General features: G+C 45.9%; 3 protein-coding genes and 1 pseudogene across 3 annotated transcripts; 2 read left to right on the plus strand and 2 right to left on the minus strand.

Moving 5' to 3' along the window:
* The first annotated feature begins 18,597 nt into the window (after nucleotides 1-18,597).
* On the plus strand, nucleotides 18,598-19,948 carry LOC146287467 (gamma-crystallin M2 pseudogene; annotated as a pseudogene).
* A 22,817-nt stretch (nucleotides 19,949-42,765) lies between these two features.
* On the plus strand, nucleotides 42,766-46,272 carry marcksa (myristoylated alanine-rich protein kinase C substrate a). The gene is made up of 2 exons (XM_084700797.1): nucleotides 42,766-43,148; nucleotides 44,332-46,272. The coding sequence occupies exons 1-2, from the start codon at nucleotides 43,053-43,055 to the stop codon at nucleotides 45,046-45,048; spliced, it is 813 nt and encodes a 270-aa protein (XP_084556923.1). The 5' UTR covers nucleotides 42,766-43,052; the 3' UTR covers nucleotides 45,049-46,272.
* Nucleotides 46,273-47,687: 1,415 nt separating this feature from the next.
* LOC146287469 (histone deacetylase 2) lies at nucleotides 47,688-52,971 on the minus strand. Its single transcript, XM_084700125.1, has 14 exons — nucleotides 52,766-52,971; nucleotides 51,917-52,029; nucleotides 51,712-51,829; nucleotides 51,464-51,538; nucleotides 50,853-50,991; nucleotides 50,338-50,479; nucleotides 50,056-50,148; nucleotides 49,830-49,938; nucleotides 49,539-49,679; nucleotides 49,111-49,219; nucleotides 48,632-48,762; nucleotides 48,311-48,463; nucleotides 48,162-48,219; nucleotides 47,688-48,057 (listed from the first exon to the last, which is right to left on the minus strand). The coding sequence occupies exons 1-14, from the start codon at nucleotides 52,818-52,820 to the stop codon at nucleotides 48,027-48,029; spliced, it is 1,467 nt and encodes a 488-aa protein (XP_084556251.1). The 5' UTR covers nucleotides 52,821-52,971; the 3' UTR covers nucleotides 47,688-48,026.
* A 1,378-nt stretch (nucleotides 52,972-54,349) lies between these two features.
* LOC146287470 (heparan sulfate glucosamine 3-O-sulfotransferase 5) lies at nucleotides 54,350-55,830 on the minus strand. The gene is made up of 2 exons (XM_084700170.1): nucleotides 55,724-55,830; nucleotides 54,350-55,601 (listed from the first exon to the last, which is right to left on the minus strand). The coding sequence occupies exons 1-2, from the start codon at nucleotides 55,828-55,830 to the stop codon at nucleotides 54,668-54,670; spliced, it is 1,041 nt and encodes a 346-aa protein (XP_084556296.1). The 3' UTR covers nucleotides 54,350-54,667.
* Between the last annotated feature and the right edge of the window lie 12,493 nt (nucleotides 55,831-68,323).

Consider the following 68,323-nt stretch of genomic DNA (forward strand, 5'->3'; position numbering starts at 1 on the left):
GTGAACTCTTCGCTTTTGCAAACCTCTTGTGTTTACTAAGGCTACACTCTGTGGTTTGTGTTCTCAACTGTTCCATATTAAAAGGTCCACTTCGTACAGGACTCCTGCAGGATGGCTGTTAATCCGCGCTACAATACCAACTGATTAGGAAATACAAATCTAGAACGATAACGCTTTCAGAAGAGACGTTTATTTTTCAAAAGCGTGGGACACGGACAAGTGGGGGACACCCATTGCGGCATGCTCTGCCCCGAGTAGAATTCAACACGTGAAAAAACTTCTTGTGGTTGTGCTTTTGTTGGCCGGATTGGAACGGAGTTTGCGGCAGTGTGACGCACACAGCGAGTTGAAGCCGTTCATCTCTGGGTTAGCGCGAGGGCCTGGGGCGGTGGCGTGTAGCTCGGGGGCTGTTATTATTCCAGTTTCCTGTCTGGTACGACGCCAGGAGCAGTGTGAATACCTGCTGCCTCAACTGTTGCATGTGGGCCAGATAACAGCCCTGACAATAACAAATGCCTTCGTAGGCTCGCAATTAAACTCAAATCTACTGTGCGCTTCACTCTATTAAAGCCGGGTGTCTTCCTGCCGTGTCATTCTGCTGAAAGCGCTGCAGCCGTTCCCATGGCACAACAGCGGCTTGTGTTTGTGCTTCACTGGCATCGCAAACGTTCCAGCTGTTTACTTTTATCCTTCTCCTGCAGTTAAAGCTTCCCTGAAAAAAAAAAACTTTTCTTGTGCCATTGTGGGGAAATGGAGTTCAAAGCTGACCTGTTTTCCTTTCTGGCTGCACAATAAAACGCCTGCAGATTGAAAGAGACGATTCATGTCTATATCTGTCACAGTTTGGATACCTCTCCCTTCTCTGTCTCTTGTTCTTTCACTTGCTCTCTCATTTTTGATGCATTCGTTGTCTTCTTGGGTGGATCCAGGCCACATCAATCTGCCCTCATCCTCAACAGAGAAGCAGAGAAGGAAACACTGAGCCCTGTTCCTGTCTCCAAATGATCTTTTTGTCACTTGCCAGAACTCCAGATGGTACAAGTCTATACATCCCAGCATAATGCACTTTTATTTCACAGACCCTTGTTTGACATGATGTGTGGTGCTTTTGTGGGGAGCCTTCACAAAAGGACATTCACTGTGGCCAAAAACTCTGACTCTCCAGTGGAGATCACTGTCTGTGTCCTGTCTTAAAGCTAGCGGACACAAAAGTGTCATTGTACACAGACTTTAACTGTATAGAGACAAGCAAATGGCTGATGAATTCCCACTTCATTAACTTTTCTCCCTCAGTTGGGCAAAGCAAATAGTTCTGTGATGACACCTAGGCTACAGAGAGGAGCTTACTGTATGCACAAAGAACAAAGCGGCCATCAGGGATAAGGAATGAAGGAACTGTAGACCACCCTCTTCCTGGAATTCCCACTGCACTGAGTTCCTTTATGCTGTGATATGATTACATGCATTGCTACGCCAGGCATTCCCTTTCATGAAGAAGAAAAAAAAAGGACAAGTATGCATTTGTTCATTTATGAATCCAAAGATAAAGGAAGCTGTTCTTGCGCAACATTAACCAACACGAGACAGTGATTACAAACAGAGGCTACAATGAATGCCTACAATTCAATGTCTGCATTCAAGCAGGGTGAAGGAAATCTAATTTTGAAGGATCTGGAGGATCTTGGGAAGATGAGGAACAAACGTGGTTCCCCAGGCAGGGAGAAGCAGAGGGGCCGTGAGACTGGAGCGCAGAGGGGCACCGCTGGCACTCCTCTGTAGATGCCTGCATGACCTCTTTATTCAACAATAATGGAGTTTCCATTGAAAACTTTCAAATGGCTCCGCATTTCTTACCCATGGGCCCTTACAACCTCAAAAAGGGCCAATATTCTCTCCCGGAATGCCGAGAGCTAGTTTTACATTCACAGTCAGTGTGCTACAGATGCAAACCGAGTCAGCTTCGAGTTCAATGCAGACGCTTAGAGATATTGTATCTCAACGTAAAATAGCAGAATACGAAGGCTAACAGGTTGTTGCGACACACACATCCAGTCAGCATGGCCAACAAGCAGGGCAAGGCTGCCAAGTGGCTGTGGTCCCAACTCCCCACATCCTCCCTTGCTGTCGTGAAAGAACCTGCCAGAGCGAGGATTAAGGACAGAGAAAAAGAGAGGGAGTGTGGGCATAAGCAGCAGAGAGAAAGAATACGTGAGGTAGTGAGGGGGGGGGGGGCTGGAGAGATGTGAGATTAGATACTGAGAGAGAGAGAGAGAGAGAGAGAGAGAGAGAGAGAGAGAGAGAGACAGAGTGGAAGAGAGAAAGGGATACAAAGAGAGAGAGAGAGACAGAGTGAGAGACAGAAAGAGAGAGAGGAAGAGTCCCAGTGGGAGACTGCTGTTGGGACCGCTCCTGGAAGGAGAGGGGTTGTGGGTGAGGTCAGTCTGACGGAGGGGGTTCTCTGACACAGAAGACGGGATCTACTCCAGGAGGAATCCTCCTTACTGCTGGAGCATTGGAAACATGGTGTGGGTCTGCAGATGTTTCACTGACCTGGGTCTGCAGATGTTTCACTGACCTCATTCCCTCACAATTTCGAGCTGAATTCAGCTCATGGATATGATTAGGTTAACTCCCAAGTACATATTCCATGCCATAAAACAAAATCTGATATTTGTATCAACATTTTTGGTGTATAAATATTGTTTTAATAAGAACGCTGTATAAGGCACTAGATCGTTGCTATTGCAGTGCCCCTAATAACCTCATAAATATGACAAACATCCCTGTATCAACGACCCCAATCGCGAGCATGCAAGGAAAGTAAGCCCTTTCTCATGATTTGCGCGAAACTAAAAAAGCCATAAAAATGATCATGAACCCTGCTGAGTGATTATGTTCCTGAGGAGGAATGTGATCTTGCAGAGAGCACTGGAACCGAAACTTGGAGTTACCGTCTTCCATCAGCGCTCCACCCTCCACGCTCCACCCTCCACGCTCCACCCTCCACGCTCCACCCTCCCCATCCACGCTCCACGCTCCACCCTCCACGCTACCCATCCACGCTCCACCCTCCACCCTCCACGCTCCACCCTCCACGCTCCCCATCAGCGCTCCACCCTCCACGCTCCCCATCCATGCTCCACCCTCCACGCTCCACCCTCCACGCTCCCCATCCACGCTCCACGCTCCCCATCCACGCTCCACCTCCACGCTCCCCATCCACCCTCCACGCTCCACGCTCCACGCTCCACACTCCACGCTCCACCCTCCACGCTCCCCATCCACGCTCCACGCTCCCCATCCACGCTCCACCCTCCACGCTCCACGCTCCACACTCCACGCTTCACCCTCCACGCTCCCCATCCACGCTCCACGCTCCCCATCCACGCTCCACGCTCCCCATCCACGCTCCACCCTCCACGCTCCACCCTCCACGCTCCCCATCCACGCTCCACGCTCCCCATCCACGCTCCACGCTCCCCATCCACGCTCCCCATCCACGCTCCACGCTCCCCATCCATGCTCCACGCTCCCCATCCACGCTCCCCATCCACGCTCCACGCTCCCCATCCACGCTCCCCATCAGCGCTCCACCCTCCACGCTCCCCATCCACCCTCCACGCTCCACCCTCCACGCAGCGTTCTAGTTGCTTCACCACAGTGACCGCCCTCCACACAGACTGCTCTGGTGTTTGTCAGAGGCCTTATTAGTGGCAGCGTGTGCTGTGATGGACCAGGCCCCGTAAATATAACACACACACACACACACACACACACACTGAGGGCAAGTCCAGTGGCAGTCCCAAGGCTGACCAGGCCAGTCTGTACATCACATGGCGTGTCACATGGTGTGTCACATGGTGTGTCACATGGCGTGTCACATGGCGTGTCACATGGCGTGTCACATGGCGTGTCACATGGCGTGTCACATGGCGTGTCACATGGTGTGTCAGGGGTTAGGGTGAGGCAGGGTTATTACTGCCTCACCCTAACTCCAGGGTCCTGTCTGTGGCATGATATAGACGGGGATTTTTCTCTGCATTCCAGGGGGATAACGGACGCCGTGCGGCAGGTCGGTCATCGCCGTGGAAACACGTGGAATATTCAGCCTTCACAATGCAGCTTCTCATCCCGGGATGAAGGATGAAGGGTGAAGGGTGAAGGATGAAGGGTGAAGGGTGAAGGGTGAAGGATGAAGGGTGAAGGATGAAGGGTGAAGGATGAAGGGTGAAGGGTGAAGGGTGAAGGATGAAGGATGAAGGGTGAAGGGTGAAGGGTGAAGGGTGAAGGATGAAGGGTGAAGGATAAAGGATAAAGGATAAAGGATGAAGGATGAAGGGTGAAGGGTGAAGGGTGAAGGGTGAAGGATGAAGGGTGAAGGATAAAGGATAAAGGATAAAGGATGAAGGATGAAGGGTGAAGGGTGAAGGGTGAAGGGTGAAGGGTGAAGGATGAAGGATGAAGGGTGAAGGGTGAAGGGTGAAGGATGAAGGATGAAGGATGAAGGGTGAAGGGTGAAGGATGAAGGATGAAGGGTGAAGGGTGAAGGATGAAGGGTGAAGGATGAAGGATGAAGGATGAAGGATGGGGGTTAGGCCTCCATTTTCCTGCTACGACGTGCCTCTGGCACCCGCAGACAAAGCAAGCCTCTGTATGGCACCTGTCACAGCATTGGACTCTCATGTTTGTGTCTCCGCTGACAGATTCATCACTCACAGGCTGACACGACTCTTTGGCAGCTCAGTCGGAGCCAAACTTGGTGACATTTGATTATTAATTGCCGTTCATTTAACCGTACAAGTGCTATTTTCCCCTGTACTGGTTGAAAGAGCAGATATGCTGCAGTACTGTTAACCTGGCATTACCAAGTTAACGGATCTGGATAAAGGGATATCGTTGTTTGTCAACAAGTGAGGGACTAGGGGCATCCATATATTTAAATGAAATATTGTATTTGTACAGATGTTTTTCCTAGAAATGTCTCAAAGGGTAAAGCCATTAAAGCTGCATGTAAATGTCATGAATGTAAACCTGAGCCATATTTCCAGTCGCTACACGAAGCCCCTGTAATTAGGACCAAGGCGTTCAGTTGGAGCCAAGGGGCTGGTGGTAATGCTGGACTGTTTGAGCAGAGGTACAGTATAGGAACTGGTTCTGTGGCCCTTTAAAAGTTCAACCGTTCCTGTTGCCTGCCATTAGCAAGAGAAAACAGCTCTGAGCGTGTACCTGTCCAACTGGGAGGAGCCCTCCCTCCCTCCCTCCCTCCCTCCCTCCCTCCCTCCCTCCCTCCCTCCCTCCCTCCCTCCCTCCCTCCCTCCCTCCCTCCCTCCCTCCCTCCCTCCCTCCCTCCCTCCCTCCCTCCCTCCCTCCCTCCCTCCCTCCCTCCCTCCCTCCCTCCCTCCCTCCCTGATGCGTAGATAGGGTTTCCTCCAGTCTGTTCCAACGTGGAACTGCTCTTATTTCCCATGCGAGCCACAGAAACAGCCCCCCGCCTTGTGATAACACAGCTGAGATGTCCTGCAGGGACGTCCCCCCAGCTTATTATCCCAAGCTGTTTTCTTCCTGGTCCCTGCACAAACGTCGGGCCCTGCTGCAGCGTCCAGCCCTCCCCACCCTCGCTGCTCTCCTCTCCTCACTGGTCCCTCCCTGGAGATGGACCAGGGCGTTCCCTCGCTGCTCTCCTCACCAGTCCCTGCCTGGAGATGGACCAGGGTGTTCCCTCGCTGCTCTCCTCTCCTCACTGGTCCCTCCCTGGAGATGGACCAGGGCGTTCCCTCGCTGCTCTCCTCACCAGTCCCTGCCTGGAGATGGACCAGGGTGTTCCCTCGCTGCTCTCCTCTCCTCACTGGTCCCTCCCTGGAGATGGACCAGGGCGTTCCCTCGCTGCTCTCCTCACCAGTCCCTGCCTGGAGATGGACCAGGGCGTTTCTCTTTACAAATCAACGCGCGAGTCTGTTGTTTATCATCCTGCGTGGATCTGACACGAACGTGCCTCTTTGGTGGAAGGGATCTCCAAAGTGAAAGAATGAGCACCTTTTCCTCATTGGGCCCGCAGGGCGCTTTAGGCATGGCAGCTCACCTCACTCCAAACACAGTTTAGGGTGTGTAAGGGGACACCAACTACATATGACTGTTTTCCTGTCAGACATCAGAGAAAGAAACGCACGACAACGGGGAACTTTGTCTCTACAATTAAACCTCCTCCGATTCCCTTAAGTCCAGGTGACACTGTGTAGGCCTATGAAGCTCAGATAGGTGTGTGACATGGGAGAGGCATTAAGAACCTTTCTGTACCAGCTCTCCTCTGAGGGGATATCAGGGGATGAGGGGTCCTTGAGTGAATTCATCCATTATTTTCTACTTCCTCCTCCAAAGCCCTGGCTGATTACTTCCAAAGGATCCAATTACTGTCTGTGATCTCCAGGAGATATACAGTATCTGCAAGGGCCCAGAGCTACACTAAAGGGGTTTATGTGACATTCCATTGTGCGCATGAATGCTTATAATCTCTTTAAACTTGTGTTGTGAAAATTACCATGCCCTCCACACCACCGTGACGGAATAATTTAGTAAAGATCCCTTTAACTCCTTTCATGTTTGGGTTAACAGAGGAATGATTTGTGTTTATGTAGTGGTTCAATTATATTACCTGCAACAACTTCTTAACTCCTCACTGAACAAGCTAATACACATCCACGCTTTTGGACTGCATTCAATGCCTAATAGAAACTTGAACAGCTTCTCTGCAACTTGACTAATCCTCCTGCACCTCCTATCTCTCCTCCTCTGCGGTTGCCAGGATACGCTATGTGGAGGTCAGGGTATGTTCAGATGTGAGACAAACTGCTCAGTGCGTATGTAAGCACACGCTGTGTTTATCTAGCAGGGGGAGGGGGAGCGCGGTGTTCCTTCTACCCTCGCAGCAGAGCGATGTCCTTGGGGGCCCAGGGTGTGTGTAGGTCCATCCAGGGTGTGTGTGGGTCCATCCAGGGTGTGTGTGGGTCCATCCATGGTAGCCTGCTTTAAACACACGCTCCCTCCTGGTGTGTTGATGGTGTGTGTGTGTGTGGTGGAGGGGGGTTTACTGAGGATGTGCAACATCTATGCAATCCCCCCCTCACACACACACACACACACACACACACACCCAGGGATGCGTGGCAGCCCATGCCCCATCAGAGGCAGTACCCGCTAGCAGCAGTGCTGGGGGGAAACAGGGGTTTGAACGGGGTTGTTGGCTCCTCTGGGGGCGTTCCAGCAGGTGATGTGAAACGAGCCAAGTTCCAACTGCAGGGGGGCCAGGAGCTGTCAGAGCTGGATGCACAGAGCCTGCTGTGGTGCACCTAGAGAGACTGGCTTCTAGGGGGCTAACACACAGGCATTTCATCCACGTTGAATTACCTTAGGGCCTTTCCAAAGGGCTGATTGGCCATGAATCACTGATAATGGAGGGCTGTTTCAGAGCCTTGTCTGTGCCGAGTGCCTGTTTGAAGACTCGCGTCTGCTCTCTGCTTTGGTCATCGCTTGCTTCCATCCCACAACCACCTGCTGGTCTCCCAGGGAAACGCCTGGCACGGTAGGAATGGTGAAGGAGAGAGGCAGATGGGCGAGCTACTCTATGTGCCTGCTCTCCTCAGCCCTCACAGAGATGGGTGAGGCACGCAATCGCTATCTGCTAAGTGGCTTCTTTTGGGGTCAGTGGGGAAGCATCTCTCCTCTGAGAGAGAGAGAGACAGAGAGAGAGAGAGAGAGAGAGAGAGACAGAGAGAGAGAGAGAGAGAGAGAGAGAGAGAGAGAGAGAGAGAGAGAGAGAGAGAGAAAGAGAGAGAGACAGAGAGAGAGAGAGAGAGAGAGACAGAGAGAGAGAGAGAGAGAGAGAGACAGAGAGAGAGAGAGAGGGAGAGAGAGAGAGAGAGAGAGAGAGAGAGAGAGAGAGACAGAGAGAGAGAGAGACAGAGAGAGAGAGAGAGAGAGAGAGAGAGAGAGAGAGAGAGAGAGAGATGTCAGTGGTCACCCTGTGGTAATCATCTGGAGTGCTTCCCGTGTCATGCACTGTGTCTGGGTTCTGTGTTCTGGCTCTCGTGACACGAGACATGCACTGCACACTTAATGTGCAACACGCTTCCCTGGGATTCATCTGGGAGGGAGATATGGCTCGACGGGTCTCATGAGAACACATCTGATGTGGGAGAGCCCTTTCAAAACACTTGAAGACGTCTTACATAAAATGGGCGAGTTTTTAGGCGAACTGGAGAAGAAGAAAAAAAGAAAAGAGTCTAAAATCAGGGGACAGATGAAAAAGAGGGGAAAGACAGGCCAGGCTAAAGGTTATAGGCAGTCGCTTTGAGGAGTGTCATGAAAGAGGTGGCAGCCAGTCGGGTGCGAGGGTGGAGGGAGTTTCAGAGTGTGAGTGCAGAGCAGCTGAAAGCATGGGGGGATGAGGGCCTGCTCAGTGAGACAGACCTTAGAGGTGTCTGGTGCTCTCAGTCAATTATCCTGACGGTTCGTTTGTATGTATGGAATGAGTCAGAGTGTAAATGCTGCTCGAGGCACAGGGACATGCTGTTTGTGTGACGTAGGAGCGTGCTAACGAGCTCCGTCCATTGTCATCATCGAACCACAGTGATGAGGATGGCTGGAAATGACATGGTTGTTATCAGGTACACAGCCTGGTGCTTTAATGGGACTGCGGTGCTTATCTGGACCACAGGTGTGGAATTGTCCAGAATCCATTCGGGTAACAAAACTAATCTCCAATGGCAAATACATTTAGCAAAAACACGTTATCTGACACACAAAAGAAGGACAATGTGCTGTGTTTGAGACCTGCTATTCATAATGTCTGGGCAAGGACCTAGCTTGGCACCGATGAGGAAAACAGTGATGTCGTGGAGATGCTGTAGCCAGGCAACCCTCAGGGAACAATCGAAAACTGCTGGAGCTCCACTGCAGGGCATTAAGCCGAGGGACAGGGAGCCAGGTTATCTATCACTGGCCATGCTACATCAACACATACTTAGACAGCTTCATCTCCTCAATGGCCCTCACAGCTCACGTCCGTTCCCATTAAAGTCGAGATGTTTCACACGTGAAATCCTCTCCTTTTCTTTTTATAACATGTCCTAGGCTTCACTGTTTTTTAATCCCTGTGCTCCACAGGGTTCCAAACACCCGATCGATTCCCCTCCTCGTTTGAGCCGGCGAGGTCACATGTCCGAGCGAGAGCCAACGTCTCCAGAAGACAGTGTGTTGTGAGTGTTACCATGGAAATGTGTCACGTGCTGTGCTCAGGTCCTCTACAGAACGCCCTCACTGTGTTGAGGCTGGGTCCTCTACAGAACGCCCTCACTGTGTTGAGGCTGGGTCCTCTACAGAACGCCCTCACTGTGTTGAGGCTGGGTCCTCTACAGAACGCCCTCACTGTGTTGAGGCTGGGTCCTCTACAGAACGCCCTCACAGTGTTGAGGCTGGGTCCTCTACAGAACGCCCTCACTGTGTTAAGGCTGGGTCCTCAGCCCTGGCATTGATGTTTCCAAGGGGAGTATGATTTGATTACTCAGAAATCCAATTACTCTGAGAATCCATCTTTGTTTTATTACTCAGTCTTGTATTATTGTCCACAGCTCAGTCCAGCGAGGATTCCTGATATTGATCTAAAGACAAGCTTTAAATATGGGATATTGGCAGGAACAAATTAAAATAGATTTTGTTTTTCGGGGGAGATGAAAAGGAACTTTAAGAATTGTTCAATTCTCATTTTTTTTAAGCAAAAGAAATGGGATGAAGCAGAAAAAGCAGCTTCACATTATGTTGAAAAAAAGTTAAGATGTGTGGACGGAATCGTGAACAGAAAAAGTTAAACATGTCATTAAATGAAGTCATTGAAGGGACCCTAACTGTTGTGAAAGCCTTTTGGTCCTTTTTCTGGCATCAACTGCCTTCCCTGTCAGTCATCTGGGCTACTGAATCAACCAATGAATGATAGGGAATGTCTCTGGGAGCCATTGGTCTGACTTATAATGTAATGACTCAAGTCATTACATTTCCAAACGAAAGCACCGGTTGTTACTTCCTCTAGTTACAGAAGGGGAAAGGTTGTCTGGGAGGTGAGGGAGACCATAAAAACGCGGAATGAGCGAGTTTCACTTGACCAAAACCAAAGATGACCTCAGGGATATGAGGAATGTTGGCATCGCTCTCCTTTTGATACAGAAGGCTCCATACTCCCTCCCATTCTCCCTGCTCTTGTATAATTTGTGTGATCTATGTAAAGTGTGTGTGTGTGTGTGTGTGAGAGAGACAGAAAGAGAATGTGTTGTTTGGCTGGCCTACAGAGATTTATCCCCTCTGAAACAGAACCGTAGGGTAAAAGTTCACTGAGAACAGCAAGGCATTTCTTCAAGAATGGGGCCGGGGCTTGGCAGTCGCTGTCTTCAAGTTTCCGTCACAGGCTTCTGAGTTTCCCTCCATCTGTATCCCTTCTCCTCCTCTGCTTCTTGGTCCCGCGCATGTAGAAGGGTGTTGATGTGCTCTTCCATAGCCAGAGCAATAAATAAAGTAAACTTGCAGAGCTTATCGTACCAACTGGAGTGGTTGTCCCAGATTGTATTAACACATGTGGCGTTGTTACGTAACAACATTCTGCCGTCGAGCACATCTCACTGGCAGGTAAGTGGCTTAGTTAAAAGTGAGTTAGGGAGGTTAATTGGTTTTAACTCGGCTCAGGATATAATCCGTTCCAAACTAGTTTTTGAGGAGGGAAACGGGAGCAGGGTTGGTTGTGTTCGCCCTGACCTCCGACCCCTGAGGTTCGGAGGTGGCTGGCGACTTCATCTGGTTCACCAGGTCAGGGCGACTCCCGTCAGCCTGCACTGACAGACACGCGTAGACCCCTGTGGCCTGATTTAGGAAATACAGAAGTACTGAATTATTGACAGCCTGAACATAACTGTGAATATCGTCTTCTTTCTCAGAACGGGATACTCCATTCGGCTGATTATCGTACAGTCTTGTTGTGTTACAGGGCATATAGTCTGACTCAACAAAAAAGACAACTGTAGATCTCTATGTTCAGTTCATAGAAAAGAAGACTAAATAAGAGAATGTAGGTATGAGTGGCCAGGGACAAGAAACATCATTATTTTTAATGGCTACCCAATGCTACTTTGTCTTCTACGTTCTTTGAAAGAATGCGCAAAACTGTCCTTGAGAAGTACAACAAGCAAATCAAGTTTGTTCCAAGAAAGCGCATGCTGAAACGTCTCAAGTTTTAATCAGTTGACTCAAAGAAACCTACATACAGACGATGTTTCACCTTCAGCAACGTCAGTGGGATCAGCGACACAAAGCCTTCACCTCAGAGAGGAGCCTGAAATATGGTCTCTGTCAGGCCCATGGGCACCGCAGCTGTAATCCAGGCTTAATCACAACTGCTTTACGGGTGCCTCCACCAAGCCTGCTTCCACCGCAAAGGTCAGACAGCAGAGGCTAACAAGCACCTAGCATGGCCGTTATCGGCAACAGCCCTGTCAGAGATGGGAGAGGCTCTTCCACGCTCGGAGCAAGTGGCCCTTTCCCTGCACTCGCGGGCCACACATTCCCAGAGTTCATTAGCTTAATACCTACAGAAATCTGTTTATCGCACTCGCCCATTACTACATCTTAGCCAATCAGAACATTCCCTGCGGAAATGACCCAGAGGAGAGAGACAGCATCAAGCAGGAGCATCCCTTGCCTGCGCCCACAGGGCAGCTATATCATTAGGCCAATTAGACGCCTTATGAAGAAGAGGCAGCTGGTGTTCCAACTGCTGGTGTTCTGGGTATTGTCGGCGCCGACTCCTGGGGCCGCTGCAGTGTGTGTTGCTGCCTCCTCAAGTCCTCTTCTCTGTGTCGAGCTGAATGTTTGAGGGTTCCCAGAACAACCATTCAGAGCTCAAGGTAGGATTATAGACCGATGGAGCCTGTTTCCGATGGCAGGGAAAACATCAGCATGGCCAAAGGCCATGTCAATGTATGGACTGGGAGACTTAAGAATAATAGATATTTTTGTTGTTAATGGAGTGAGCTTTAATGATCTATAAAGGTTGAAGGCCACCCTATTGGATATCAGATTCATGGATGGGACTCATTTGATGGACCTCGGTTTTAAATGCAAATTCAAAACGGATGGGACTAAGGAAGCATAGGGCATTCTGAAACCCCTTCGTGAATCGTAAAAAAAGAAGAGAAGAATAATCATAAAATGCATTTCATTGCAATTCCAGCTGCCTTTAAATCTCCACAGACAGACAGAGGGTGTTAAAGCCATTAGGAGAACATCTACCCTAACTGTACCCTTTGAATCTGCAGTCTATTGCTGTTAGGAAGACATACAACATAATGAGATAACCAAGACCATGTTCTGAGATGAACATTCGGAATTCCACTGCAAAGTCCATCTTTTGTCGTAGATATTTTACAGTGCGACGGCTGTGGGTCCCCACCCCTTCCCCACCTCTCTCCTTATGTGAAATAGGCCCGGTATCCTAATCCCTTTCGCACACAACAAGTGGGGAAGGGTTGAGTTTCATTCATGTCTCCCAGAGGAGATCCAGGCCCTGCTTCTCCAGAGAGGGGCTTCACGCGGCACAGCTCAGATCAGAAGTCCCATAGGCCCCCTGAGCTCTCCAAGTCCTCCAGCATACGAGATGCGCCCAATGATATTTCCCAGCCTCTTTCTATCACCTCTCAGTCGGTTTCAGACTGAGGGATACGGGAGAGAGGGGAGATGTCTGCAAGATGACTAACTAACCAGGGATGTTTTGCTTTGTGATTTAACGGCATTTTGGTGTGTAACATGTCAGGGAGTTTGGATTATATGGATGTAAGCCATGAAAAAGAGTTCAACTACTCAGGGAGAGAGAGTAAACCACATGTTATGCGCAGCAATGTCCAAAATATGTTTTGTTTTTTCTCTCTTCAAACATTCCAACCAGTCCTGGAATGAAACCAAAAACCAAAACCAAAGAGTAAAAGTTCATAAACGTATTTGTCCCAATAAGTGTTCTACAACACAGACTCACTCTCTTTATACTTATTACTCTTTATATGTAGACAAAGAGAGTGTGTCTACAGTTGGATAGTTTAATGTGTTAGCAAGCGGGGCCGGTGACCGTAGCACTGTGGCAGTTGTGAAATTAATGTGGCCGTTTATTGAAGTGACTGTGAAGGCCGTAAGGACTGATGTGTTATGTAAATGTGGTGTGTAAGGCTGACCTCACCTCATTCTTATTAGTGCTCTATTGTGTAGAGTTTCAGAGGAGCCATTAGCTGCTGGTGGAGGTCAGTGGGTGCAGCTAGGAACACCACGGTTCAGTGACTCCGAACAGCACTACAGGATCTGCAGAACATGCTCTGCCAAAGTTAATCTTCTCTCAGGACAAAATTCGATTCCCATCACTCTGCGGAGTGGCCTTCTCTTTGTACGAAAACGACCCACGAAACGACATGGGCGTTGCTGCAGAGCGGAGTTCTGAGTTGATCTATTCACTGCAGACATGGCCCGTTTATTTGGATGTTTCAAACTGTCTTCAAACAATATTCAAGGGTTATAGAATCAGCTGAAACATGTGCCTACATATATCTGTCACAAATCTAAACTACCCCTATGCCTATCCAAGACAGTAAAACACCACTGACATTAATCCCACGATAAAGTCATTTCATTTAGTTTTTAGAAACAAAGTGAGACATATGAATAATCCAAACGTGAGGGACCCAGGGACATGCCCGACATGTAATGTGTCCACTGGGAAGAGAGTGGAGAGATGAACATATTTTAACAATGCTCTGGAATCCTCCAATCCTCCAAATGTGATGTAAAGATCATGAATTACATCTGCTGGGGCAGTTGACACTGTCATTGCCTAACTATGCAACCACTGGATAGAACAATGTGGCTTGATTGACATGAATATAAACGTAAAATCCTTTTTCTCACTAGACACAAACCACCAGATTTTGTGTCCTACAGGAAAGTGGGTTGAGCATATCCATGTGTTTCTAATTAAGACGCCAAGCAAACACATTCTGTTAAAAGTCCAAGTAAGCAAAACCCATTTCATTATTCAAAATGTCATTAACAGTGAGGCTTAGCTGTTTGAGGAAGATTTTGCATTCAAAGTCAAAGTCATTCCCAAAGGAAATAAATGTTTTTGTAGTGTTTTTATTAGAATTTCAAAAGTGAGCGGGTAATGGGAGGGGAATTGCAAAGTGCTTTTTAACAGCTGCCCAATTAAAGCTAGCGGCTTGGTTCACTGTGGCACATCCTAGCAGTGATATAAGATTGTCACATCACAAAGAATCTTGCTCAGATGACGACAATGAAGAGGCCATTGCTGGAGAGGCTTCTCTTGAAAGGCCTGTTTGGTTTTTCACAGGGCTTTCCAGAGCGACAGAGGAGCCCACGCCTCCCTCCTCAGCCAGTCCCATCCACCACATTGCAGGAAGTTACTGTTTTCTGTGGGGATGGCTGGAATGTGAGAAGAAACTAAAAAGCTCAACTTAAAAAGCACATACCAAGACAACTCGGAGAAACGTTAGGAAGGCCCTGCCAAGACTTTTTCAAGGGAGAGAAGGTGGAAGGGGCTAATCTTTTAGGCAATACCACCCCCTGCTCAACTGGAAAGGAATGTGTCCTTTCACTAGTTCAATTGAGGGCTTGCCTGGCATGGAAATAATAGGGAAAGAAGTCACTAATTTCCCAGATTGGGGTGTGGGGGCGGGTGGAGGTTAGACGAGGGGTGGTGTTAGGCGGGGGTGGGGGGAGGGAGTTTACACTTGTCACAGAGAGAACCAACACCGCTCAGACATTTCAACTACATTGGAATAAAGGCTCAATACACCGTCACATGGCTTTACATTGTGATTTCATCACACTGACGAAGACAAGAACAAACAGTGTTATTGTATCTTAGGATGACACTGTGCTTGCCACGTTAATAAATAAGCATTGTGCCCGAGACCATGAAGTTATTTATATCATACACCTCAATTATTCAGTGTTTTCATTCTCCAAAGGGCGCTATTGATATAGAATGGAAGCAGGAAGGGAAGTGCATGAATATGGGCTCAATAAATCACATTTTCAGGGTGTTTTTCAGATGGGTTTCAGCAAAGAAAATGCCTGCCTGGTACATAGCAGAACCTGGCAACCCAGCAGTGCCGTGCTGGCAGAGAGAAGGGGAGGGGGGTGGGGCGGGGCGGGGGGGGGGGGGGGGGGGTGGGGGGAAGGCACCGTTGTGCTTCTCAACTCTTCCCAGAGCCTTAATTGTCTGGTGTAATTACAGCCCCACAGGCTGATGTGGAGCAGACATGAGCGGAGAGCTGTTTCAGGCCTGGCAGGAGGAGGATGAGGAGGTGCTGACCCAGCAGGAACTTCCACCACAACCCTCCCTGCACATCGCGCTGCCATCCCTTGTACCAGGCCAGCACTGGGGCTGTCCTCCACAGCTGAACCCCCCTCGGCCTGGGTACCCGAGGGTAACCGAGGGGACAGATCAGGGCTAACGAGCATCCCTGGACTAGCACGTTTGCGCTAGCGCAGGTTCTGATGCTCTGTAGTCTGTAGCATCTTAAACAACTGCAGCTTTAACGGAATGTGCTGAATAAACACATCCGCTTATGTTCTGCTTTTTTGGGGAAACCCAAGAGTTGAAAGGCAGTTTCACTTTATTAGCATTTTCCCTCAACCATCCTTAATGATACAGCAGTCAGCATGCTAGGCCTAGAGCAGATATTTGATTTCTTTTTGTTGTCTATTTCCAGAGGGGAACTTCTTTCATAATTACAGAGGTGGACATTCAAGTTTCCTTTCATATTTTGGACTCATGAGTCATGTTCCACATTATTATGGATATGGAAAGTTAAGGAACCAACTGCAGTTTTTTTTACCAATGGTTACTGGCAAAGTGAAGCTTTAGAAACATACAAAAAAACATTTCAGTATCTCGGAGCAGAAGCCTGGAGAGCTTTCCATAAAGAATGCAGTACACCTCCAGGGTCATCTTAAGCAGGGGACTTGCATGCTACAGTCAGCCTAGCATACTTGATAAAACCACAGATACACAAACATGTTGTCGACTCCGTCCTGATTGGAGCAACTGAACCTTTCATTTGACCCCTTCTTCCTACCACACTTGGCGCACGGACACAAAAATGGAATGGAACCTACTGTTGACCAATCTACGACTAGATTTACAAACGAGAACAAGCCAACACTTGTATACTCCAGATGCATGCATGGAAGTGTACAAGTGTGTGTGTGTGTGTGTGTGTCAGAGTGCTTGAACGTCATGCGTCCAGACAATACCTCCAGTGTAATGATCTGTTGCAGTGGGAGGGCCGTGGATGCCTCCTGGATGCTTATCTAGTGTGGGCTGACACTGCGACAGGAACGAGGCTCTCCGACACGAGGCTGATAAATGATGTACAGTGACCCCCAGCATGCCATCTGCATGCCAGCAGGAGTGTCGGGGCACAAAGAACAGCCTCACGCTCAGCAGAGGTAGCGGCTCAAACACCTGCCACGCAGTTTCTGGAATGTGGAAGAAGGCAGCCTCGATTTCTCACATACTCGACTGATCGTTTCACCGTTTGAGAAAGACAGAATCATTAGTCAGTCTTTTGAAGTTGCGTATGGACTAAATGTGTGCCTGTAGGAAAATTAAGAAAAGAAAACCAGAGAATAAGAAGAGCTTTGAGCTTGTGTTTTTTTCCAGGAAATGTTTGGACGACGAGTATCAAATACTTCATGGAACTAGATTTCCTTTTCTATCCATCTTCTCACTTTGATACCTCCTTTTCAAAGATAACTTAAGAGGCCTTTCTTTCCCAAACCCCCATGACATCATCAACTTTCACATCCAATGTAAATCTCGCCGTGACCTCCACAGGGGTCATCTGCATTCAGTGACGACTGGCTGTCACAAGCTTGATGACAGTCCCAGCACATAATCAGGGTCGTCATCACTAAGGGATGCCATTAGGCACGGCTGGCTGGACCTGTATGGCCGGCTGGAGCGCAGATCCTTCAGCTTCCAGAGCAGCACTGCCTCTCTGTGACCCAGTGAACCCCGGGCGCCCAGGAGGGCTAAGCACATTAGTAGAGCCACCATAACCGCTGGCTCACTCCCTGCTGCTAGTCCGACCCAGAGACCCCTTAGGAGGGTTCACGCTGAGGAACACTGCTGGTGGAGCGGAGAGTCGTCTCACAGAGCCTGCTAAGACACCTAGGAGGGGGCAGCCGGACGGTACAGAAGGGGGTCCTGGGAAGTGAGGAGGGTAGAGGGAAGAGCCAGGGTTTCTATACTCTGCAGCGGAATGTGCAGAGGCACTTCACTAGCAGGTAATCGAACCTGGACATTTGAGGTTTAGAGGCAGGCTGGGAGTTTATCTACTGGGCTGAGCTGAGGAGCGAGGTTTGGCACAGCTTGTGGGATAATCAAAGTCATCTTGTTAATCACAGGATACCTGTGTAACTCTCCTGTTGAGTTGTGTTCTGAAAAGCTTCCAAGCGATGTTTAAGTTTGTGCTACAACGTTAGCTGACAAATAGCTCATCGTGGAAAACTAAAGAACTGATTCTGAAAGTTTTTTTTGAGGAAGCACTCATTTCAAGGTTCCCTTTTCTAGTTTATTGTTACAGCCAGAGTTAGCCTAAAACACCACCAATGCGTCAGAAGTAAGTTTCTAAAACAAACTGCACACTGCATTTAGTCATAACACACATTTTAGTGATTTTATTGCCCTTTCACAAAACCATGCTGTGCTCATTAAATCTCAACCCAGTTTGAACAGGCAGATCGACAACCGTTCACCAACATATTATACAGCAGGTGAGATCCATAGCAGACTTTCCTGTTTCTCAACTGTATGTGACAACGCGTGGGTGGGTTAGTCTCCAGCTGTGTGCTGCATAATGAGAGGCAATTACTCCGTCTGACAGGTGACCGCTTCATCCCACATCACAGCCTCAGAACCAAGCCCGTTAGCCGTGGGAAGGCGGGAACCCCAACACCGCTGAATCACAGCCTCAGGGACTCTAGTCTCCCAGCTGAGAACTCCTCATCACTGCACAGCTCATCAGAGAAGCCATCTTACATTACCTCAGAAGTTTTAGAGTTCTTCAGGTACCCCTGAATCAGTGCAGGACATTCCAACGGCCCTGACACTTGGAAAGTAGGAGGTGTCCCACACCCTTTAGATAAACGCTGTAGTAGATCATAAGAGCTTCACGTTGACATGCTCTGCTTGTTTAACTCTGAATGTAAACTAAAAACGTATAACTTATGTTTAACTGCCATGTTGAGTTAATGAAATGGCTACAAGTCAAACATGCAGGCGTCTGATAGTCATCTGCTGTTAGGAAAATGTTATGGTTAACTCAGCTGATTGCGACATCGTTATTTATGATTTGACAAAGCACACTTTAACATACCTTAAAGGGAAATTGGGACATTTTTGGAAAACATTCCTGGCCTTATTTTATTCAGTCCCTGCATGAAAAAGAGGGTGTTGAAAGCTTTCATTTCAAACATAATGGCCAAGGGAGAAATAGATTTAAGCAACAGAAATCCTACAGAAAACCCTTGTAGAGCTAACTAAACAAAACACACAGAGTTGGCATTTTTGCTTGTGTAATACTAATACACACATGAAGTGAAAGTTAACTGGGATAAGAGAAAACAGTTGTGTTGGAGAATCCCTCCAGTCATCAAATAGCATCTGGTCTGTGTCAAGTACACTCTTTTGTGTCCTCAATGAAGAGTTCATACAGTTGGATACTAAACTTTGTTCTGAATCTGTACTATAAACATTGTGCTTTCCATTCACAGAGGAAAGACACTATTAACAAATTAATGTTGTGGAGATTAAGAATTATAGGCAAAATAATCAAATGTGATACCGTACAGAAAATTCTAAAAACCAAGAACACAAGCAAAATGTGGGGGGTGCAATTCAATGCAGGAAAGAACATGTTCTCACAACGTCCGACATTTATCCAAATTGTTTGCGTTGTCTGTGTTGTAAGGCTCCACAATACACAATTTACGGGTTTCAAGAGCGTTATTATTCCCCGTTAGCGTTCCCCTTTGTTAGAGTGTTCTAAGAGAAACCGCTACTGTAGGTCTTTTGAGGGGACCCAGTGCTAAATGTGAACTAACCTCTATTGGCTTCTATGGCATGTTGCCAAGTCAGGGGGTTTACACAATGGGGGCCTGTGGTCGACAGGTATAAAAAGCGAAGGTTTCCAGTCAGTCCATCATCAAGCGTTACAGCCTCAGCAACTGAAGCACCTCCAGAGCTCTGAGCCAAAATGACCTCCAACATGATGTCCAAGATCACCTTCTACGAGGACAGGAACTTCCAGGGCCGTTCCTACGAGTGCATGAACGACATGTCCGACATGTCCTCCTACATGTCCCGCTGCCACTCCTGCAGGGTGGAGAGAGGCTGCTTCATGGTCTACGACCGCACCAACTACATGGGAAACCAGCACTTCATGAGGAGGGGCGAGTATCCCGACTATATGAGCATGTTCAACTGGAGCGACTGCATCAGGTCCTGCCGCATGATCCCCATGCACAGAGGTAACTACAGGATGAGGATCTACGAGAGGGAGAACTTCGGTGGTCAGATGCACGAGATAATGGACGACTGTGACAACATCATGGACCGTTACCGCATGAACAACTGCATGTCCTGCAACGTGATGGAGGGCAACTGGCTGATGTATGAGCAGCCCAACTACAGAGGCAGGCATATGTACATGAGGCCTGGCGAGTACAGGAACTTCAGCCAGATGATGGGAGGCATGGGAGGCATGGGAGGCAACATGAGGTTCATGAGCATGAAGCGCATCATGGATTCCTACTACTAGATAACGCTTGACAAATGTATATCACTAAACGTTTTCATGAGAAATAAAAAAAACGTTGTAAAGTCCGATTCTGAGATTACTTTCAATTGGGTTTGTTGTGACTGGGAAAGGTGTGTTAGGGTTAGCTAGGGTTGTGAGCAGAGATCTGGTGACTCATTCAGAAGACGATCTTGATGATCGCATGAAGTCACAACGACTCGCATCCAACCGCACAGCAGAAGCAACAACTATCAAATGAACTTGTCGAGGTAAAAAAAAATCGAATCCAATACTCATGTAGTAATGCAGTCATTTAAAATAAAATTGAAATAACAACACATAGCAAGTATTTTTTGTTTTAAGAGCAGAAAAACAACTTATTGGATGTGCTTCTGATAGCTAACCACCTCCAACCTTGTTTTTAAAATATGGAATGATTAACAATCCACAAAAAAACACTAATTACTGTCTAAAACCACAACACTGAATACCCTGTTGAACCGGAATCCAGCAGCCTGTCTTAACGTTAATCCTAGAGGAGACCTGAGGAGCAGATCTCAGACTTCCAGTGGCGCTCCGCAGGTCAAGGTGTGTCTGCTCTGTGATCCAGCCTGAGCTGTTTTCACACCACCAAGAGGAGAGGCTCACATAGCACAAAGGTAGTTAGGTGGGTTTGAATGGGTGACGTCATGAAGAGCTGGGGTCTAGGCCAGTCAGGATCCACTGTGACAGGCCCATGTGCATCCAAATAGGATCATGGGAACCTACAATGCATCTTTGGTGCTTTATGAGAAAGGATCTTTGTCCCTGGATCCACATCCCAGTAAAGGATTAACCGTCAGTGGGCCTAGTCATCCTCAGGCATAACAACATGGAGCTATTCTACGCTTCAATGCTTTTTTCATGAGTAAGTGCCAATGACTCGCTGAGCAGGACCTATGTGTGTGTGTGTGTCTGTGTGAAATCAAGCAATTACGTTTTTACTGCCAAGGTAACCTATTCTACCTTTAAAAGAGGTGTCACTTAACACCAAAGCTTGTTCAGCCTCTTTCACAGGACACAGCATGGGTCCAGGGGGCAAATCTGCCCATTCCAGAAAGTTCCAACCAACAAAGAGAAAGTTCAAAAGAACTCTGATCTTGGGTGCTGCTGCTGTTGAGGTCATCCTGCATCTCTCCTGGGTTTGAGGCGTGGGGGAAATAACAAGAGAAAAGTGGAAAATTGCTTTCATATTCGTACATGCTTGTTTTTGTGTTTTTAATCGATCTCAGCTTGTGTGGATGTGAGAGGATGCAAGTGAGACAGAGAGAGAGACACGCACAGAGAGAGAGAGAGAGAGACAGGGAGAGAGAGAGAGAGAGAGAGAGAGAGAGAGAGAGAGAGAGAGAGAGAGAGAGAGAGAAAAACATGATCGTCTGCACTTATGTATGAGAGAGAGATGGTGTTGTGGTGTCTGTTTGTAAACTTGGCTTTTCTGAAATCAGTATTAGGTGAAAGAGAGTATTTGAATATGAAATAAAAGTCACAGCACTCTTGTTGTTAGGAGAGCCCCCCCCCAAAAAAAAACCTGCATGCAATGATGACAAGAGTGTCAACAATTTCTTTGAAATTCCAACAAATGGACAGAAATAATTCATGAATCACGCTCAAAATAACCTCTCTGTTCAATGTTTTAAAACTGCCCTCTGTGCAGTTGGGCTGTAATCCAATATGACACGGTCCTATTTAGTTAGAATCATTCAGATGGAAATAGATGCGCTCTGGCAAAGCCAAAACCAAACAATGAGCTCATCTATATGGATCCACTGTCTATTTAAGCCTGTTAATTTGAACAGTGTCACTGGTCTCCCAAACACCAACACACAGACTAGCTTGAGAGGAAACAACACTACAGACCAAAGAGGGGGTGAGTGTTAGAGAATAGCTGCTACTAGACTTCAGACACGGTATATTGTTTGGTCTTCTGGGCACCAGAAACAGAGGCACTAACGTTGGTCAAAACTGTTCAGGGGGAATTAAGAGGCAGTTATGGAAGGACTGCGATCAAAGCAGTGTTTGTGAGGTAAACCAAGACGAGCCTCCATCCATTTGGAGAACAGCAGGGGGTCAGAGAGAGGAGGACGGCTTTTTTTCCTGGGATTAATTCAGCTGTGACTCTGCCGGGATACCAGGCAACTGTGGCACTAGCAGGCGTTTGGAGACTGTCGAAAAAAGGAACCAGGCTGAACTCGAGGATGTCAAAAATGGAGCCAGGAAACGACTGTGTGTGTGTGTGTGTGCATGTATGTGTTTGGGGCAGGGGGGTAGAGTGGCATCTGGCCATCATGGTCTCGAAGGGAGGAGAATATGAAGAGAGGTAGATGAGACTAAACACACAGCCCCAGGGTTTCCAACACAAGCCAGGGAGCGAGGGGTCAAAGGGTCGACCCCAGGCTGTGCTCAGATGAGCTTGCAAATCAGTCTAATATGATCTTGGCAGGGCTTCTAGTCAGGCTGGAGGGGTGGGGGGGGAGGAGGATCACAGTAAGGGTCAGCCTGAAGATCTTCTAATTGATCTCAGTGATGGAACAGAGACATTTCTTGGGATCTTTTCCGACAAGACATTTTATAAGCCAGACGGCCATGATAGTCTTTTTTTCTCTAATAAAAAAATGCTATTCAGTTACAACTCACATGAATGAATGATCTTTGCAAGGGGAACTGATAAACTTCACAAAATCTCTACAGTTACATTGTGGGATTGACTGACAAAGATATTTGGCAGGCTACACAGTAACTTCTCTAGGGTGTGTATTTGAAGAAGTTTCAGCTCAGTGTGAGCTGACACTGCTGAAAGAGAGCCCTCTCAAAGTATGATACTTTTCTGTTTGTTTTTGAAAAATAAAAGAATATGACAAAAAGAATGTCTTTATTGACAGAAGAATCGTTTTTTTTTCTACCAATGTAGAAGAGTGAGTTTTTCCACAGTTGAGGAGACTTAATTTCAACACCAGAGACAAAACCTTCACTCTCCTGTCGATGGTTGTTAATCCCCCAGACAGACTCTGTTTAGAGTTTGGATCTAAGTCAACTGTCTACACAGATCCATCACCGTCCTATGACAACCTGCAAAGAAGACTCTGACTTCCACAGTGAAGTGCAGATCACTAGCGACTGTGCAAGTCTGAAATCCGGTGACCTTTCAGGAGGGCCCTGTAAACGGCAGATGTTGTCGTTTGGTTATTTCCCTATTACCAATGAGGGGATGATGCATTTCAGAGATAATACCAGGGACGTCATCGGAACTGAATCATTATGACTTCCACAACTGATTACTGTTCACAAGCGAATTAGTTTTGCCTTTGTAATTAGTTAATCATAAGCTGTCAAGTCTTATGCAAATGACTGGATTGGCACAGCACTTTTTTACAGAAATGAACAATCATTACCAATACCATTATGTCTTTCCTTGTGCAGAACAATACAGATTACCATTTGATTGTGAAGCATGAATCTGTCACTTTCTGCCATTCAGAATGTGACAGCGAGGGCTGGCGACCTTTTGTTTGTTGTACTTGTCGGGACATCTTAACTCCTTCAAAAGATGAATTTGAATCAAATCTGAAATGGCTTGGTTTTCCAATACCACTAAGGTATAGAATGAGCTAGTCATTTGTCTGTAAACATATTTCAAACTGGGGCTTTCTGCTATACGCCCTGAATTCACTCGATCGAGAGAGAGAGAGAGAGAGAGAGAGAGAGAGAGAGAGAGAGAGAGAGAGAGAGAGAGAGAGAGAGAGAGAGAGAGAGAGAGAGAGAGAGAGAGAAAAACATGATCGTCTGCACTTATGTACAGACCTGCTTGTTGGAGGCCCCAGGGTGAAATGAAGTCTTCCATATCAGTTTCAGAAGGTGTATTGAAAACGAAGCAGTGGACAATTCTCTACAGGGGCGTATTTCACAACTAAAAATATTTTCTCCTGCGTTCACTTGGGGGAGATTTGTATTTTTCAAAACATCATGTTTTTCCGGGCCTTTGTTTTGCAAACCTCTCCATTCCACCGGTTGCCATGGTAGAAGGCTGACAGACTGGAAAAGCTTGTTGAGAAGAAAGAAAAGAATGGCAGCAGAGATGGAATATCAGCCCGTTGACCGCTCGGGGCGAGGGGGAGGTTGTCATACACAGAGTCTCATTGTGGTACCCACACAAGATTAACATGAAGGGAAAACAGGTGTAAACTGGTAGAAGGCTGAAGTAATTCAGCGTCCACAAATGTGGGAATCCAGTTTCACATGTTTTTCAATACATTTGACAGAAGCAGGCAGCTGCTTAAGACGTGTCAGGCTCTGCGATCAGACGTGTCAGGCTCTGCTACCAGACGTGTCAGGCTCTGCGATCAGACGTGTCAGGCTCTGCTATCAACTCCCAGACCTGCACAGGCCGTCTCAAACGGGCCTTCACTCTACCGGGTCACACATCATTTGAGAGAGAGCATTTTGACAGCATCCCGCTGTCGAGATTGTTTCTGTTCATGTAAAGTGATGTGGCATGATACGATCCTGATTCGTTACAGGCAGGCAGGCAGGCAGGCAGGCAGGCAGGCAGGCAGGCAGGCAGGCAGGCAGGCAGGCAGGCAGGCAGGCAGGCAGGCAGGCAGACAGAATGGTGTTTGTCACCAGTGTTATGTGAGCTGTGTGGTGGCAGTTGGCAGGATAGGTTTCACCCAGCGTAAATGTGAAGTGACAGTGTGTTATTGTGATAAGATTGAGGCGGGCCAGTCCAATTCTGGGGGGTGGGGGTGTTCTGTTGAACACTGGGAGAGAGAGAGTGGCATTGGCCAAATCTGTAATACGATCTGAGCCAAAACTGCCTGCTTCCATTTGTGTGAACAGGGAAAAACGTCTGTTGAAGGATCAGAACCCTATCCCTTTACAGTTGGGGCCAACTACTTACCGCATTAATAGCTATATCCTTGTAATGCTTTCAATTAATTATTTAAAAAAATTAAAATCTTTAAATTACAGGTTTACATATCATTGTGTAGACCTGTGGTAGAAAAGCAAAACACCCTGTCATGCACATTTTGTATTCAAAAAAGAAAAATGTATTGTGTATTTTTGGAGTGTGCAGTGTCAAAAATCTGATATATACACTGACTGCAAGTCAACAAATGAGGGTGGAGAGGGGGGGTGGAAAGAGAAAAAGAGGGAGAAAAAAACAGCCAACATGGCTGGCAGTGAATTGTGGGAGCATATGGCATGGGAGGGGAGGAGCAGCATGAGGTTATCCGTGCGGCTTGAAAGAGAAATGGACACGAGAAGCCACGAGTCTGTCCCTGCCCTGTGTCCACCACAGACTGGGTCAGAGACACTCTCCGCCTCCACACACACACACACACACACACACAGCAGGACCATGCTGGATGAGCCGCCATATTGGAATACACACCCCCCATCCATGTGTGCTTTAATTATTCTCTAACAAAATGGAGGACGGTGAATGAGAAAGGAAGAGTGATTGGGGTGGGGGGGTGGGGGGAGTCTGGGGGAGGGGAGGGGGGGTGGGGGAGTCTGGGGGAGGGGGGGGGGAGTCTGGGGGTGGGGAGGGGAGGGGCTTTGTGCAGCCCACCATTCTACTCTGCAGGTCAGGGAGTGATACAACCATCCACTCCCTTCCGTCGCCAGCCGTCAGTGCTTCACTGGGGCATTGTGGAGCTGTTGCCATGGAGATGTGGGTCAGAGAGCTGATGTGCACGCACCCTGTGGATTTGAGGCTGGCAACGGAGTGAAAACAGCCCGGGCTGGAGCACACAGTAAACTCTGACAGAATCTAGGTCACTGGGATTCTCCAGAGCAGCTAGCGACCAGCCTAAAGTTATGGGGGGGGGGGGGGGCTGGGGGGTGCTAGTATTTGGGGGGATGTCAGACGGGTATTTGGGGGGGTGTAGGGGATTTGGAAAAGGAGGAGGAGGGGGTGGGGTAAGAGGTACTCTGGGAGGAAATGCATGGTGGCTGAGAGCTGGAGGTCCAAGGGAGAACAGGGGGTGTTAAATATATTTGGGGTGATGTCTGTGGTCAGTTTGATTTCTACTCTGTGGTTATTATTCAGACCTTGAAAGTACGGTCTTAGGTTGCTTCATTGTTATATACTGCCCAACAATGCAAGTAAAAGTTTGATTATTTCTCAACCGTACTGCTGGGTCTTGTTTGGAAGGTAAACAACTGTAGAATGAGTGTCTGACTGTCACCAGGGCTTGTCATATGAGGTTACTTCCATAGAAGTCCATGTCCTTCACAACATTCGACTCCCCTTTGTGTCCCGAAATGTCTATGCAGAAGTCGATAAAAGGGTAAGAAACTGTTAGTGTCAGAAATGTCAACCTTTCCACACCGATCTGAAAGGACTACATGGGTCAAAACAAATCTTCCTGTGGTCTCTTGGTGTGCTACAGTAAATACCTAATACGGAACACAAAAGCTTCATCAAACACGGATTTTCCTGGTCTTCTCTGCGGCTCTCCACATCGTGTTATTAAAGGATTAGTGTGTTCTTTATGCAGCCTTTGTTTACGAGTCACCCATATGATGTTTTCTCTTTGTAAAACCATCCATCTGTTAAATGTAACTGCAGTAGGATACTGTAGTAGTGGGCGTATCTTATATATTTGAGATTAGATATGCAAATGATATGATGTTATCGAGAGCGGTGTCTGTTGGTAACAGTCATCCCAAATCCCTCAATCCCTCAACACTCCTATTTACAAACCCATTAAAAAGGTAAAACCCTATTTTGTAAAGTCAATAACTTGGCTGTGATTAGAGTTTCGTCATATAAAGGGCTAATGCAATTGCCTCAAACCAGGTTCACTTTTAAGAACATATTTTAATTAAATTGTAATCATGGTTAAATTGTAATCATGGTTATTACTACACCTACACCAAACAGTCAACAGATATTCCATTATAGGAGCCTATAGGTTCAGTATCTAGTCGAAAAACATTCAACCCTAGTAATTCATTTACACTGTTGAAAAACTTAATCGTAACCATCCAAGCGTTCTTTACCTCAATAACAACAACAAAAACACACAAAGGCAAGAAAAGCCATAGTTCCTCATCCACTTCTTTTGGAGTATGTCCGTAATCTGGGGAAATGCAGATGGTATGGTGGGATGTGAAAAAGGCTGCTGGAGCCTCTATTGTGATGCTGATTCCAAACCATGACGATGGGACTAATTGAGTAACTTCTTCAATGGCTAACCCCTTAGAAGTCAGAATGGCTAGGATAACACTGAGACCAATTTCTTTGGGAGCTTCTGAGTGGGCATTTCAGCTGTTTGCTGATTCAACCCCAAGTCAGAATCAGAATCAGAATTAGAAGTGTCGTCACTGCTCAGAAGCTGCCTGGTTACCATTTGCATAATGTTATTACAACGAGGTAACTAGGCTCAGTATTTGAATATGACATTGTAAAACGCAAATCAAATACAACTGTAAGATTGGATACAACACACACATTGTCTGTCACAATCAGGAGTGAAGGGTATCAAGAAAGGGCTCAAATGAACGCTGGGTGTAGAAAATGAGCAAAATAACACTCTTCAAGTAATCAAACTGCCACATACAGTTGCATTTTTAACTGTTGTGACTGCAGATCTGCACCAACAACTGAAAGGAAGGGTCCTGATAAGCACTTTTTTTTAAAGAAAAAAACATCCTAAAGTATCAGAAAAAGTATACTTTTTCTGATACCTCTCAAAAACAAAAGCAAAAAAAAAATCCACAAGCTTTCATTGTTTTTCCTTTCAGAAAACCTTTGACCACTGGAATAAGATTCATGAGGATTTTAGCTTGGACGTCAAGGGTGTGGTTGCCCTTGGCTGATCCAACAGCTTCAAATCAGTCTTCCTCTCCTCCAAATACTCTACTGACTCACAAGTCAGTGATGTTTAGACCAACACGTCTCTAGTAACTGAATTCTTCTCACACAAAAGGGTGATTGTGCAACTGCTGATGAGGCTATCACAAGGGACACCTGGAGACCCTTTATGCAGCAAAACCAGACAGCACCGCAACAACACACCCTCAAATAAGGCCATAGTTCACCTGACAGAAAACTTCATTATTTCATTGAGGCTAATCTAGCTGGATTCTTTAATGGAACACAAAAAACACCAGGCCACAACATGAGTGACTAAGATAGACCCACTGGTTTTTAAACTAGAATGTGGTTAAACAGTAGCACACTGTTCAAATATAACCGTGGATACATTCTGTGTGAGAGTTGAGTGTTTCACGCTCTGTAAGAGAGTGTGTTTGTGTGTGTGTGTGTGTGTGTGTGTGTGTGTGTGTCTTAGTTCACCCAGAATCAGAGAGAACCAGAATCCCTCTCTCATCCTACAAAGCATGCTATTCTTTAATGGCCACTCATCTGTATATTGGTCTTTTCTAATACATTTAACCCCTTTTGACACGATTTGCATGATGTTTTTATTCCCCGGGAGAATTCCAAGACGCCCATTCCTTCCATGAAGGTTCTGACCGAAGCCATTTGTTGCCTGTCACGTACAATACGGGGAGGGCTTGGGAACATAACATTCAGGATTCTCGGGAGACCTTTCTAAAGCACTCAACAATGCCTATCCAGCATACCAAGCTACATTTGTACATGTACCCTGAAGCAAGAGAGGGCAGTGGTGTGTATGTGTGTGTGTGTGTGTGTGTGTGTGTGTGTGTCTGTGTGTGTGTGTGCATCTGTGTTCACATTCCACATTGTATAGGCATCACACAAGTGATCCTCTGAAGTCCAAAGGGCTCACAATTAGCTTCAGATGGAGAACAAAGTAAGGAGGTCTGGGAGGTACTGTCAAGGGAAGCACAGTCCCATTGAGATCAACCTTTTAATCCCAGATTCAATGAGCTCTGATCGTCTATGGGGCCTGGTTCCCATTGGCTGCTCTGAGCTGGGCGGGGCTGTGGCTCCAGCGGCAAGGTGAGCGGTACATGAGTGTCATGCAATGAAGAAGTTCCATCCACCAGAAGAATTTCCTTCCATCCATCAAAGTGAGTTAAAATCATGACGGAAATGGAACGCCTGAGGTGGATTTGATTTGGTCGGCGACAACCAGGCCTTCTGGTTTGCACTCAAGTGCACTGTAGACTGTATTCAGCTCTGAGGCAACTGCAGCCGGTGCGCCCATGCATTACTCAGGCCCTAACCAGTCAGTGACCCCTAGAAAAATGGTTGTTTTCAGCAAGGGATTTAAAAGGTCACACATAGTATTACATGGCTAGTCTCCGTATCTGTGGTGGCTGTGCAGTTAACAGGAAGACTGATAAGACCATTATTATGCTTCCGTAGGCTGAGACTGGGAGCTCCACGCCCTCCACGACAGCAGGTCCCCACAGGCCACTCAGCTCCATGGAGCTGCTCAGGAGACAAGAATCCTAGCGCCTCGGAGCTTAATTGGTACAAGATGCATCAATCACTGTTCTTGTCCTCCCACTAACAATCAACCACTGAACTTCCCAGGCCGTGTGTTTACCGGGACAGCTGCCATGGCAGAGAGTGACAGTTGACTGTTCCAGGGAGGGCAATGGATGCCAAAAGGCCTGCGAAGCACGTTTAATACGGCCGCAGAGATGTGTGGTAGATGCTGCTTCCCTGGCTTAAACAGCCAACAGGACTGGCTTACAGAGGTGCATCTGTGGCCCACATCTATACAGCCCATAAGTGGCCATCTATTCACTGCTGCTCATCTGCTGACACCCACGCAGGGTGTCATGGCGATGGATCAACTGCCATCAACATGGTTCGCTACGAGGACAGAAATAAGACTGCTTACACTCGTCACATCAGACCGTGAAAAGCCGTCTGAGCTGGGGGTTCATCGCCGTGATTCTGATTGACCTGAAACCCCATGTGTTTGTGCCAGGGGAACATTCGGTTTTATCCAAAGTCAGAGCGGACAAACACGTGAAGCAGTTCGATCTGAATGACAACCTTGAGATGGAACGGAATTTGGTCTTCTGTCTCTTTGATAAGGTTTCACAAATTAATTCATCAGCTCCTCGTACTGTACATGTATTGAATAAAATCAAGGTAGCAAACCACCCCGAAGCATGTGTGAAATGTCAGACTCAACACACGGATGATTTTTTGTACGTGGCAACTGCTAAGGATGATGGAGTGCTGGATGTACCAGGCTCTCCTGAGATCCCATCTTCATTGAATTAAATGAGACTGGAAACTTGAGTCAGAGACAGCAGATTAGTCCCAGACAGCTCTTAGGCATCTACAGAGGCAAGGGTGAACAGAACAGACCAGAACAAGCCTGGTGTGGTCTCATTAAAGAGTTTATTCCTCCAGCACACAGCACTTTGGCAATTTGAAAACAGGAGAGAAAACGGTATTAGGAGTTCACCTCCAGCTCATTAAATCTGTGTACTTGGATACTAGTTGTGTCACCAGGCCAGGACTAAAAGGTCTCCTAAGCCCTTGCAGTCTCCACTCCGCATAAGAACGTGAGCCCTCGTATGTCAGAGAGATGAAATTCATAAGGTGACCAGAGAGGGTATAATTTCAGGGGACATTGTGAAGTGTGCTTGCGGATGCTGCGGCTAGAATCATTTTCTTTTCTTTTTTAACTATTTCAGCTCCACTTCTATCAAACGGCTATCGTAGTAGCTGGATAATCCACCACTGTGGATAGACTGGGGATAGCTAGTTTTAAAAGGTTGAAAAGAGAATTTGAAAAAAAGGTTTTGAAAAAAGCATTCTTTCAATTGTGTAGGAAAGAAAGTTTAGAAAGGTTGGAGCAAGAAAAAAATCTCCAAAGGTTGAAATGTTTTTTGAATCATTGATGAGTACATGTATTAATGTATGATGTGAAGTCCAACAGGTAGCAGTAGACCTAATCGCACATTTTTACGTACGGATAAATCAGAGCCCACACTTCTTGACTTTAACTTGAGTGAAAAAGTGTAGTCAGTACTTCAACTTTTACAAGAGTCTTTTTAAACATGAGTATCTGTATTTCTATTTGAGTGAAAGACATGTGTACTTTTGCCATTTCTGCAAACTTACAATTATGTTTACTGCACGTCTATAGTTGCATACCAGCTACACCGTTGAGGTTGACAGTTAATCATGTCAGAATGTTGGAATCCATTGATTCAGACAAGATGATTTATGAGCCTCCTTGTCTCCAAACCACCTTAATGTGTTATGAGTGCCTCAAGACATCTGTTGACAGGTTTAACGTGGGATTCAGCTATAAAATCTCTCAGTTAACTTTGAAACGGCAGGCCTGACAGCTATAGCTTTCCGTTAAGGCGTATAAGAGGTCAAGGGTTAGTTTAAAAATCAGAGTCAACGATGCAAATCACAAGTAGGTCACTGGAGAGACTTTAGGAAGACTGAATGAGAGCAAATTGCAACTTGCAGTCTTGAATTCATCCCTGGTCAGAAGTTTGCTTTAATAGACATGTCTTCCATTGTTTATCCGTGATGTCTTTCTCCTTTGGTGTTAATTTCCCTCCCACTATCAGTACATGCAACAGAAGGATAACCTGGCCTGGGAAACTAAACCTAACAGAGGGGAGATCTCTGAGCTCAGTCTCTAGACTCATTCGTTTCCTCCAGTGCTTGCTGCAATTGAGAATTCTGTTTAATCTTTGCTGGGTCTTGTATCCATTATTTATGTTATCAACAGGCTTGCTGCTAAAGCTATTCATGGACCTGGTTTCAGGGTAACCCCAGTCCAAAACTCATTAAATTGTGTCAGATATGAACCAGAAATAACAGTATAGGGTACATTATTATAATATCTGTATCTAAACCATATGTAACATAGGTGAAAACCGTGGCAGGGTTTAATCACATGCTTCATGATTCAAGTCTCTCTCTGTCCCCAGCTTGCTGTATACTCATTATAATCTCTCTCTCGCCAAGACGAGATAGTCCTTTAGAGTGAGCTGCTAGTGACTTAACCTTGCAACAGTGCAACAGTCACCACCACTTATATTCATGAGAGCCAGGCAAATACTCCAGGGCCATCAGAAGTGGCTGTGCCCTTCGTGATCCATTATGAGCTGTCCGTCATGCCCTTGAGGCGGTCTAAAGTCACCACCGAGCTTTGCTGGTACTGAACCTACAGACGGGAAATTCTCTAGAACATTCTCAGAGCCAGCCACCTGAAACACACCACCAATAAAGAACGACATCTTTTGCGAACAAAGCAGAGGAGAAAGAGACTGTTTTCATATAGATTAAAGGGATCAACGTGTGTGTGTGTGTGTGTGTGTGGGGGGGGGGGGGGCGGGGAGTGTGTGTGTGTGGGGGGGGGGGGGAGGGCGGGGAGTGTGTGTGTGGGGGGGGGGGAGTGTGTGTGTGTGGGGGGTAGTGTGTGTGTGTGTGGGGGGGGGAGTGTGTGTGTGTGGGGGGTAGTGTGTGTGTGTGGGGGGGGAGTGTGTGTGTGTGGGGGGTAGTGTGTGTGTGGGGGGGGGGGGGAGTGTGTGTGTGTGTGGGGGGGGAGTGTGTGGGGGGGGGGGGGGAGTGTGTGTGTGTGGGGGGGGAGTGTGTGTGTGGGGGGGGTAGTGTGTGTGTGTGTAGGGGGGAGTGTGTGTGTGTGGGGGGGGAGTGTGTGTGTGGGGGGGGTAGTGTGTGTGTGTGTGTGTGTGTGGGGGGGGAGTGTGTGTGTGGGGGGGGGGGACTAATGCGGTGAATGAATAAACTTGTGCAGGCTGGGACAGATCTTAAATGATTTGACACAATGTTATACAATGGTGAGCTTGCTGTGTTAAATGTATTTTCCAAACACAGAGTCAGTCAGACAGCATATCCTATAAAGAGGTGCTTGACAAGCCAAACAGAAACCATGTTAAAGGAGCACAAGAGAAGCTCTCCAAACTCTTAACCCTAACTCTCTAATGAGGAATAAGCCAGCCACTCTGCGCTCAGACACTCTGCCCTAAGCTATCTGCCACGACCAGAAAATCCACTGAGGGGGGGCGACCTTGCTGGATGGATAACCGGCACTGTTTACCTTACTCTGTGGTGTGTTTCATAAGCTGCCATTTCAGCTTATTACTACACATCCAGTACAACAAGTATTCTGATCTGACAGCAACAAGCGCAAACTCTCCCTCATTATCCACAGGCTCCACTGATCCTGTGCCTGTGCTAACTACATAGGTGAGCTGGGATGATCTGGATATGTGCAGATGGAAAAGCCAGACTAGATGTGCTCTGTTAAGCATGGTAGCCCAGACTTTAGCTGGTGAACACATGAGACCACTGTTCGGCAAACAGCATTGACCTGCCACCAGTGTGTATGCTCTACTTACATTTCTGAAATCCAGATTTCCTCTGTTTCTATCCCATGCCCCGAGGGACTCTGACACAGATCCTTAAACAACACACCGCACAACCTGAATGCTGGGTGCTTCGTAGTTTTACCACGCAAACAATAAGTTAACCAACAGACTCCCTGACATTGACTTTATTTCGACAACGTAGTTGACACAACTCATTTATGATGTCTTTCTGTACTGACATGTACCCATTTCATTAATGATTGAGATTGAATGATCTACATTAAGACCCTCATTTAAAACACTCCACATGGCACACTAATATTGCTTATATCTATTCCTCTAAATTAAGCACGGTCAACTCAATTCATACCATCAGCACATTCTTATAAATCTCAAGTAAGTTACATAGAGTCTTTAGCCTCTCATCAGACTCCATACAGAGTTACATAAGAGAAGGTGGAACAACCATCCAACATGATGGCCTTGTCAGTAGGTGGTTACTATGGTGATACAAATTAAGGAGAAGGTCGAGCAGACTAAAAAGGGGGGGACATGGGCTTGTTATTTTCTTGCTGTCCGTAGAAGTGCTTGTTAGCTGTGCCACGGAGGCTTGCAAGGCTAGCAGGTCTGTGCTTCCTATTCAAACTCTGTTCTTGACCCACATGAACTGTAATTGTATTTATTTGTTTCTGACAGTGATACAGTCAAGCTATCCCTGCCACCAAGTGAACCTATATTTCTGGGATCAAAAGGTCCTCTTCTAAGACTCTCCTGATGGTAACTCACTTACTGTAAAGACAATATGTAATGTCTGGTCTCCAGCACTACTGTTGGCATGACGGGTTGCAGTAACTAGGGGGTGAAGGCTGAGTGGCCTTAATGATTGCTGCTGTTATGAAAACAACAGGTGCATCAGGGCTATGCTGAGACCCCGGGCTGCTATTCAGCCAATCACTCCTCTCCCTCCCCCTCTCCCTCCACCACCCAAAACAACTCTCTAAGGCTACTCTGTTGCCAGTTGACTAGCAGCCAGAGGCATATCCCCCTTCTTCCTCTATTTATCTCTCTCTCTCTCTCTCTTCCTCTCACTCTTCCTCTTTCTGTCTGCTTCTCTCCCTCGCTTCCTTCCTTTCTCTCACACTCTCTTTCTTCCTCTTGCTCTCCTCCTCTTCCTCTTTCTCGGCCTCCCTCTCTCCCCCTCTCCCTCCCCCAGCTGGCTCTCCTAACAGCTACCAGACATGGGCCTGATAGACAGATAGATCCCCTCCACCCACACACCTGTCCCTCCTCTCCTCCCCTCCCCTCCATCTCTTTAACAGCGACACAGGCTGAGCTGGGGACGGAGGCTGTGGCCTGGGCCATCCAGGGGTCACTGTCTCATGCATACCAGCGAACACGGCCATGCAGCCTGGCCACAGACAACGCAGCCTGTCGAGCTTACATGTAGTCATTTAGCAGACGCTCTGCTAAATGACTCTGTGGCAGGGAATATTACATCACACTGAGGTTTCAGCGAAAGATGAGAGGTTTGAACAGCAATAGTTTACTGAAATGATGTAGTATTTGGTACTATGAGTATAGATATTTTCAAAGATTATGGAGCATTTTCTTTATCAACGAGAAACAGCTCTACAAATGCATTTGAACATGACAACTGACAACATTGAAACAAAACTCCAGGGTGGCTACTGTTACTTCCTGTTTGTGGTGGAAGAGAAACCCTTTTCTGACTATCTGTGCATGTTTGTTTGTTTGTTTTGGGGGGAAGGAACACAGATCAAGTTCAAGTCTTTTATTGTCAGGTACACAGAACAACACAAGGTCAGACTGGGCACAGAAATTCCTAAGACAACACAACGCAAGCACCTGGCATAACAAAACCTCAAACACCAAAAATCAAAGCAGACAAGCTTAAAAAGATGACAACAGTGCCAAAGTTATCTAGCCCAGTTGCCAGGCGTAAGATTCGCACATTTATAGATTGAAAACAACCCAATACACATATCATTCCCCATACCACGGTGTGCCTGTTTGGAACCAGAAAAGGCCTGATTACATTAACAGTTCATTTCACATGCGATGTTTAGTAATGCTCTTTTTGTTTCGTTTCAGTCCCCATGTTTAGACCACAGCCAAGCACGGCACTTAGACAGCAGAGTAGAGGGAGTCACCTAATATACCCACCCTGGAGAATGAGCCACTATTATGGGGAGTCTGATTTCATTCATGACACATCCATACCAGATAAGGACTTGAATCAATACCCCCTTAACTGGGACAGGATTACAAACACTTAGACTCTCCATTGAGAGTTCTGCGGTTTCTCTTATCTTGAAAAATCTGAACTCTGGCTTGGACAACTCACTCACGCAAGCTTGCTGCCAAAAATGTTTCTCTTCCAGGGACTAGAGTGCCTATTGCCATGTCCACCATGTGGCACTGTTTGGATCACTTCCTGGTCCATTTCGCAAAAACATCCAACCTTATAAACACCGTAGGGGTCCCAGTCAATAGAGTATTACATCAATAAAAAGCAATCATTTGTTCATCAACATCATCACAACAAGAGCAAAGTCAATCAATCAACCATTCTTGTGACAGACACACACACACACAGAGAGAGAGAGAGAGAGAGAGAGAGACAGAGAGAGAGAGACAGAGAGAGAGAGAGAGAGAGAGAGAGAGAGAGAGAGAGAGAGAGAGAGAGAGAGAGAGAGAGAGAGTGAGAGAGAGAGAGAGAGAGAGAGAGAGAGAGAGAGAGAGAGAGAGAGAGAGAGAAAGACAGAGCCCCCTCGGGCAGTCCTCTAATGACATAAACGTGTGGTTGTTTTGGTTGTTTAGGTCTGGTGCTGCGTCTGATGAGTCTGCAGGTTCACACTGACGCTGGAATGCCTTGTAGTAAAGACGACCAGGAGGGGAGCCTTCAGGGCCACTGTGCTGTAGCTGCTCCCGCCGCTCCCGCCGCTCCCGCCGCTCCCGCCGCCCCTTCAAACTCCTGCTTCAAACAGCAGTGAGCCCAGACGCCACACGCCACACAGGGCCTGTCTACGCAGGCCGCGGGTCACAGACCCTCCACACGTGTTTCGCATTCATTGGGAGCAACCGGCCGACGGGACGATCAAAGGAGAGGGGCGAGGATGTGTAAACAGTCCCAAGACCCCGGAGCCTTTCTGGGGGCCAGAAGGGCGGAGATGGCCCCTGGCCCCGGGGGAAGCTCAGGAGGACACTTCCAGAGGACGTGAACTGACAAAATGATGGTGAAGACACGTCTCATGTTCAAAGAGTCATCAGCATGAGAGACACTTGTATTTTCACAAAGTCACAACGGGGTCGCTCCAACAGGCCAGGATCTCTGGCCATGCTCCAACACAACACGGACCCTTGGCTGGTGTACTCTCGATATCAGGCTGAGTAGGAGGGGTGAGAACAGGCTGAGAATACACTGGAGGAAGAAAGTCTTCCCCGCGTGGCACAGATATGAAGGAAAAAGCATTGTTATCTAAGCTCAGTCATCAAAATCTACAAATCAAGCTGGCTGTGCTGGCAGTGTGTCATTGACAGGCGTAACAAAGACACACACAATGCTGGGCTTCTCTACCGTGGGCTCTGAGGGAAAGAGGACAGAGCGATGGGTGCTTGGCACCCACTGCTCTGGGCTGCCTGCCGGACTAAACCATCGCTCTGGGCGGCCTGCCGGACTAAACCATCGCTCTGGTCTAAACCATCGCTCTGGCCTGCCTGCAGGACTAAACAGTCGCTCTGGGCTGCCTGCCGGACTAAACCATCTCTCTGGGCTGCCTGCTGGACTAAACCATCTCTCTGGGCTGCCTGCTGGACTAAACCATCGCTCTGGTCTGCATGCCGGACTAAACCATCTCTCTGGGCTGCCTGCCGGACTAAACCATCGCTCTGGTCTGCATGCCGGACTAAACCATCTCTCTGGGCTGCCTGCTGGACTAAACCATCTCTCTGGGCTGCCTGCTGGACTAAACCATCGCTCTGGGCTGCCTGCTGGACTAAACCATCGCTCTGGGCTGCCTGCTGGACTAAACCATCGCTCTGGGCTGCCTGCCGGACTAAACCATCGCTCTGGGCTGCCTGCTGGACTAAACCATCGCTCTGGGCTGCCTGCCGGACTAAACCATCGCTCTGGGCTGCCTGCTGGACTAAACCATCGCTCTGGGCTGCCTGCTGGACTAAACCATCGCTCTGGGCTGCCTGCTGGACTAAAACATCGCTCTGGGTTGCCTGCTGGACTAAACCATCGCTCTGGGCTGCCTGCTGGACTAAACCATCGCTCTGGGAGACACATGCTGCTTGTGTTCTGGTGCATCTGTCAGCCGGTGGCATTCCTGCGGCTGCTGCATGTGCTGATGCAGCGGTCCACACAGACAAAAGTCTAATCGACACGCCGCACAAACAACAGTCTGAGCCCCCCTCCCCTTACGCCCTCCTCCCTCACCCCCATGGACACATTAAAACATCTTTTGTTTTACGTGTTTTACTTTCTGCTTCATTCTACATGCTAACAAACAATGCATGTTCATGCAGGTGTTGGCAAAACAGTTTTCTGAAAAGTGTTTTTATCCCAAAACTACAAATTCTGTCTGTATTGTTTGTTATTGCTGATTTATTTTCTACCAATATATTACCCATCTACTTGTCAATATATGTTAACAAACCCAAATCATTAATATGTTAACATGAAAATCATCCACTTAAGTCACTCCAGGGATGACAGGGATATTACAACTCCCAATGCATTTTCCTACAATGCGGCGAAAATCAAATATTTACATAATCACTTTGCAGGAGAACACAACTTGCATAATAGATGTGTATCTGCGGTAATTGAATGCTGTTCCTCCCAGTGCCGTGGTTTCACCCACTCACAGATGAGGGAAGGCCAGGCTGGGAGGACGGAGAGCAAGCTGGGAGGGTGAGCACATGCATGCACACAGGTCCCGGTGGGTCGGAGCGTGTTCCCCACTCCCCGCCCCAAAAGACAAGCCAAACACAAGCCTCCGAGGTGTCCCATCGCAGAACACTGAATGTTTTTCCCGAATGCAGCAGCAGTCTAGGATCGCCGTTAGAGATAAGCTCGCCGCGGTGTTGGACATGAGGGGGGCTTGGTTCGCCATCTGTGTCAGCACACAGGCACACCCGAAACAGAAGGAGATATTCCCTCATCGCTCTCAGAGTGGGTGTGGTAGTGAGAGGAGGAAGAGACAAAGCGAAGGGAGCAGGAATCAGGGCCAGACCCACAGAGGGGAGTGGACACCTGTAATCATTCAGCAGAGCGGAAGCGCAGCCCTCCAGCACACACAAAACCAGGGCTTATGAAACGGAATATTCGATTTCCAGAATCTTTTGTGTCAGGACGAGTGTTGGGTTCCCGTGCCTTTTGTTGCTATAACGACCTGGACAAATCTGAGTTTTGCCACTAAGGTTGAGTGAAGCTATTCCCACAAGACACAAAGGCCCCAACTAATGGGATTCCCATAATGGCAGTGGGAGAAGCTAAGGACTAGAGTTTACGGCTGGGCAGATAGAGTTTTAAATAGGTTCCTTTCACCTCCTGTCACAGTCCCGTTCAGACGGGTCAGCGAGGGCTCCTCCCTGGTGTTTTGTATGCAGCCATTGACATTTCCCTATCACTCACTCTCTCCTCAGCGAAGCCAAATAACACAACATCGGCTGTGTGTACAAATGTACTCTGGCATTCCTCAACACCGAAAGAAATGTTGGGATCAAGGCTGCCGAATGTTTCCTTACACAGAGATACATAACACGTCGACACTGACGGGTCACGAGGGAAGGGGGAGGTGAGAATCCAAAGGGAGTGCGATTCTGTGTCCTCAGCACTGAAGAGATTAGGGCCTTCTCTCAGGGCTGCAGAGATTAGGGCCTTCTCTCAGGGCTGCAGACATTAGGGCCTTCTCTCAGGGCTGCAGACATTAGGGCCTTCTCTCAGGGCTGCAGAGATTAGGGCCTTCTCTCAGGGCTGCAGAGATTAGGGCCTTCTCTCAGGGCTGCAGAGATTAGGGCCTTCTCTCAGGGCTGTTGAAAGCAAACTGGATATTAATGATCCTTATCTCTAAAAGTTAGGATAGACTCTGATCTCTAATCAACTCAGAGTCTGGGCGGAGGCTTTTGCACTAGCACTTTTCCTCTGTAAAACCTGGTGATAGAGATTAGGGTTGACACCAGGCTGCTCTCAACAGGCAGTTTGAAAGGGGATTGAAAGCAGGTTGTGGGCAATCCATTACTCTTCTGATCATAGTAATGTAAAAGAGCTTTGTAAAGAAAATAAGATAAAAATAAATGCACCATGTGTTGCAGATGCACAGAGAAAGTTGTTTTCATCCAGCCTCACACCAACACACTGACATATTTCCTCATGGCTCAGCTTTCCTCAGAAGTGCACACAAACACTGAAAGCAAAAAGGTAAGTCTCTGTGAGGGCTTGTTCATACGCTGGCTTCTTTAAATACATTTGTAAGTAGAATATTTTGAGTGTGTTAATCTGGTCAGTAGAAGACAAACAGGCACAAGAGATTTCATTTAACTAAACACCCTCAAGAATGCAGTGTGTCAACAACTATCCCATTAATACAAATGAATGAGTCTGGGTAGAACCAGCTGTGTAAATAGTTTCCTGATCGATATTTAGATAAGTAACAACGACTTTGAGTCAGAGTAGTCATCAGTCTAGCAGATTGAAACTGTTATTTCAATGTAAAAGAACAGATTTCACTTGCTAATGTCATATCAACAGGGTAAGAACCCACAGCCGGAACAGTTTTACACAGACAGATGTTACAAAGAGTGCTTTATCTTCCTGCTATGTTAGACTTGTGATTAACGTATTACTGCACATTCAAATGAGCTTTAATGTGTCACTAGATGTGAGCAAAAAAAATGTACATGCACTTCCTGGTAATGAGGAAAAAGGAATACAAACTCAAATAGTGTATCACAGGAATATGTGTTTGCATAGTGCACATGTCTACGATAACAGAACAAAACAGATAACTGTTCAATTCCCCCCAAAGTGTCCAGGAAGCCCACCATGTACTATGTGTCAGTAACCTAGCCATATCTCTTTACCATCTTCCTGGGTAAGCGTACATTTGACACTACAGTGGTGTATTTGCATAGAAAATGGTGGACCTGTTTGAACACCAACTTCCCCTTTGGGGCAGATCACTTTTAACATACACAACCTTCTACACCAACACCTCCCACCCCCCATCCTAATCACACACACAGACACACACAGACACACACACACACACACACACACACAAAGGGAGGTTATTAACCCTTTGCTTGGCTGAGCATGAGGAGAGGACGACTCATAAGGAAGTTGGTTGCTAAGTGACACATTTAAGTGTCTGTGGTTGCTGACTGTGTTTCCTTATAATCTAGTGATGACCCACCCCCCTCCCCCCTCCCCCCTCCCCCCTCCCCCCTCCCCCCTCCCCCCTCCCCCCTCTTCATACACATGCTTCTTTCTGTCTCTGTAGATTGATTCCCAGAAAACTATCTGTACAGAGATAGTGAGGATCGGTTTGGTTTGTGACCCTGAATAGCCCTTTGCTCTTTATCTTGCCGCTTAAAAAGGAGATTTATGTCACCCATGTTTATCCCTGTCATATACTGCTAATCAATGACTAGACTGTGTTTACTGCTACATTTGTAGATGAGTCAGCAAGTAAGACTAATCTGATTTTCATATGAATGTGTGACTAAAATTTGAAGGAAGACTTGATATTTGGTCTGTGTCAGGTCAGTGTAATGAAAACTGAAACTGCAGACTGACTGTTTTGACACAAACTGAAACCTGGGCAGAGAGGGAACTGCTGTACAGGCAGTGATTGTTACTGTTACTTGTATGTTTTAAACTTGGTGCCACAATGGAAACACTTGACTTGCACAATGGATGCAAGTCAATCAACATAATAGTGAAGTGAACCAAATGTGCGTATTTTATACGCGGGGTGAAGTTAGGTGAAGTTAGTTGACTAAATCGAAAATAACTTCAGCCTTTACATGGGGCTTTGGTCAGGTCAAAGTAAATCCAGTCTTCCAGCACCACAAAGCATTGTGATTCGTCCAACTGCGCGTGTAATAATAATAAATAAATATAACTATATATACACTTCCGCAATTTGTCAACAATGGTCCAGAGACGTCCTCAGAAATTTCGAAATAATGTTAAGCTACCTCTCATCAATGTGCATCGCATCAATTATACGAAATCGCCCTGTCAAATAACTTTTACAGTCTTGGTGTAGACAAACTCGCCAGTTATCAGTCATCTAGTCACTATCGCTTTGGAAAGTCTCATAGCGGTCAGAATATGGCTCTGAAACACTTGCCCTCTCTGCACAGACGCGCTCTGGGCAATGTATTTCTCTACGCCCTCATCTCAACTTTGAATGTATTTTAACCATTCTGATTACCATGACAGAAACACAACACATAGCAACTATGAGAAATAAATCTACCCTTTACAACCCTTTTATTCCTGTATCGACAGAGAAAAATGGCATTAAAGAGGAAGCAATGTGAGGCTATTAGATTCTGACTGCATGCAGATCAATCTCCACAACCGCATCCACTGCATGGATGTATTCAGCAAACCAAAGCATTTTACATAGCATTGATTTTAGCCTGTTGCGTGTCGCCCCTCCCTCTCATTTTATTTGGTAGACTTAACAGGTTACCTTAGCATTATTCGTGCAATCAATTTATTACCCTGGCCTATTAAAGCTGGTATACGATTGGGGCTGGTATTGCTCACGAATAAGACAATTAATCTCATGCATTACATAGGCTACTATATCAAACCAAATGTGTCAACTGGATGGTAGCCAAATACGTTCAGTTAATTCTCAAGATAGTAGCCTACATCGCATTAGAAGACCTGAATATGCTTCCTGTACTAGACATACTATTCAAGCACAGGTACATATGACTAATGCAATGTCATATACTAATTTCAAATTAATTAAAAAGTGTAGCCTTTGTAAACACGATGATCATATGGTGAGATAAGCAGTATTTATTCAAGGAGAAAATACATCCATGACTAAACAGCCTACATAGAAATATGTGCAGTTGTCAAGTGGATGTTGTTGTAGCTTATTCAGGCCACGTACTAGAGTCAAAAAGCAAAATACCAATAAGCTATATCTTAACCACAATCACCGAGTTACGATCCCATTGGTTGAGATGGGATAGATACCAATGACAAATATAATCTTCAACAATTAATCCAAATTAGTCAATGTTATAATGAGACAGGTATCAATTTGTTCAGACTAAAATGTTCGTCCTCCTCCATTTGCATATTCCAAAGTCATGGTAAAATTATCCTTTTAAGTCGAGTATCAATTTTAGAAGATTCGTTGCCGGGACATGTTGATTTTTTCTGATTTGTTACAATCTCCTAAAATCCATTGTTCGCTCGTTTTTAAGCCTTGCCCACTTTCTGTAAAAGCCATTTGATTGGCTGAATCCGAGCGCTGATGCCGTCATCGCTCGGAATGCCCATTCATCTGTGCACTTGGGCGTTGGACTCCGCATCTTATTAGCAACAAGGGAAATTTCTCCATTTTCCACCCTGTCTACAGCGACACAGCCACAAATCTGGGATTTTTTATTGCTTCTCTTCACTTGGCAGGTTTTTTCTGCGATTTTCCAAATTTGTTCACTGTGACTGGACTTTGATTACTATTACAGTGAACTTTACAAAGAGGACCATCGGCTAAGAGCTTGCATTTAAGAAAGACGATTGTGGTCTTTGTTCCGTTTTTTGGATCGGTAGAGTTTCTTTGTTGGAGCGAAAGCATGGGAGCGCAATTCTCCAAGACAGCTGCAAAAGGCGAAACCGTGGCTGAAAAGCCAGGGGAGGCGGCTGCTTCACCAACCAAAACTAATGGACAGGTAAATGTAATTCCATGTACATAAAGTTTGATGTAAATGTTTTAGCTTCATTTGAGCATATGCGCAAGGGCGCAACCCGTGCGTTATTGTGGGTAGCCTACACCACGAGACGCACGCCGGTTTATTAGGCTAGCAAAAAAAAACTCGTCGGCTATATTGATTTAAAATGCATTGTCAACCGACCAGACATGAGTTTGTTTCCAATAATTGATCGTTTCTACTGCATACGGTATTTTATTAAGTTGTTGAATAGTCAACATGTTCTTTGAAACTTGGTGATGAATATTTGGAACACAATTGTTGCAAATAAACCAAGAGTCCATAGATTAATTCGGATCATTTCGTCACAAATTTGGAAGGCTTTGTTTGAAGCCATGATTTCAGATTCTGAATACGGTGCATATAATAAGCGTGTGTATTCAATTGGGAAATTAATCCATTGGAGTTATTCTTATTTCGATAATTTAACTACAACAAAGAATGCAATACTGTCCCTGTGAAAGATGCTCGACGCCAACAATGGCTTTCCACGGTCTAGCTAACTCCACCACGCCTTTTGTTACAGATGCTTAAACTGTGTGTAGATGGAGGCAACTCTCAGAGCCACATTAGAATTGTAGCGCCCCTTTTGTGGAAGCACAGAGAAATATTGTGAATTTAATTAGTGATAGGAAGGAAAAATTCAAAGGCTGTGAAGGATTGGATTTTTGGGGTATCCTTAACGTTGCTATTCGTGATGTGGAGTATTAATGAGCATCTGCTGTTTTAATGAGCAGCTGCTTCGCCTTGGCGCTTCTGTGTCGGAGCGACTGTCTGCAGATATGCATCGCCCCCTCGCGACTAATCCGAGATGTTGCGTCCGTATTTCAAATTTGCGATTTATTCTTGACAGATTAAACGAAAAATAGGTTGTTTCTGATGGGGAAAATGCGGAAAATTATACCTTAAAATGTATTCGTAATCAAAGAAAGATTCTCATCTACAACAGTGAACGGAATTCAGTCATTAGACAGAATTATATCGATTCAAAGGACTACGCTTTGATCCCAGTTGATTTTGTGGTCTCTACTGCCTCTAGTGCCATTGGGTGGAAAGTCTTAATCGACACCATCTCCCATGAAACTTCCTTGAAAATCAATTGAGCTTAAATTTGTTTCATCAATGGACTCTTCTATCTTTACAGGAGAACGGCCATGTGAAGGTGAATGGTGATGCCTCTCCTGCAGCTGCTGAGGCTGGCAAAGAGGAGGTGCAGGCCAACGGCAGCGCCACACCAGGGGAGGCCTCCAAGGAAGAGGCTGAGAAGGCCGAGGCTGCTCCTGCTGAGAAGGAGGTCGTAGAGGGGGAGAAGGAGGCCGTAGAAGCGACTCCAGCCGCCGAGGGGGACGCGGCCGCCAAGCCAGAAGAGGGCGCCACACCCTCGACAAGTACCGAAACCCCCAAGAAGAAGAAGAAGCGTTTCTCGTTCAAGAAGTCCTTCAAGCTCAGCGGCTTCTCCTTCAAGAAAACCAAAAAGGAGACCGGAGACGGGGCCGAGGAGGAGGCCGCGGTCTCCACGGAGGAGGCCAAGGCCGACGCCGCGGAGGCTCCCGAGGCCGCCGCCTCCGAAGAGGAGGCCAAGCCGGCTGAGGCTGAGGCTGCACCTGCAGCCGCCGGGGAGGAGGCTAAAGAGGCTGCCAGCCCAGTAGAGGCCAAGCCCGAAACGGCAGCAGAGAAGCCAGCCGAGGAGGCCAAGGCTGCCCCGCCCGCAGAGGAGCCAAAGGCAGAGGAGAAGCCTGCTGAACCTGCTGCAGAGGCCAAGGCAGCTGAGGAGGCACCGAAAACGGAAGAGGCCGCACCTGCAGCACAGGAGGCCGCATCCAGTCCTGAGGCCCCAGCCCCCGCCGCCGAGGCCGAGTAAAGGCCTGATGGTTAAAGAGCAAAACGGAAGAAATATTACAAATTTAAAAAAATTTAAAAAGAAGAAAAAAAAAGATAATCAAAGAACATTTCCCTGTTTGTATGTTGGAGTGGTGCCAGGTTATGGCTGTGGAGAACTTGTCTACAACCAGGGATATTTTAAAGCTTTTTTTTCTTTCTTTCCCTTCCCCCTACACAAAACCCATCTCTCCCCATTGTTACTATCATTCCAAGGGGCTGGGAGGTGGGTGGCTTAGACATGTAATACAGAAAAAATACATCCACACTCTGCCATATATTTTTTTGCATCAGTATTAAATGTTTTTTTTTTTTTTTTTTTTTTTGCTTTTTTATACAAAATGTAAACTTGTCAAAATGTATGGACATGCCCATGGTATGAAGGAGGTGGGGGATAAAGTTGAGATGTAAATGAAGGGGTTTTGGGGGTGGGCTGGGGAAAGATATTGGAGGTGGCATATTTGTGCCTAGGGTTTGTGCCACAGACTACGATGTAAAGAGTAGTCTTGAAAAACAAGAATGAAACAAGAAATATCCATGTACCATGAGAGTACTATGTGGTTTACAACACTAAGTCATTTTTACAATAAGACAACAAAACCATACAATTCCCAGATCTAGGTTTAGGAAGTCATTTAAAATCATAGGAGCTTTTCACTTCTCTTTAGCTGTACCAGTCAGTGATTCAGTAGAAATACAAGTTGTATAGGCTTAATTGTTTATTGCTGGTTTTATGACCTTAATAAAGTGTAAGTATGTATAGGCGGGTTGTTTTTAACTGTGATTATTGTACAAATGAAATCTTGATCTCAAGAAGCACATGAAGTTTGCAGCTCTTTTTCCACCCGCTCATTTTTGTAAGATAACAAAACAAGTCATCCTGGAGGACCTTTTAAGCAATTTTGAACTCAACCAAGCTGTGATAAGTGGAATGGTTACTGTTTATATACTGTGGTATGTTTGATTACAGCAGACAAATGCTTTTTTTCAGTGGTCTTTGACAAATTAAGGAATCTCTATCAGATGCAATGTTTGTGTAGCATCTTGTCTCCTTTGCTTTTGTAAATACTGAAGAAGCTTTGACCAATTTGACTTAGAGATGGAATGTAACTTTGCTTACAAAAATTGCTATTAAACTCCTGCTTAAGGTGTTCTGATTTTCTGTGAGCACACTAAAAGCGAAAATAAATGTGAATAAAATTTGAAATGCTTATGTATTTTTATTTACAACATTTCAAAGAAATGTGGTTAAAAGCTTGTGTGTCAAGTAACCTGAGACCTCCAACCTTCTGCACTACTGGTGGAATACTGAGATCTTGGCCGGGTTAGTATGGTGTCAAATGTGTCTATATTTATAAAAGCGATTAATGGATAAGATGCACCAAAAGTTCTTAGTGACACATTTCTGTTCTGTCATCCAGCACAAGATTTCGAATTACACACTGACTGATATAAATTTTAACTGAAAGTAATTTTCATCAATAGCAGATGAATCAGTGCCTTGGCCTCTCTATGGAAGTAGTTCCCTTGTCTACAAAATTAATACAACTAAGCAGCAGCAGCAGGATTAATTATAATGTGCGCTGAAATATTTCATCTGCATAGATACAACCATACGCATTGGAATGTGCGTCATCATACAGCAGTGAGTACACCCAAACTTACTGACAGAGAAAACAAGACGTTGCTTACAAGTCAAAAGTGGGAACATTGTGGCTGACAAGTCAATCACCTAATATGAGTTCTATCTGGCCCCTGGTACATGAATTTAACCTGGCCTTTCTGTGACAGGCAGATTAGACACGTCAAAGGTTAACAACGTCTAAAAGGCTCATTTATAGTCAGTAGATTAAGGATATGAATTCAAGTGTCAACTGGGGAAACTGCAGCAGACCGAGAATGAGGTAAAACTGCAACAGGGCTAGAAAACTGGTCGAAGCCTGCTGCCCTGTTAAATATCGTAAACCTCAAATGGAAAAGTTCAAATGTTTCAGTTCCAGTCCAGTTTATGAACAAACCCCCAGGAGTTTGACTGGTATTACATAGGAAACAGCTACTAGATGTTCCATCTCTAAATTGGATGAAATTATATGCACATTTCGTTTCCATAAATGCAAATTAGTTTTACCTGTGGTTGTGGTCACTTTTCTGGTCCTGATTTCAGCTGTCGGCAAAGCTGTGTCAAATCCATCGAAATTAGGCTAGATGCTTAATGTAGCTCTCCGAAATTTTTTAGTTAGGTAAATGTATGACATTGTGAATTTACGAACAGTATTAACGGGTTAATATGTTTCTATATTGTGCCAACATGGTGTTTTACCTCAATCCGATTGAAGTGTCCTCAAATGTTTTTTCCCGCTCTCACTTTGGCATGAAGTTCCACCGGTGGTCTAAAATTAAACTGCAGTAGCTCTGCCTCTTCATAAAATGCTTAATTCACAATTTGTTCAGCACTCGAGCGCCATCAGGCGTAATATACCACGCACGCGTTGATTCAGATTGGAACCGAAAATATTTCATGTGCTACTGCGCCATCGTGTGGATACATTGTATACATTGATTCATTAGATAATCTGTATTTCACACGACGCTGCATATATTATATTTAAAACAGTAGTAAACTCTTTGTAAAAAAGTTTATTGGCAAATGCAAAATATCAGGTTTTCAACAAATATGAAATCATCGTAGGCTATTCAACAGGAAGTCCCACATAATCCTTTAAAAACATATAATTACAGATCATGGATATTTCATTCAGGTGAAAGCACGTTGAAATATAAATGCATTCAAGGGATTGTCAAAGTTAGACACAGCACATGTACAGGGGATGGTTAACCAGTAAGAAATAATCCAATACTACGTTGCACAAAACAAAAACAACTAGGTCACTGAGATCAGTCATAATAAATATAATGCTTCTTGTGTTGTGTATGATGGAACAACAAAACTGTCAAAAAACATCAGGTGCTGCTGGTCTGTTCAGTCTTCACACTAAAGAAAAGAGGAATGACAATGAGTTGGTTTAATCAGAAAGTAGCTCCAGATTTTACATTTACACCGAGAGGTTCAAAACAGACAAAAACAAAATGACTAACCTTTTTGTGTCAATCTTCTCTGTGCTGCTTTCTTTCACTTTCTCCTCCTCCTTCACCTCTGTAAGGAAGCACGCAGAAAGCAACGCCCGCGTTAGCGCTGTGACCACGAGCATTAAGATGGGGACTGAATGAGAGTTTGGATTACTTACCAACTTTCTTCTCCTCTCCCTCCTTCTTGTCTTCCTCCACTCGAGGGCGTTTGGCCTTCTTGTTGCTGGCCACGTTCCTCCTGCCTCCCTCTCCCTCATCCTCCGAGTCGGAGAATTCCTCGTCGCAGGCTATCCTCTTATCTGAGGCACGAACTACCCAAAACATACATGCAAGTTCAAGTCCTGACCATTTTCTTTTTTTCCCCCCCTTCCTTTAAACTAGCTTTTTTGTTGGCCTGTGTGAATACTTGAGTTGAACCAATTGACACTGGTTGCACTAGCAACACTGTGGCATGTTAAGCAGTGGTGAGCGTTTCTTACTGGACATGCGCTTGTCCGGGTCGTCCGTGTCCTCGTCCACGGTGTCGTCTGGGATGGCGTCCTCGGGGACAGCCTGCATCTGAACTCCTGGAGCGTGAGGCAACATGCGCAGGTTCTCAAACAGACGCTGTCTGGAAGGGAAACACACCACAATCACAAAGGGGTTATAATCGCCATCAAAGTTTGCACAGAGAAGGAATTTACTTTGGCAGGAAGGTGCATATAGTCAACATATAGGAGTAAATCTTAAATAAGTGGTGTAAGTTTAAACATGTCTAACTATACTATACAAAAGGTGCAAAGTCTAATGAACTAATACAAGCAACAGGAACGTGTTGAAAGCTGACATGTCCAAAGAGAGCCCTGCTCGATAAGGAGCTCGACATTTGGTTTCATTGTCTCTCACCCGTTTATCGTTATGTGGATCGTATATTAATGCGTCATTTAATGAAAACTTTGAGAGGTGAGAATATCTTTACTTGATTTTTTCCATGTACTCCTGAGTGTTTTGGTTGGTCATGTTCGACGGGCTGATGTGCAGCTTGAAGTCAGGGCCGAAGTACTCAAAGTAATCGTTGTAGGGTAGTTCTGATAAAAATAAAATACAAATAAAAAACAACAGCATGAGAAATAGTTAGGCGGAACAAGAACTATCTTAAAAATGAACATCAGTTTTAAGATATGCTGTAACTCAAAGGAGTCATATTATGAACCCATGGAATTAAAATGGTGCCATTTAAGGGTCAAATGACAGCTATTCGATTTGAATCAAATAGCTAAATGAATCCATGAATCAACAGACGAGAACAGCTTCCATCCTTTAAAACAGTAGCTCATGAGTCTCAGCATGCATCGTTCAGGCTGAACGCGCAGGTGGCGACGTTTTGACATTGACAGTGAGACCCACCGTCGGGGATCTCGGTGTCCAGAGCCACGGCCGTCTCGTAGGTCCAGCATCGGGCCACGTTCCGGATGGTGTAGCCCCCTCCTCCCAGCATGAGCAGGGGCAGGTTGAAGGACTTCATGTACTCGACACACTTGGCGTGGCCTGAGGAAGACACAGACAGAAGGGCAGAAAGAGATGGAACCTCTGATTCAGAACAGAACCATGGCAACAACGGGACCATGGTAACAGTGGGACCATGGCAACAATGCGACTTTGACAGGAGAAGACAAGGCAAGCCCAGGGCCGACTTACCACGGATAGTGAGGTTGAAACAGCCGAGCCGGTCTCCGGAGAGAGAGTCCGCACCACACTGCAGGACCACAGCACTGGGCTGGTACATCTCCATCACCTTAGCCATCACCTGCCAGGCCACACGAGAGGGTAACGTTAGACGTGACTGGTGCAACAAGTGGGCGTGATCACAGTTTGTTTCCCTCCCCCCTTCAGGAGCACAGGGGAAATGCAGCCGGATACTTACAGGCTTGAAGATCTGCTCGTACGACTCGTCCTCAATGCCGTCCCTGAGGGGGAAGTTGACAGCGTAGTATTTGCCTTTTCCAGCACCAATATCCTGAGAAGAGGCAGAAGATTTACTAAACGCTGGGATACAAACTCAATCAAATATTAAGATGTTTAAAATCGAGCTTTTTAGACATTCCTTATAACTATGAAAACAGCATATCCACATTTAGTAACATAACACCCCCTAAATCAGTGCTTGTAACAGGGTAAGCCGGTTGTTAGAGATGGGAGCACTTACTCGGAGGTCTCCGGTCCCGGGGAAATACTCTCCGTACTTGTGGAAGGATACGGTCATGACTCTGTCTGTGGTGTAGAAGGCCTCCTCTACCCCGTCTCCATGGTGAATGTCAATGTCAATGTACAGCACCCTCTGGTGGTACCTGAGAGAGGGAGGGAATCAATTAGCCATGAGAGAAAAGGCAGAAGTATGAAAAAAAAAAAAAAAAAAAAACATATATACACACGCCAACACAGGACAAAACACACCATCATCACCCTGTTCTATCTCTCATCTCATTTGACAGGGAAACGAGCAAACAAGCTTTGGTTTGTCTGTCTGAAAGACACTTGCATTTAATCATTCCACTTATCCAGAGCAACTTACAGTAAGTACAGGGATATTCTCCCCCCGAGGCAAGTAGGGTGAAGTGCCTTGCCCAAGGACACAACGTCATTCGGCCCAGCCGGGAATCAAACCAGCAACCTTCTGATTAATAGCCCGATTCCCTAACCGCTCAGCCATCTGACACTTACTTTAGCAGCTCCAGGATAGCCAGGACGATGTCGTTGACGTAGCAGAACCCAGATGCCTCGGACTTCTTGGCGTGGTGGAGTCCTCCAGCCCAGTTCACCGCAATGTCCGTCTGCTGCCTGTTGAGCTTCACCGAGCCCGCTGTGACACAGAGCGGACAAACCGGGTTCTCATCACAGCATTTCAGAGGGGGGAAAAATACATATTTCAAAAAGGCACGGAGGAGAAATCCTCTCGGACAGCGCCATGCTTCAGTGAAGCTAGTACGACAGCTCGTATTAATATCCCCGATCTGCCTCCATATCCACCTCGTACTGAGCCAAATCGTTCTTCCTGACGTCCAGCTGTCTCCGCTGGGTTAGGACCACTGGGGTGCCTTGTGCTTCCAGGGCATTAGACAACGAGGAGACAGCCTGTCAGGTCCTTCTATTTCTTCCATGTGATGACAACTATAATTATATGCTAATAAGAAAAGCTTCCCTGTAGAAGATATGTGACACATATTTCCTAACTGGATGGACGAAAGGAGACTCATAACTTCGCTGAGCAAAAGGCTAACATGACCGATATGATTGTGTAACCAACATCAAAATAGGATGGCAAGAAATCGTACCTGCAGATCCACCAGCAGACAACTGGCAGAACTCGAATAGGCCGTCGAAAACCGGACAGTCCTCTCCAACATTGACTACCGGGAAGTCAAAGTACAATTAATTCTGATTTGCCGGAACATAAATTACTTGGGGATACCCGAGGACAGCAATACAAGCGCAGCATCATACACTTCAATCCATTAACAAGAGCATTGTCTCCGTTAGGTGTATGATAGGTGAGACTGCAGTGTCGGCTGACATGACTCACATCGCTGCATTTGCTTGCTGAACTCTGACATGTTCTCCGGTCGAATCGATCGGAGGAACTTGATGTAATCGTCGCTGTGGTACTTGGTCATCTCCTCTGCTGTGGCTTTGTGGGGTCTCTGTAAAACAAAGACAACCAGAACATGAGGACAGCTGTCAAGAGGCATTACAAGTTGTTCAGTACTAGCCAAGTGTAATTCACATACATATATTTCCATTTTTCTGTAGAGTCCATAATTCAGAAGCAGGTTGTGGGTCATGCGGATTCGGTGCGGCTTCATGGGGTGCCCTTGCCCATAGTAATAATTCCCAATGTCGCCTGCAAAAGAAGAACATAATATATATATTATTTTTTTTACAATGCAGTATAATAAGGCACTACAGCACTGCGTGATATTTACAGTTTAGGCTAATGCAGCTTGATGCATTATATCATAATCGTGTTTTACTTTTTTGATTGAGGGATACGATTAAAAAAATGTTACTAGTGAGAGTCAATCATATATGTTCGGATGCCACTATTCCTCTGGGCCCTTCTGAAATAGCTAATGAATGAACTTGCCAGTATGTGTCGTAAGAAAAGGTGTTTGAAAAATGTAAGCTATGTACTTTACCACCATACTAGCTTGTATGCAATGCATATTCAATTTATTTTCTAAACTTGTGATTTGTGGTTACAAAGCAAAATTACTAGACTGATGATGAAACGACAAATCTGAAGCAGGACTTGGTGGCAATGCTTTACTGTGTGATGGCGAGTTAGCTAGCTCTAGCCAACTAACGCTAGCATTTACCAGGAAGTTGGACAAGATTGAATAGATGGCTTAGACTAGCCTAACTTCTTATTTGACTACTCAGTGGATGGTTGAATTCAGTCACATTTCCAGTAACAGAGTCAAGTTACTGGCCAAATAATCTACTCTAGTTCAATCACGGAAGAAACATTCTCCTGCTGCTCGCAGGTCTATTGTCGCTCGGCCGAGCAAACGTTAGCTATCGAGCACCATCTAGTATTTTGCCAGAGCTCATTCTCTAAATGCAGATTATTTCCATACCGTCATAGTAGTAGCAAACTTTTTTCTTGGTTCCACCTGCAACAGTGTACGCCATACTCGGTAGATCAGATCGAATTCCTTTTGTTTTTGAAAATATGAATCGGGTCGGTTGCTAGCACAGCAGCTAGTCCACCTAGCCTAGCTTGAAGAGAAGAAAGAACGCTAGTGGTGAGGAAGAGATCATTAAAAAGGGGCGGGACATATTTGCTTGTGTTGCACTCAAGGAGGTTAGGATGTGTTCCGGTGTTCCGGAGAATTCAGTTCCCCTCATGACGTTTTCGCTTGTTGCTTTGTTAAACTGAAAGTGATCGCGTGAGTTAGCTTATAGTGTACTCTACCTACTTTTCATGAGCATAAGGTACATTTCTTGATATTAGTTAGTTAATTTGCACTCAAATACAGGCTTTAAAGTATAGTAAGTTGTATATACACCAGTCTTTTACAGTGAGAACGCAGGGGGAACAGATTTCCCTGGAGGCCTGAGGAAAATGGTCCCACCCCCCCCACCCCCCCCCCCCCCCCCCCCCCCCTGCATATTACAGTCTGGACATTTTTTTATATATATATAGTGATGCTGGTGATATATGTTACTATGATCATTATGTATAACAAGTGCAAAGACATTATGACACAATATTTGAGTCAAAATAACTTAGCTGGTGTGCTGATATTCTGAATAGCACAGGCACAACACAAGGTGTCATCCTTTACTAGGCTAGGCTACATCATAGATTTTCCTTTAACCTGGCCCCCGACTGATAGCATACATGATAGGACTGGATACTGAATAAGGCAGCATTTATTTGGAGCAGCATTTCAACATTTATAGTATTATCGGTGCAATCTTTAAAAACACTTCTTAATTGTGAGTTTCTCTCATATTTGAAGTAGGGTGTAGATGGATTTGAGTTTTTTATAGATGGTCAAGATATTTGGGTAATAGCTGGAATAATATTCACATCATCAAGTGCTTAAATGTTCTTTTAATTAAATATTTTTTGTTACAGAATGACACAGAATGGGTACTTGCACAGAAGACAAATCTGTTCAGAATAAACACCAGTTTGTTTCATACGAACTATCAGAAAACATTTTACTATGGCTTTTTACTAAGGTTACTGATGAACCAATGTAAAATATGTCACAACACACATCCTTTACATAATGAATTGTATGCACTTGAAGACATTATTTCAATCATGGTCTTTTTCTTTTTTTTGCATTTATGACCATTTTATTTTTTATTTCTGACCTTGGAATATATGTGAAATTTTAGATACATGTACTTCATGTTAGATAAAATACATAGAACTGTATCTGTCAAAAATAAAGTGCATGTTATGAAAATGTTAATGGAAAAAACTAAATCAAAAATATAAACTCAAGTCTAAAGTAAAATAATAATTTAGAATAAATAACATAAAATAATTTAAATCAGAAAACCAATATGACATTGGAATTTTCATTCTAAAGTCACACTTCATTAAAACAAAAATTATTATTCTGTGTTTTAATGAATTTGTACTGAATTCAGCCATGTGTTTTTTTTTAAGAAATGGTTTTACACCCTCATGTGTAGGGCACATGAATGAAACGTGTGTTTGCAGAGCACTTAAAAAGCAATATGGCAACTTAATATCGTCCCCAGTCTCAGAGTATTTTGTGTTATTTGGGATAGGGTCATGTGTGAGGTATATGCAAGAACATCAGGTGCTTTAAACTGAATCATTTTACAACAACACAATCTCCAAACTATTTTAGTTTTTCCAACCAACAGAGACTATGTATTTGGTCACATTTTTCGTTCTTGTATTAAATTCAATCAAAGTGCTTTTAATATCCTTTTAACGGTGTTAAAAACACTGCCAACTGAAGAACTTCAATTGACAGGTTTAAAGTTAATCAGGGCCAGTTAAATGTCCTGCCAGTGATCTGGTAAAACTTCTGATTGAAAGGGTGAAAGAACTGCCTCAGTTTGTTCACCACTGAAGGGTCCACCTCGGGGTGGATGCGCCCCTTGCTGCCAGCCAGGCACTTGTTAAAGACAATGTTAAATCTCAGGCAGTAAAACCCCCTGGTGGCATTGAAGTACAGGTTATACTGGCTGATCCTGGAGGGGAGGTTGAGGAAACGCTCCACCCGCTGCAGCTCTGGCAGCGGGTTCGTGATGAGCCGGTCCCCGTCCACAATGTGGAACTGCTCCACTGGGAAATATTTCAACCACCGCTCCAGGTGCTTGGTATAAATGCTGGTCCGCACAGCCTTGTACTTGGTGTTCACCTCACAAGTGTTGGCGTCAATGGCCAGCTCCTCAAACTTGTGGTAGGTCTTGTTTTTGCGCTCCTTTCCCTCCAGCACCTGTGTGTAGTCAGACACGGCCCTGGTGGTGGGCTCCCGCACGATGATCAACAGCTTGATGGAGGAGTTCATCTTGAAGATGCGCTCGGGCACCTCGTCCGTGATGAAATAGGCAGGGCTCTTCTCGATGGTGATCTGATGGGGGAAGGAGAAGGGCATTTTCTCCCGGTACCAGTCGATTCCCCGGGCATAGTTCTGGTCATTGTCAAAGAAGTGGATCTCCTGCGAGGCCTTGACCACCGCCGGGTGCAGGTTAAGCATCTCCAGCAGGGCCCGTGTGCCCCCCTTACGGACCCCGATGATGATGGCCCTGGGCAGCTGCTGAACCAGGTTGTGCAGGCGGATCTGCTCCTTGGTGGCATTGCCCTTGCGGAACTCGTGGAGCAGGCCTCGCTTGTACTGCAGGGTCCGGAGAGGAATCTGCTCTGGCACGCCCGGAGGGGTCAGTCTGCTCTCAACGGGGCAAATAGGCTGGAGCCTGGGGGAAAAAAACAAGTGTTACAGTTGAGTTGATACCTTCTCATACATGCTGAATCGTGTTCAAAATAGATAGGACTCATTGACCGTAAGGTCATACCGAGTATGACCGTGAAAACCAACCTATCCAAGCTCCCGACCCGGGCCACCAGATACAGGAGACTCCCGATAGCAAGGCTTCCCAGCACGAAGAGCTTCTGTCTTAGCAACGCCTGCTGTTTGAATAGCATGGCCCTCCATCAATCTTCAGGACTGCGTCTTCAGCCTGTGGAGAGCAGAGCACATAAACCACTAATCACTGCGAGCAGAGAGACGGCCTAATGTTTATTAACACGCACTCAATCAAGTCTTACAAGTGATTAGGCCACACCCACAGGAGCCTGCAAAGTGCTGCAATGCCATTAGAGCGCACGCCCACCATCTTTACCGCCCCTACTAACTTGTTTTGCTATTTATGCCGTCTCTTGGATCTCGGATCAGCTATAACTGGTAGCCTCTCCTGGGAATGTTTGGTTGTATCATAGTCTGGCACAGCAAATTACATAATGCATTCATTAGCCTGTGAAGAGACTTGTTGTTTTTGTCCAATGTGAATGTCTCCCAATTGTATTATTGAAACTCCAGGGAATTGTGATTAATTTTGTTCCAAAACTTGTTAAAACAGGATACAAATTAAATGTTCATCTTGGCCCACACGTCACAGAATATGCCTAACCAAAGAGACAATGCAGTTGTTGGAACAGGGATGACGGCAGCAAGCCGCAGCACAGTAAAACAGTAAAAAGATAAAAGGAAGAGGGAAATGTGACCTCGTTCTTCACCAACTTTAGCCCAACTTTAGAAAACATAATTCTACCACATAAAAAGGTTTTCTAAAGAAGTCAACTTTACATAATAAAACAATGTGTCTGTCTTTGGCAACACATCAGAGACAGACTGAGTAATGTTATTGTTTTAAGATTACTGAAATACGTGGCCTAAGAAGATTAACTTGTAGTGCCAGCTGAGGAAAAAACTTAAACATATCAGACACGGATGACTCTTCTGACCTTCAATAAAATTAAAAACAAGGAAACATGTTCATCTTATCAACCTAGTGGGGGCAGTGTTTCATTATCTAACACAAGGATCAAGTTTTTTGCAGACACCATCTGAAGAAGAATTAAGTCTTTCATTGTTCCCTACTGGTGCAGAATGAGAGGAATAGAGATTTATTCCTGATCTGAAAACCAGCATTGTCCAAACAAGGTAATTGGTGAGCTTTGGTATGATGGTCTGTGTGTGGATTCTAGCAGTGAACAATCATCTCTTTCAAAAATTAGTATTACAACTGTAAAATCCATAGCACTGTAGTATAGAAGTTTAGTAACAGTTACCCCTACAATGAAGGGCTAATGTGTAGCATAGTTCTGTAACAATTCCCCCTACAGCAGATGGCTAATATGATTCCTGGTTTTATGCAAGGGCTTAATATACAAAATCTAACAGGGATGTGCAAAGAGCTATTAACTGTAACCATAACTGGAGTAAATTGAGTAAGTAACATTGACTGGCAGTGGTCTCTTCATAACAGAATGCCAGCAACAGTGAGCAACTTCAATTGTATCAGTCTAACCATACAAGAGAATAAAGCAATTTAGCCAGAGGACAGCACCATGTTTGTGGATTCCCATTTTAGAAATGAAATGTTTTTCATTACAGTTGGTAGGATCTCCAAGAGGCCATGTGGAGCCATTGTTGGTCTCACAGAAGAAGCTTTCACTCTCAGTGGTAGTCTTTGGTTTATGCGGGGTGTCATTAAGCAGTGCTACAGTATACGGCCACACAGATGGAGATTTAGACCGCTATCACTTACCTAATGAACTATGGCTGAACCAAGGTTTGCCCTTCTTGCCCTTACTATCCCATTTTTCTTCTCAAAGAGGACATACCGTACATACCCAAGGAAAACTTGAGATACATAAAAATCTACATACAAATCTTCTCCTTCTCATGATTCATTTGTTGAGGAAACATTTCATGTAGACAGGTTTCAGACCTAACAACAAGCTGTCACTGTTGAACTGTCATAACCCCACAAAAACAAAGTTAAAAACTCATTAGTTTCACAAGGCAATCGAAGAAGAATCTCCCACGATGTGACCTGAATAAACAGAGAAGAGACGCAGAGATATTCTCTTTGACTCGGAGACAAAGGCATGCTTTGATTGAACAACCACAAGAAGGCTACCAGTGCACAGAGAAACAAAGAGACAAAAAAAATCACATATCCTTGGAGAAGAAATTACAATTGTCTACAGATGAATTGAACAGCCCAATCAAATAAAAACCATGAGAGGAATTTAATTTATTTGTGACATTTCACTTGAGTCGAAAAGTTTTTGACAAGATAAAAAAACATTTAAAGTTTTTTTTTTGTTTGTTTCGCGAGTCTCGCTCTACCTCTAAGTCAATTTGCAGTTTAACAGACAACAGATGGCATTTGCATTAATGTAGACCAGTTTTTGTCAAACTAATCTGGCAGTCTTGTGGGGAACAGCACATCAAAGAATGGATATCCATAATAAGGCACCTTGATATTTCACATTGCAGCTGGTGAGATTTTTCGTCTCACGCCGTCATTTTCTATTTCTTCTCATCTCTGCTCATGACCTTAACTGTCTTGGAGCACTCTGATTTCCTGAATGTTTATCACATGCAAAACAGTTCTGACTGATGTGTTCAAACGGATCCACTTCACCACCAAAGCTCACGCCAAGAACACAAACGCTAGCAGGCATGTTTCAAAGCATGTGATGAACGATTGTATTTCCATGCTTGACGACGCCAATTACGGACGTATAAATATTTCTGATGAGTGCGTGTTTGTACTGATACTGTGTAGTACTCGCTTAGTTATTAAGGTTCCAGCTGAGTTGAGCTAATTATGTGCACTCTCCTGTTCTAATTCTCGGAACGTCACGCTGTGGGTGCAATAAAAATAGATCACTGCAGTTGGTCTCGATGGAGTTCCGTGGCTGTGCTAGCTCGCGCTAAAACACCTGAGTAGGTCGATGTTACGTAAGAGAAGGAGCCAACCAGCGCCCCATCCTCAAATCCCCCATCCACATTGACCCCCACCCCCACAGCAGAATCGCAGAGCTGCTCCTTGCGCGTGACGCCGGGGTCTCCGAACAGGCCCACATGGACACACATGGGGGAAGCTGCAGAACCAGCTGGTTGACTTCACGTGAAAGTCTTTGGATCGAGCCACGTATATTTCCCCCTGATCAAAGATATCATGTGAAATTAATTATTTTCTCCGCATCATCTCGTTCACTGAGACATTATTCTGTCATTTTTTTCTGATCTATATTGCTTCACAAAACAATTTAAATGAGAGAGCAACATATCTCTTTATGAAGAAGACCATTAGGATGTGGCAATGGTCCAGGTGAGAGAATTGATACCGGTCTTTACTTCTGTGAGTGTCATTTTTCTCCCAAATGACTCATTGTTCAGACCCATAAAGCACAACATCTATTGCCATTTCCAGAGGCACTCTCCTGCAATGTTATAACTGAGTATAAGTCCATATTCACTTATTTTCGGAGGAGTGCATATAACTGATTTACTTCACACCATTTTCATAAGAATCCTGTGGAGGCAGCCATGCTAAGAATACCATAAATGTCCCAGCCTACTTAACACAGGAACTGTATTCCCCTCACTACATTGCTGACTTCAACTGCAACCGTTGAAATTTGAAACGGCAATTGTACAAATCATAGCAACTACACACTTCTTAAAAATATAATTTTAATTGATTCAGGCCAAATAACTCATATGCTTTGTTTCCATGTTTTCATAAGAACACTTTATTCTCTTCCATATCTCTGTTAAAGAAAGCTCTGTGATGGTCTGTCGAGAAATTAGTCTCTTTTATTTTCAGCACTGTCAGTTGAAAACACCGTGGAGGAAAGAGACACAGAACAGAATGTTTATGAATAATTCAACACTGGTTTATTATTGTTATAGTGTGTGTGTGTGTGTGTCTGCACAGGGGAAGGGATTCCGCTTCTTTCTGTTCAGTCTCCATCCTAGTCCTCCTTTTAGTCTGCTCCTCCCAGCCTTACGTCCATTTTGTGATATTACACCTGCATTATTTATCACCCTCTACTGCAGCACCTCAGCCCTGGCTCACTGACTGGCTGCCACTGTCCACCACTGAAACCACCAACTCACACAAGCACACACAGACACACACACAGACACACACACAGACACACACACAGACACACACATGCATACACCAACTCACACAAGCACACACACAGACTTGCCTACATGCCACAGCGATGCATATCTCCTATATGGAGAATAGTGACAAACAGGGGCACTGGCACCATCAAATGGCATCAAACAACTGAATTGACCAGATCATCTACAAACTGGGACTACACACAAAAGTTCCAGACACACCTAGAACCAGCCATCTTGTTTTGTTTAATATTGTGCTAACCCTCTGACGTGTGCCCCAGTCTTTACTGCTTCATTAAGGAGGCTGACAGCAAACCAGATGAAGTATGAAGGTCTGTTTTACATTAGTAGCTAAGTGCACTAACGGGACTTGAGGTGTGTAGGTGGGAGGGGGGCGGGAGTCGTGTCATTATGAGGGGGCGAAGGGGTGTGTTGGAGGGTGCTTCTGGCTGCATCTGTACCTCCAGGACAAACCTGGGTCTCATCAGGCAGGAACACCTGCTGAGAGAGAGGGCTCTGGAGCAGATGTGCTCCCTCAACAGCTGTGCTTCCCTCCCTACTCCCCCTCTCCCCCTCCTGAGAGGTAAATCCACTGTCCCAATAACCAACAAACCAGCCCTCCAAGCCTCTTTCTCCAGCCCTGGAGCTTGGGGAGAGGCCCGGCTGGGCCCGGCAGACTGGCTCTGGTGGAGCCAGGCACAGCTCAAAGCAGAGCCCCCTTGGCAGCCTGCAGCCTGCCTCGGCACCAGAGGAGGAGTGTGTGGACAATCACAACATCCCCAGGGCGACCCTCTGTTGCCTCGACTCATCAGATTCCCTTCCATTAATATGACAAGCAGTCCCCCTGTCCTGGGCCAGCCCCAGCACACACACAGCTAGGGGACTCACCGACTGTTTCTTGTCAAGGGAAAACATCTTCTTTCCGTTGTGTTTCCTGTGAGGGAGTTTGGTTCAGTGGAACACCGTCGTACCGGCACCATCGCACGGATCCTGTCTACCAGACAGGCTGGGGTTGTTTTTATAAAAGCGTTTCTATGTCGGCGGGGATATGTGAAGGATATGCCTGTAAACTGAGTGTGAGTGTGTGTTTAACACAGAGTTAAGCCATGATACAGGTAACAAACAACCTCTATAGGATCTTCATATTTGTTGCAGCCAGCAAACGCCATGCATCCCTTGCAGATCAGCAACAAGACTCTTCCCATGAAAGAGTAGCAGAGAAAACACAATTGTTTTCTTCCAAGGATGATGCAATACATCCTATTACGTAAGCTAACTATGTCAGATGATATCAAGAAAATGCTCACCATTTATGCATGCACACACCTAATAAAATAACCACATCATCTGTCCCTAGTCAAATACAGGCTTTTCAGGCCAGAGTGGATGTTGTAGCAGAGTTGTAGGCAGGGGCCCAAAATTCCTGGTTGTAGGACCTGACTTCTAAAGCCCCCCAGGGGGAAGACAGGGAGGAGACGGGGGAGACAGGGGAGAGACAGGGAGGAGACAGGGAGGAGACAGGGAGGAGACAGGGGAAGACAGGGAGGAGACAGGGGGAGACATGGGGAGTCAGGGAGGAGACAGGGGAGAGACAGGGGGAGACAGGGAGGAGACAGGGGGAGACAGGGAGGAGACAGGGGAGAGACAGGGGAGAGACAGGGGGAGACAGGGAGGAGAAAGGGGGAGACAAGGGGAGACAGGGAGGAGACAGGGGGAAGACAGGGAGGAGACAGGGGGAAGACAGGGAGGAGACGGGGGAGACAGGGGAGAGACAGGGAGGAGACAGGGAGGAGACAGGGAGGAGACAGGGGAAGACAGGGAGGAGACAGGGGGAGACATGGGGAGTCAGGGAGGAGACAGGGGAGAGACAGGGGGAGACAGGGAGGAGACAGGGGGAGACAGGGAGGAGACAGGGGAGAGACAGGGGAGAGACAGGGGGAGACAGGGAGGAGAAAAGGGGGAGACAAGGGGAGACAGGGAGGAGACAGGGGGAAGACAGGGAGGAGACAGGGGGAAGACAGGGAGGAGACAGGGAGGAGACAGGGGAGAGACAGGGGAGAGACAGGGAGGAGACAGGGGGAGACAGGGGGAGACAGGGAGGAGACAGGGAGGAGACAGGGGAGAGACAGGGAGGAGACAGGGGGAGACAGGGAGGAGACAGGGGAGAGACAGGGAGGAGACAGGGAGGAGACAGGGGGAGACAGGGAGGAGACAGGGAGGAGACAGGGGGAGAGACAGGGAGGAGACAGGGGGAAGACAGGGGGGAGACAGGGGGGAGACAGGGAGGAGACAGGGGGAGACAGGGGGAGACAGGGAGGAGACAGGGGGAGACAGGGAGGAGACAGGGAGGAGACAGGGGAGGAGACAGGGAGGAGACAGGGAGGAGACAGGGGAGAGACAGGGAGGAGACAGGGAGGAGACAGGGGGAAGACAGGGAGGAAACAGGGAGGAGACAGGGAGGAGACAGGGGAGAGACAGGGGGAGACAGGGGGGAGACAGGGAGGAGACACAATTTTTCACTTTTATGGCTTCACTGAGGACTAAACGCCTCGCACCAGGCACCAGTTGGAAACGTTACTAACAGTTTCATTTGTAAACACACTATGGTTTTACTTTCATTATTGTAGAACTGAATTCATTTTTAGTATTTACCAACATATGAGTATTAATAATTATTTGAAAGAAACTAAATTTGTCCCAATGAATTTACCCTCAGGAAATACACAATATGTTCTGTAGTGTTCCACATTCTACATTCTTCAGGGTGTCATACTAGCCGGTGTAAGTTTGAGCTGAAGTCATCAGACTGCGAGTCACGAGAAACAAAGTTGAGCATGTTAGCTCAGCAGTTTCTCCAAACGTTCCTCTGTGTCCTCGCTGACCTCGACAGGGGAAACAAACAGCATCTCTTTCTCATCTCCGTCTCCTCCTCTCTTCTGTACAGTCATGAGAATCATCCAGACCGGGTCTTAATCTTTAACCTCTTTGGTGCTGGTGCCCATGGCCCCGACGGTCCATCTGGAGGGGTAAGGGGAGGGCAGACTAGAGACAGCCCTAGAGAGGGGGGGGGGGGAGGTGGGCTGCATAGGAGTGAAGGGAGGAGGGGAAGTTTGGGTACTAGACACAGTCCTTTATGGGGGGGTACTAGAGGGACTCACTAATCACACCTCCAGAAAGAGAAATGGAGGTGGGGCATCATTAGGTCTAGAGCCATGGAGCTAATTAAACTAACGAGGATGTAGATGCATAGATGATCTGTCTATTTCCCTGCACCCCCTCTCCTACACCCAACTGTCTCCTTCCTTTCTTAAAGAATTCACCTCGCTGGGGTTTAAAATGTTATCTGCTCGGTTCTGCTGAGACCAATCGCCACTGCCCGTGGTTTGCTCTATCAGATAAGTCTGCAAACGGAACATAACATCTCAGCAGGAACCACAATCAACTCTCTTAACCCTTTCTCTTTTTTTGTCAGATTCCTCTTATCTACACTGTTCCTGTTGTCTGCCAGGCCGATGCACAATCACATAAACATTAGCTTTTGATGCTTTTTTTTCTCCCATCTAAGAAGGAAAACAATGATATGCGATGAAGTATGGATCGATAGGTTCAATCTCATGTTTCAATCCCACGAGCAGCCTGTTCTCACAGGGAATCTAAATGGTAATTCATGGTGCATCACAGTTGCCGTAACATGGATAGTTGTAAATGGGAAAATTTCTGGACCTGTTTCTCCAGAGGACTCTAGGTTTCTAATGGACTCGTTACTAGCCCTGCAATGTTCTTTCTGTCATCTGCTCCTTGTTAAGAATGGACCAGCGCTCCAGCGCGACGCTCCGTTTGGTCCTTGGTGGGGAGAAAAAAGAACAAAAGTTGAGAAGGAGAAGTTCACCCAGTCGATGTCTGATACACGACCATGGCTTGAAAGGTTTGTTTGAAAACCTCAGCCTCATTCAAATCCCTTTGATCTCAGTTTTACTTACTCGAATTAACGACTTATTATTAAATACGAGATTTTGCTATTTTTGTGGCAAGACCTGTGTCTGGACTGTCGGTAAGGGTAACAGTAATGTGAACTTGATATATGGAGTCAGATGGCTGAGCGGTGAGGGAGTTGGGCTAGTAATCAGAAGGTTTCCAGATCGATTCCCTGCCGTGCCAAATGACGTTGTGTCCTTGGGCGAGGCACTTCACCCTACTTGCCTCTGGGGGAATGTCCCTGTACTTACTGTAAGCCGCTCTGGATAAGAGCGTCTGCAAAAAAAAAAAAAGACGAAATGACTAAATATATCGCTGCCAGGGCCTCGGAGCCTCCCGTCCCCCTCTATCACACACTCACACGGTTAGAACGCCTCAGAGTCTCCTGCCAATCAGTGGACTGGTGGACCAGAACGGTTCCACTGTGGAGGTTGGCACTTGGGCTCGCCTGATTGGTGGAACTGTCACACAATATTAGCCCCCTACTGGTTGTAGGACCCCCCCCCCACTCTTCTTACTGGAGGGGGTGGGGAGTGTGGACTGGCTGTCATCTTCTAATGGCAGTGATATACGTATGCCCCCAGGCAGGGAGATTCTCACGTCTCCTAACACTTGGAAATACTCGACAGAGTGTTGTTCTGGAAGGACCCATTTCATGGGCCAGACAATCCCTGTCGAACGCAAGTTGACGTGATGTAGGGATTAAGGCTTTCCTTTCTTAATAAACTTGTTTTCAACTTTTTTTTTTTTTATGATTTCAATGTCGGCAAAGCCATTCAGTCTCATACACAAAATGATTCTCCGTATTTTTGACTGTGATTTCAAGGCTTTCAAGGTCAATAGTGTCAATACTGGGTGGTGGGATCCGCCCAAAACAATAAAGCAGTTAAATCAAATCCAGCCCCAAGAGTCCTAAGGCCTTAAATACTGATTTGCTATTAATATTGTAGACAAAATGTATCTAGCCATGCCTGTCTGTTGTTAGAGTACCTCTCAACTTATAATGAAATATTGATGCGTCCATGTTTGTGCTGCTATCAATTGATAAAGACTTCACACAGCTTTGTCCAACATGCAGATTTGAAACATACTGCAATATTTCTGTAACCTTAACTGATGGAAATCTACATATAATAATAATAATAATAATAATCCAAATAATGATTCAAGTCATACATAAAACATTCCTTATCATCAAAGTAAAGTTCCTGCGGTCTCGGCAAATTGGGCACTTCTTGTGCAAACCTTTTTGATAAACTATGCTACCTGCATATAAAACAGTAAAGCAAGACATGACTCACAGTCATTAACCTCCTGTCTTCTAGCAGTAAGTCAGGAAACACAAGACACTGTTGGCTATAAAAAGCTATTATAAAGACCATCTATCTACACCACAGTGAGGTTTCCTAACAGATCCTGATGTAGCTTATGCTGTGTATAGTCAATCCATCTGATGCAGTGCTGAGAAGTGAATTCATCTAATGCACACAGGGATGGTTTTTCTCTCTCCTCAGGCAGAGATCACTTTTGACAGTTGGGAAAATCCAGCACAGACAGATGGTCCATGTGAAATTAGTTGTTTTTCAGTTGCAAACATCACAAATAGGCTATGACACCATGTATTGGTTCAATAAAGCAGATTCCTCACCACTTGCCGACAAGATGATTTCGTTTTTTTTTTGTCATGTGTAACTCCCCCCACAGTCGCCATAGCCGCAGCCATCAGCACTTTATCATGTTTCAAGAACGTTTGCAAGTGCATATGTTAAAACAAAGGACATGGAGAACTTGTGGAAATTCACTATGAACCTCAAGGAACGGGCAGAACTCTGTTCTGAAGCCGTGTTTTAGAGTGGGGGGGTGGGTGGGGGGGATTGGTACCATCACAGAAGAGCCGGAGCCTTGCCCATTATTGATGAGTTGCGTCCATCTCTAACACGTTTGGCGTTTCTCGAATGTAAGGGAGCGAGGCTGTACAACAGACAGGCTGGATGCTTCACTTATTACAATTAATAATTGATCCGGCTGTATTAGCTAGGCAAAATCCACAATTTCATATAGGAGGATTTGCAGAGCCAGTTAGAGCATGAGCAGATGGAATCGAAAAGCCTTGTTACATGGACTGAAGACTGCGGCGGGTACACGGGTCCATGAATAATGCATCGGGTGCATCGCCGCTGAATGATAACGTTCCTCTGTTCTCCCCCTGTGTACGTGCCTGGTGAACCCTGTCCTGGCTTGACGCATCTAATCATTGCATCGGCTGTGTTTTAAACTAGAGAATATCGTTAGAAGTCGATATGAAACTAGTCTAAGGTAGTTTCAAGTTTTTATTGTCAGGTGCACAGAACAACACAAGGTCATACTGGGCACTGAAATTCTTGGGACAAGACAATGCAAGCAACCTGGCATAACATAAAATATAAGTACTAAGAACATAGATTACATCTATGATAAGCAAAAAATTGAATATAAATAAAATAATAATAAACCTCCTAAATATACAAAGGTAGCAAGGTAGCAAGAGATGAATCTCTCCTGAGCTTGACAGTCACAACACAAAGCATTGTTCTACACATGCTCTGGGACACTGACATTGGCCAGGTTTCCCAGATTTGTTAAGAAGCTTTTAACGCTAAGAGCTTCTTAAGAGCGTTCTAAGAGCGTTCAAGAGCGTTCTTAGAATGCTACTAAGAAGCTCTTAGGGTTAAGAGCTTCTTAACGAATCTGGGACACTGACATTTTGGCGAGCCATGCGGGAGAACTCCGTGTGCTCACACTGCTGCCAGCCGACACTGTGAAGGCTCTGCTTTCATATCCACATCAGCGATCATCACTGACATCTAATGCAACTGATAGCTTCAAGTCATAAATATAACTTCATTACATCCAGTCAGAAAGGCTGGTTGGGAGAGACTCATGTTCAAAGTAGATTTATATTGAGAATCTATTAGGTCCCAGCATATGCTTGGAAAAATATATAATAATAATAATAATACCTACAGGGTCATTTCCTCAACATCTCACTTTTGTAAACGCACCCATCAAAACCCCTCAAGGTGAAAATAACCTTTCCGCACAATGTCATTGTGCCAAAGTGTAGAAGGCCGTACCTTGTTTGAATGCCAGTGGTTTATGTGTCTATTCTGCTCCTGCATAAGCCACCCCAGTGGCAGTAGTTTATCAAGTTTACAGGGAAGGTGATTGCGGTTATAGCCGCGTGTCAGTTGGCCACTCGCTGGGGGTGTTGTAGCGATGACCTCGCAGCACCACCCTCATGACTTACGCATTGCTCCTGTCTTTTAATATCAACTTCAATTATGACTCGACGCTGGATGGTAGCCTAGCAGGGACACACAACAAACAGAAGCCACATTGCCTTAAGCTATAGACCCGAATATTGCTTTTAGTATTAGATTCATGACTATTATCCTCCAATGTATGCTGTATTAGGAGAAATATGGATGCAGTTGAAATAGGTTTACTGTGACACAGGATCGTAGCCGACGGCTTTTCATAAGTAATGATGCTTTGTGTCAATAACTCATTTTGAATTTCGAAAGCCGTGTATTTGTATTGATATGGAGCATGAGTTTGGCCCGTGATCACAGAGACCCTACAGACCTTCCTTCTAGGCAAGATTGGCTCCATTAGTTTGTTTGTAGAAACTGATGGATCGTTTCCAACACTCCCTGAGGTGTCAAGCAAGCGAGGAGCAGATATTCACTTCAAATCCACTTTGTCAGCCGTTCACGTTGAGCGAAACACTGAACATTTCAAACCACCGTGGCACGGTGTGGAGGGACGTTGAAGAAAGTACAGTACAACTGGAAGTCAGTTTAGCAGAATATATTTTAGCTAGCATTGGTGCCAGCACACTAACACTAGTAAAACCACTGAGCCTATAATAATTTAAAACAACAAGACCAGTCTGAACCCTCGTAGCAAAAAAACACTATACAGCAGTGTTGAGGTCAGACAGCACCAGCAGAGTAATTCTCCACCTCCCCAACCTTTAACCAGCTGGCCGTTATACATGGTGAAATACATTTAATTACTAGAGTCCTGTGTTGAGGCTGTTCTCATTGCAATGCACCGGGAGAAGGTATTGATTTCAGCTTGTCTTCTGCCTCATTAGAGCATGGCGAAGCTCTGCCCTGCAAGCTAAAAGGGAACCACGTCGATCCATAAATAAGCTGCCCGAACCATATCTTCCATTGTGCTGGGATGAAATATCGCAAGGCCTGAAGGTGAACGTGTTGCAACCAGACTGGCCCATCGACGGCTACCCTGGAACATTCAGGCCGCGGAGGACAACTAATTGAGAGATCAGCTCATTTGCATCAAATCAGAGGTAATTGCGTTATTACGATCATTACCGTCCGGCTCGTTGCTAGTCACTTCCACAAGGGGTGAGGTGTCAGAGAGGTCAGCTGAAGTCACAGACGTTAACAGGTGTAGAAAGGTGAGGATGGCTCAGAGCAGCAGCAGGCTCTTATCACCGGCTAG

Source organism: Hypomesus nipponensis, chromosome 6 (genome assembly GCF_054491055.1).
Source record: "Hypomesus nipponensis isolate SF chromosome 6, ASM5449105v1, whole genome shotgun sequence".
NCBI lineage: Eukaryota > Metazoa > Chordata > Actinopteri > Osmeriformes > Osmeridae > Hypomesus > Hypomesus nipponensis.

Bases quoted from the DNA above. Each gene is read 5' to 3' on its own strand.
- marcksa (XM_084700797.1), top strand. From the start codon at position 43,053: ATGGGAGCGCAATTCTCCAAGACAGCTGCAAAAGGCGAAACCGTGGCT. The intron at 43,149-44,331 runs GTAAATGTAATT...CTATCTTTACAG, and splicing joins CAACCAAAACTAATGGACAG to GAGAACGGCCATGTGAAGGT.
- LOC146287469 (XM_084700125.1), bottom strand. From the start codon at position 52,820: ATGGCGTACACTGTTGCAGGTGGAACCAAGAAAAAAGTTTGCTACTAC. The intron at 51,830-51,916 runs GTATGTGAATTA...TTTGTTTTACAG, and splicing joins ACAGAAAAATGGAAATATAT to AGACCCCACAAAGCCACAGC. The intron at 49,680-49,829 runs GTAAGTCGGCCC...TGTCTTCCTCAG, and splicing joins TTTCAACCTCACTATCCGTG to GCCACGCCAAGTGTGTCGAG.
- LOC146287470 (XM_084700170.1), bottom strand. From the start codon at position 55,830: ATGCTATTCAAACAGCAGGCGTTGCTAAGACAGAAGCTCTTCGTGCTG. The intron at 55,602-55,723 runs GTTGGTTTTCAC...TTTTTCCCCCAG, and splicing joins CGGGTCGGGAGCTTGGATAG to GCTCCAGCCTATTTGCCCCG.